We start from the raw sequence: 72,089 nt of genomic DNA, 5'->3' as shown, positions 1-72,089 counted from the left end.
GAAGCTATGATCATATGCTAGGCACGTGGGTGTCTTATGTTAAGGCGGACGCGCTCTATATGTTATGAAAAGGTTGGCGACCTAAGGCCATTATGGATAAGTTATGAAAACCTATCTGCTTCTCTTTCTCCTAAGTGTATGCGAGCCCTTGGAAAATATTTTTAAGGCACTTAAATGAATAAGATTATATTATTTCAGTAAACCTTAGTTTGGAAATAAATGATTATGTTCTCAAATGAATTTTCAAAGCATGATATTTCGATACATGGTTTTAAAATAAATAGTATGTGTATTGGTATAATAAATGTCCAAGTAATGAATTTATGATTTGGAAGAATTAAATTATTTATGTTATTAATTATAAGTTTATTTGATATTTCTTTTGCTATAAATGTAAATGTATGTTCTTTTGATGAAAATTTATATTTTAAGTGTGTTGCCAGTGCAACATTGGTAAGTTTGTCATTTATGAGCACCACTGAGTTTTATACTCAGCGCGTTGATTTTTATCACGCGCAGGTTGAAGTCCGTGGTTGCTACTTGAAGATCAGAAGAGTAGCTTCAGACCAGAAGCGACTATTTTAGTAGTGGTAGAATTAGTTTGATGTACTTAAGAATCATGGCATGTATAATTATTACATTTTCGGAGATTATGTTATTTGAATTATAACTTAAGCATGTAATGATAAATTAGTTTGGTGTATATATTTGGAGATAAGCATGAGATTTTATTTAATATTTGGATATAAAATATGTTTCAGATAGTTGGTATGATTAAGAACATAAAGACTTGATATATATATATATAATGAATGCATTTAATTGATGATCATTAAAATGCTATTGAGGGTTTCTATAGTTATGAAGGTATAGAAGTGTTGTTGTGTTGCTATGGTGATTACTGGAGTTTGCTGGGGGGGTTTAGAGTTTAAAATTGGGAGTGTTTTGTATTCACATGTTTGGCGAGCTCGGTTTTTAAAGGGAAACTCTTGCAGTTTTGCTGTAGGATTTTTCCTAAATTGTTTTCATAAGTTATATATATATATATTTCAAAAACAAATTGAAAAAAAATTACTCGCTAAACTTGTCAATACTTAATCACTTCTAATTCATAATCTGATTTTATGATTTATATGTTATGTTAGGACGGTGTTTTCGGCACCGAATGTGGCATCCGTCGTCGGGTCTCTTGGGGTTGGGCGGCGGGTGTTACAGACGCTCCTTAGTAGATTAACCATTTTTTTTAGCGACAAATCGCTTAAATCAAAGTTTAAGCAAAAGCCTTCAAATAATCACTTTTGGCAAATAAATTGCCTCAAATCAATCAATTTTGGCGACAATCGCCCAATCAACACCTTTTGGCAAACTAATTGCCTAAATCAACTCATTTTGGCTAAAAGCCTTCAAATAATCAAATTTTGGCGACAATCGCCTAAATCACATCAATTTTTGGCAACAATTGCCTAAATCAATCTTTTTTGGCTAAAAGCCTTAAATCAACATTTGTGGCAACAAATGCCTAAATCAAATCAATCAATTCTTTGGCAAAATGCCTAAACAAAATGCACAAAGCATACACACACTCATGCATAAAGCATACCCATTCAAAGCCCTTTTAAAAAGGCCTATCGAACTATGTTGACTTTGATCTTCCATTCAAACGGAAGTACGTAGGCACATTTGGGATTTAACCCCGAGCGGCAAGTCGAAATCACTTAAACATTCCATTACATCATTTACCTTGCAAAGCATTCATTCTTTGGTTAGTTCATCAACATGACATGGTCTCGGGATCCACCTCGGGTTCGAAGATTGTGCCTTAGACATTGGGATAATTAAACTAATAATTAGGTTAATTAAATTTGGAGTCACTTAGGGTTTTTTCCTAGTTTACCCTAAAATAATTAAACAAGGTGGCGACTCATACATTCACGTGCATTTGTGCCCTTAGTCATATGCATTTGTATTCCTATGATTCGGGGTAGGGGTTCACAATGTTTTAAATGAGGTGGAAGTTGTTTTAGTTCTTGCTTAGGAGGTTCACTTTCTTTCTCATTCATAATGCTTGATTCATTAATGTAATCTTTAATATGCAAAGTGTTTTCCACACATTCATCAACAACATCAATTCGAAAACAATCACCATAGCCCATAGGAAGTTTACAAGATTTAAGAACGTCAAAGACAATTTCTTCCTGTCCAACCCTTAGAGTTAACTTACCTTCATAGACATCAATTAATGCTCTTGCAGTTGCAAGAAAAGGCCTTCCAAGGATTAAAGATCCTTCCCTGTCTTCATCAATGTCAAGAATAACAAAATCAACAGGAAAGATGAATGTTCCTACCTTTACAAGCACGTCTTCTACAATCCCTCTAGGATATTTTATCGATCGATCCGCTAATTGTAAAGACATCCTTGTTGGTTTGAGCTCTCCCATGCCTAGCATCTTAAAAACTTCATAAGACATAAGATTAATGCTAGCACCTAAATCTGCCAAAGACTTTTCAAAATCAAGATTACCAATATTGCAAGGGATAGAAAAACTTTCTGGATCCTTTAACTTTGGAGGCAGTTTATTTTGAATAATTGCACTGCACTTCTCAGTTAACATTACCGTTCCTTGATCGTCGATTCTTCGTTTCTTGCTCAGGATTTCTTTTAAGAATTTTGCATAGCTAGGCATTTGAGCAAGAGCTTCAGCAAAAGGAATATTGATTTGAAGCTTTTTAAATTCGTCCAGAAACTTGAGGAAGCTCTTGTCGTCTTGTGCTTTCTTTAATCTTTGTGGAAAGGGAACAGGTGGAACATAGGGTTTTACCTTTTCTTGTTCTTCTAGGTCAATGATGGGACCTTTGGCTGCTCTTTTTCTTCCTTTTCTTTCCTTGGTGGTTCTTCTAATTGTTTGCCACTTCTCAAGGTGATAGCCTGCACTTGTTCTTTAGGATTCTTTTCAGTATTGCTAGGTAACGTACCTTGAGGTCAAGATGCCATCATGTTTGCAAATTGTCCTAGTTGAATCTCCAAATTTCTTATTGCAGCTTGCTGGATTTTATGGTTTTCTCTGGTTTCGTTCATGAAATCCATGTGTGATTTAGAAAGGGCAGTGAGGAGGTCATCATGAGATTTCTTTTCCTGAGGAAGAAAACCTGGTGGTGCGTTCAAGGCATTGTTAGGATTCCTATAGGACAAGTTAGGATGGTTCCTCAATCTATTATCATATGAGTTGGAGTAAGGGTAATTCTTCCTTCCTTGATTCATCACATAAGTTACTTGTTCCAAGGTTTGTGGATTCGAAGAGTCCATCATGCATTCTCCAATTCCATGTTGCCCATTGCACCTATCACAAACTTGCATAATAGAATTCACAGGGTTAATAGTTAACATGTCCAGTTTTCTTACCATGTTATCTACCTTGGCATTAAGTGCTCTGATGGCGTCTATTTCATAGACTCCTGCAGTTCTCTTTCTTTCAAAATTGTTTTGGTAATGGCAGTTCTCTTTCTTTCAATGTTGTTGCTGATGCATTATCAAGAAGATATACTCTAATTACTGCTCTTAGTTCTAAATTGCTTGGATTTGAGTATGTTAAAGAATTGTATGTGAATGATTCTGACTTTGGCAACATATATGTAGCATGTGAGCATGGAGCATTTGATAAGTTCTATAGACATGATGGGTATTTGTTTAAGAACAACAAACTTTGTGTGCCTAAATGTTCTATGCGTGAATTGCTTGTACTTGAATCTCATAGTGGGGGATTGATGGGACACTTTGGGGTACATAAGACTTATGATATGTTAAATGAACACTTTTATTGGCCTCACATGATTAAAGATGTAGAGAGGGTTTGTAACTCTTGTATTACTTGTAAACAGGCCAAATCTAAGTCTATGCCTCATGGATTATACATGCCTTTACCTGTTCCTAGTTCTCCTTGGATTAATACATCTATGGACTTTGTACTTGGATTACCTAGGACTAAACGTGGTAAAGATAGCATATTTGTTGTTGTTGATAGATTTAGCAAGATGGCTCATTTCATTCCTTGTCATAAAACTGATGATGCCAACAATATTGCTGAATTTTTCTTTAAAGAAGTGGTAAGATTGCATGGAGTACCAAGAACTATAGTTTCTGATAGGGATGCAAAGTTCCTTTCACACTTTTGGAGAGTTTTGTGGGGTAAGCTTGGAACTAAATTGCTTTATTCTATAACTTGTCATCCACAAACAGATGGACAAACTGAAATTGTAAATAGAACTTTAGGAACATTGCTTCGTGCCATTGTAGGTAAGAACTTGAAAGCTTGGGAAGATTGTTTGCCATTTATTGAGTTTGCATATAATCGTAGCATACATTCTACCTCAGGTTTTAGTCCATTTGAACTTTTTTATGGCTTTAATCCACTAACTGTATTAGATATTGTTCCTTTACCTTTGAATGAACTTTCTAATCTAGATGGTGAAAAAAAGGCAGAATTGGTGAAGTCTTTACATGAGAAGGCTAGAGCCAACATAGAAAAGAGGAACAAGCAATATGCTAATAAAGCCAACAAGGGCAGGAAGAAATTAGTGCTTAAGCCAGGTGATTGGGTTTGGGTACACTTTCGCAAGGAAAGATTTCCCAACCAAAGGAAGAGTAAGCTAGAAGCACGTGGAGATGGTCCATTCCAAGTCTTAGAGCGCATCAATGACAATGCCTACAAAATAGACTTGCCAGGTGAGTATGGTGTTTCTGCAACTTTCAATATTAGTGATTTGTCTCCCTTTGACATGGATTCAGATTTGAGGACAAATCTTTTTAAAGAAGGGGGGGATGATACGGATCCACTATCACCAACCACCTATGGAGCTCAAGGAAACAAGGACCACAACAATGGCAATCCATTAGCACTTCCTAGTGGACCAATTACAAGGAGCCGTGCAAAGAAGTATGGAGCAACCATGTCCTTATACATTCAAGGGCAAATCACACAAGAGCTCCATGACCTTACTTTTAACAAGTGCTATGAAGAACTCAAAGAAACACCTAAGTTTCTCACATTAATAGAAGCACATGTTGAGTTGGTAAGCACGCCCGTGCAAGGTGGCACGCCCCAGACCGTGCAAGCTACTGCCTCTCAAGGAACAACATATGAATTGGAGCACGTCCGTGCCAATTAGCACGCCCTAAACCGTGCACTTCTCTGCCTCTTGCGAGGGACACACATACATGCGCGCACGCCCGTGCCAATCAGCACGCCCCAGGCCGTGCACTTCTCTGCCTCTCGCGAGGAACACACATACATGCGCGCATGCCCGTGCCAATCAGCACGCCCCAGGCCGTGCACTTCCCTGCCTCTCAAATATTAGTTAGCTTATTTTGTGTTTTTGCAATGCTAATGGGTTAGGCCTCCAATATTTCGGCCACCCTTGAATAATTAGCCTTATTTTGATTAGATTTAGTCAATCTTTAGTGGATTTGGATTAGATCTCCAAATCCTTAAATTGTTTTGATTTTGTTAGTCAACTCCTTAGTTGGTTTAGATTTGCTAAATCCTACTCCTTAGCTAACTCTAAATCCTCTAAGGATCTGGACCTCTTAGATTAGTATAAATAGCTTGTTATTTTGTAATTATTCATCAATTATTCAATGAATTAAAAGACTATTTCTTCATGCTTTGGCGTGTTGGCTTTAGAGAGAGTGTGAGATTTCATTCTTCTAATTGCATCAAGAATCAAGGTAAACTTATCAATTCTTTGTGGCGTTTATCTTATTCTTTTACTCTATTATTGGTGTTCTTGCTTCTTTAAGCTTTGGGTGCCATAGAGGGGAATTTATTCTAGATCTTTGATCTCTTCCAAAACTTGTCATTGAGTTCATGAAATTTATTTTCATTGGGTTCCGCGTCAGTTTGGTATCAGAGCCAAAGATTAAGGTAAATTCTTATTTATCTTAGTTCTAGGGTTTGTGTTTATTTGTTTTCTTGTTCTTCTTGTTTTTGTGTTTGTTTTCTTCTTCATCTTGTTTCTTTTGTGTTTGTTTTCTTTTGTTTAGTTTCAATTCGTTTTTGCTTCAATTAAATTTAGTAATTTCATTCTTGTTTCAATTCTGGAAGTTTAGATCTTAGATCTTGTGACTAAAAAAAAAAGAGTATAGAAAAATTTCGTCCACCATTGAAATTTTCTTGTGTGGATCTTGATTTTTGTTCCTGAATCCAAGGGATTTGATCCTAATTCAAAGGGATTTTACCTTATTTTGTGGGATTTGACCATATTTTGTGGGATTATTCCTAATCCTTAGAAGATTTGACCTTAAATTGAGGGATTGTTCCTAATCCTAAGGGATTTGGCCATATTTTATGGGATTTAGTTTATCCACTATAATCTTGTAATAAAATCCAATCTTAACTACTTGTGGATAAGGTAACAAAAATTAGTTGACCATATCTTTTGAGATTGAGCAAAATCTACTACAATCCTTGTCAAATCTAAGAATCCTACTTAAATTGGGTTACATTAAAAGGGACACAAGGCAGCACGCCCGTGCTTCACCTCAAAGCACAACCGTGCACTTTTCTGACTTCCACTTGTTGGACTAGGACTTAAACGCACGCTCGTGCTCCATCTAGCATGCCCGTGCACGGTTCTGACCCTAATTAAAATATTGTTTTCTTTGATTGCTTGCTTTGTTTTGGGTAGAATTAATTACGTCCATATTTGGTTTGCTTTGTAGTAAGCCAAATTCATACATTATATCCTAATATTGTCTTTTAAATTCTAGTTTCTTGTTTTTGTATGAGCTTTCTATTGCTTCTATTACATTGTTAGGGTGTGTTTGCTTGTTTACTACACTCTAATTGATAATTACAGTGGTGCATTATTCATACTCTTGTGCTACTATCCATCACGTTTTGAGTCTTCTTTCTAGTATTTGTGCTTGCTTTTCATTGTTAAGTTTTATTCCTTGATTGTAAACGTGATCTTTGAATTGGTTGGTTGAACTAAGATTCTGAAGTTCAATTGGAAGAATTGCAAGGAGTGATTCAAGAGTGTAAACACGTGAGGGAGTGAAATTACCATTAACTCAAATCTTCTTATGTTTTCTTTTGAAAACTAACCATGAGTAAAGGCAAATCTAGTGATGGTAATGATGGAATTCCAATTAAAGATCCTCAATTAAAACTCTTCATGGAAGCAATTCAAGGACAGTTTAGAACCTTCAATAATCTTGTCCAAGACATGAGGGAGGAGTTGCAAGAGATAAAAGCTTCACAAAGCTCTAATACAACTAGAACTCGTCCACAAACCAGATTTCAAGACCATGATGTTGAAGAGAGTGAAGAGACCAATCCTAATAAACTTGATGGGGACTTGGGATCAATTAAAATGAGGATTCCAGAATTCAAAGGCAATAACAATGCTGAAGAATATCTTGAATGGGAGAGAAAAGTAGAACAAACTTTTGAATGCCATAACTATTCTCAAGAAAAGAAATCCCATCTTGCTGCTGTTGAATTCAAAGGTTATGCTATGTTTTGGTGGGAACAATTGCTATTGAAAAGAAGAAGGAAGGGATTACGACCCGTACCACCATGGGAGATCATGAAAGAGCTAATGCACCAAAAATTTGTCCCTACTCATTACTTTAGGGATTTACACAATAAATTAGCTAGAATGGTGCAAGGAGGAAGGAGTGTGGAAGAGTACTACAAGGAGATGGAGATTTGCATGGCAAGGGCCAAGATTGAAGAGGAGGAGCAAATCACCATGTCACGATTCCTTGGGGGTCTCAATAAAGACATTGCTGATGCTTTAGAGATGTATAGGTATGAAAGTTTGAGGAGATGGTAGATATGGCCATGAAACTTGAAAGACAGAAAAAGGGGAGATCCAACACCAATAAATATTCCAACAACACATGGGGATCTAAATGGCCTAAAGAAGGTGAGAAGAAAGAATTTAGAGGCTCAAGTTCTCAAAGGACAGATTCAACTTCAAAAGGTAAAGAAACTGTCCAAACTCCATTCAAAAGCAACAAAGGTACTTCTAACTCTATAACCCCTTCTAGAGAAATTAAATGCTTTAAATGTTTGGGGAAAAGGCATTATGCATCTCAATGTCCTAATAAAAGGGTTATGATTGTTAAAGATGATGGGAATGTTAGTTCTGAATCTGAATGTAGTGATTATGATGATATGCCTAAATTACTTGATGATAATGATGATGATGATTCAGAAAATTTGATACTTCCTGAACATGGAGAAGCCTTGGTTGCTAGACGTGCTTTGAACATGCATGTTAAAGAAGAAAGCCTTGAGCAACGTGAGAATATATTTCACACTAGATGTTTGATTAGTGGAAAAGTGTGTACTCTTATTATTGATGGGGGTAGTTGCACTAATGTTGCTAGTGTAAACATGGTAAACAAACTGAACTTGACTTGTCTCAAGCATCCTAAACCTTATAGGTTGCAATGGTTGAATGATTGTGGGGAAGTGAAAGTGCCTAAACAGGTACTTGTGCCATTTTCTATTGGATGGTATGAAGATGAAATTTTGTGTGATATAGTACCTATGCAAGCTGGACATCTATTGTTGGGAAGACCATGGCAATATGATAGAAGAGCACTTCATGATGGCTTCCACAATCGATATTCTTTGATTCATAAGGGGAAAAAGGTGGTTCTTGTACCATTATCACCTCAAGAAGTATATGAAGATCAAAGAAAGATAGTTGAGAGAGAAAGAGAGGTTTCGGCCTTGAGAAAACATGAGAGTGAGAATTTGAGGTTGAGAGAACAAAAGAGAGAAAAGAGTAAGAATGAGGGAAAAGAGGCCACAAAAATAACAAAACAAATTAATGGCCCAATTGTGAGAGAAAAAGAAAGAGAGGAGAAAAAGAAACAGACTTTTTATGCAAGAACTAGAGAGGTTAAGTGTGCCAATGCCTTGGAGAAGCCCATATTGCTTCTTAGGTACAAGGAAATTTTATTTGCTGAAACTAATGCTAACCTTGATAGTTTGCCTTCTATGTTTGTATCTATGTTGCAGGAATTTGATGATGTCTTTCCTAGTGAACTACCTAGTGGGTTACCACCTTTAAGAGGAATAGAACATCAAATTGACTTCATTCCTGGATCCACCATTCCAAATAGGCTTGCCTATAGAAGCAATCCAATGGAGACAAAGGAGTTGCAAAGGCAAGTTGATGAACTTATGGAGAAAGGTTTGGTGAGAGAAAGCATGAGCCCGTGTGCCGTTCCCGTGCTTCTAGTGCCTAAAAAGGATGGAACATGGCGCATGTGTGTTGATTGTAGAGCGGTCAACAAAATTACAGTAAAGTATAGACACCCTATCCCTAGACTTGATGATATGTTAGATGAATTGCATGGGGCAACTTACTTTACTAAAATTGATTTAATGAGTGGTTACCATCAAATTAGAATGCAACCAGGTGATGAATGGAAAACTGCTTTTAAAACTAAGTATGGTTTGTATGAGTGGTTAGTTATGCCTTTTGGACTATCTAATGCACCTAGCACATTTATGAGGCTTATGAACCATGTATTGCGTGCCTTCTTAGGAAAATTTGTGGTTGTATACTTTGATGATATACTTATCTATAGCAAGTCTCTTAATGATCATATTGAACATGTTAGGATAGTGTTACAAACTTTGAGGACAGAAAAGTTGTATGCTAAGCTTAACAAATGCACATTTTGTATAGATAGACTTGTATTTCTTGGTTTTATTGTGAGTGCCCAGGGTATTGAAGTAGATGAGGAGAAAGTGAAAGCTATCAAAGAGTGGCCAACTCCCAAATCAGTTTCTGAAGTTAGGAGTTTTCATGGGTTGGCAAGCTTCTATAGAAGATTTGTTAGAGATTTCTCTTCAATTGCAGCACCACTAACAGAAATTATCAAAAAGGAAGTTGGGTTCAAGTGGGAAGAAGAACAACAAAGGGCATTTGAAACACTAAAAGGGAAGTTAACTTCTGCACCTATACTTTCTTTGCCTAATTTTGAGAATACTTTTGAGATTGAGTGTGATGCTTCTGGAGTGGGAATTGGGGCTATCCTAATGCAAGAAAAGAAGCCCATTGCCTACTTTAGTGAGAAGTTGAATGGAGCACAACTCAACTATTCAACCTATGACAAAGAGCTTTATGCCTTGGTAAGAACTTTACATGTTTGGCAACACTACTTATTACCTAAAGAGTTTGTCATCCATACTGACCATGAGGCCCTAAAACACTTGAAGGGTCAAGGTAAGCTCAATAAAAGACATGGTAAGTGGGTTGAATTTATTGAACAATTTCCATATGTGATTAAATACAAGCATGGAAAAGACAATGTTGTTGCTGATGCATTATCAAGAAGATATACTCTAATTACTGCTCTTAGTTCTAAATTGCTTGGATTTGAGTATGTTAAAGAATTGTATGTGAATGATTCTGACTTTGGCAACATATATGTAGCATGTGAGCATGGAGCATTTGATAAGTTCTATAGACATGATGGGTATTTGTTTAAGAACAACAAACTTTGTGTGCCTAAATGTTCTATGCGTGAATTGCTTGTACTTGAATCTCATAGTGGGGGATTGATGGGACACTTTGGGGTACATAAGACTTATGATATGTTAAATGAACACTTTTATTGGCCTCACATGATTAAAGATGTAGAGAGGGTTTGTAACTCTTGTATTACTTGTAAACAGGCCAAATCTAAGTCTATGCCTCATGGATTATACATGCCTTTACCTGTTCCTAGTTCTCCTTGGATTAATACATCTATGGACTTTGTACTTGGATTACCTAGGACTAAACGTGGTAAAGATAGCATATTTGTTGTTGTTGATAGATTTAGCAAGATGGCTCATTTCATTCCTTGTCATAAAACTGATGATGCCAACAATATTGCTGAATTTTTCTTTAAAGAAGTGGTAAGATTGCATGGAGTACCAAGAACTATAGTTTCTGATAGGGATGCAAAGTTCCTTTCACACTTTTGGAGAGTTTTGTGGGGTAAGCTTGGAACTAAATTGCTTTATTCTATAACTTGTCATCCACAAACAGATGGACAAACTGAAGTTGTAAATAGAACTTTAGGAACATTGCTTCGTGCCATTGTAGGTAAGAACTTGAAAGCTTGGGAAGATTGTTTGCCATTTATTGAGTTTGCATATAATCGTAGCATACATTCTACCTCAGGTTTTAGTCCATTTGAACTTTTTTATGGCTTTAATCCACTAACTGTATTAGATATTGTTCCTTTACCTTTGAATGAACTTTCTAATCTAGATGGTGAAAAAAAGGCAGAATTGGTGAAGTCTTTACATGAGAAGGCTAGAGCCAACATAGAAAAGAGGAACAAGCAATATGCTAATAAAGCCAACAAGGGCAGGAAGAAATTAGTGCTTATGCCAGGTGATTGGGTTTGGGTACACTTTCGCAAGGAAAGATTTCCCAACCAAAGGAAGAGTAAGCTAGAAGCACGTGGAGATGGTCCATTCCAAGTCTTAGAGCGCATCAATGACAATGCCTACAAAATAGACTTGCCAGGTGAGTATGGTGTTTCTGCAACTTTCAATATTAGTGATTTGTCTCCCTTTGACATGGATTCAGATTTGAGGACAAATCTTTTTAAAGAAGGGGGGGATGATACGGATCCACTATCACCAACCACCTATGGAGCTCAAGGAAACAAGGACCACAACAATGGCAATCCATTAGCACTTCCTAGTGGACCAATTACAAGGAGCCGTGCAAAGAAGTATGGAGCAACCATGTCCTTATACATTCAAGGGCAAATCACACAAGAGCTCCATGACCTTACTTTTAACAAGTGCTATGAAGAACTCGAAGAAACACCTAAGTTTCTCACATTAATAGAAGCACATGTTGAGTTGGTAAGCACGCCCGTGCAAGGTGGCACGCCCCAGACCGTGCAAGCTACTGCCTCTCAAGGAACAACATATGAATTGGAGCACGTCCGTGCCAATTAGCACGCCCTAAACCGTGCACTTCTCTGCCTCTCGCGAGGGACACACATACATGTGCGCACGCCCGTGCCAATCAGCACGCCCCAGGCCGTGCACTTCTCTGCCTCTCGCGAGGAACACACATACATGCGCGCACGCCCGTGCCAATCAGCACGCCCCAGGCCGTGCACTTCCCTGCCTCTCAAATATTAGTTAGCTTATTTTGTGTTTTTGCAATGCTAATGGGTTGGGCCTCCAATATTTCGGCCACCCTTGAATAATTAGCCTTATTTTGATTAGATTTAGTCAATCTTTAGTGGATTTGGATTAGATCTCCAAATCCTTAAGTTGTTTTGATTTTGTTAGTCAACTCCTTAGTTGGTTTAGATTTGCTAAATCCTACTCCTTAGCTAACTCTAAATCCTCTAAGGATCTGGACCTCTTAGATTAGTATAAATAGCTTGTTATTTTATAATTATTCATCAATTATTCAATGAATTAAAAGACTATTTCTTCATGCTTTGGCGTGTTGGCTTTAGAGAGAGTGTGAGATTGCATTCTTCTAATTGCATCAAGAATCAAGGTAAACTTATCAATTCTTTGTGGCGTTTATCTTATTCTTTTACTCTATTATTGGTGTTCTTGCTTCTTTAAGCTTTGGGTGCCATAGAGGGGAATTTATTCTAGATCTTTGATCTCTTCCAAAACTTGTCATTGAGTTCATGAAATTTATTTTCATTGGGTTCTGCGTCACCAGGATCGTGCTTTATCCCTAAGAGTGAAAGGGAAAAGTCTTAATTTAATTGCATCTTCGGAAACACCATTCTGTTTGAAAGTATCACAAATTTCCAGGAAATTTGTGATATGGGCATTAGGATCTTCACTAGGCAAACCCCCATATTGGATCGAGGAGCATTTGGATAATTGCGGGTTTAATCTCAAAATTATTAGCTTCCACCCTAGGTCCTGTAATGCTCGAGGTTGTCCCATTCAGATTAGGTGTTGTGTAATCTCGCAAGGTACGGACCGGATGTTGAAGTGGAGGTCCGATTACGTTTTCGTTTAAGTTTTCGTTTTCGTTAGCCATATCTGCTTGTTGTTCGAGTTTTATTTTTCATGCTCTTCTTGCAGCGTTGTGCCTACGATAAGTTCTTTCAATTTCTGGATCAAAGATTAGAGGTTTAGTCCTTCTCGATCTTCTTTGCATAAAACACCTGAAATAATTCTTAAGAGAAAATTAAATAAAAATAAAAAGAATGTCTAAATTAACAATAGGGTAATTAGTATTGATATTGATAACGCCAATCCCCGGCAACGGCGCCAAAAACTTGACAGTGCTTTCGCAAGTGTACGAAATCGCAACAAGTAATAAAGTGTGAGAAAGTGTCGTATCCACAGGGATTGTGTATCAAGTACTAAAATTTTGTTAACCTACTATTATTTAAACGACAATAAGAGAGAATTGTGGTAAGGAAATTAATTTTGAAAATAAAAACAGAGAGAGATCAAGCAATAAAATTTAGGTGAAAAGAAATCAAGGATTTAAACTACTAGGGAATTTGATTTCACTTAATTCTATCCAATTTATCTAATTAGTTTGTTAATCAATTTTAATTGTTCAAGTAGGAGAAACAATCCTGAAATCACTAACAAGCTCTCCCGATGTATTGTTAGCTATTCTAATCTAGTTTAATTACCTATCTTCTAATAGTGTAATCAAACATAAATTAAATCATTGAGTTTTGTGATTGTTTTGTGAATTCATAACCTAAGGTCGTTAACTTATGAAAACCTCCCTTGAGTCAAACCATATAGCTTCCGCATCAAGTTATTATCCTCAAGTAATTTATTATCTTTTTCATATCAAAAACCCTTCTCCCGATAGTGATTAATGAAATAGTTCAATCCAGGGGAAAAATTCTGCCTGGAAGCTTTAAGCTCAATAATAAATTATAATAAGAACAATGAAAAACAAATCTAATATTATAAACTGGAATCGAATTAAGTTACATCAAATCCCTAGTATAAGAGTTTAGGTAGACATAGTAATTAAATAAAACTCAGTAATACTTGAATCAATCTTCATAATCAGTAATTAATAATGAAAAGAAAAACAAGATTAAGAGTTTAGAGATAAAAACTAGGTAACAGCTTATGTGGACGGCTTCCTTGAATCTTGACACAAATCTTGATACTTGAGACCCTTGAGAGAGAGAGAATTATGCAGGATACAACTTAAAAATGAGATGCCCAATAATGAAAAGCTCCCCTCTTTATATAGAGCTCCTGAAGCCAAATCTGACTCTGTTTAGGAAATAGAATCCTTATTAAGTACAAAATCTTCTATAGGAGATCACGACTGTTTAGACCTTGGATTTCTTCTTAGTTAGGACTTCTTTCTATTCCAAAATAGGTCTAGGTCTTGTTTAGTACTTTTAGGAAACTCTCCGATGCGGACCCATGTGAGAAAAGGATTGATTTGCGTTTTTAGTTCGCGCCAGTTCTGCCTTCGAAGCACGGGCGTGCTATGATGCACGGCTGGGGCGTGCTCAAGTCTGGAAGTTTGGCTGGTTGAGCATGGGGCGTGCTAGGCAAGCACACCCTGATGAATCTTTGTGGCACGGGCGTGCCATTTAGCACAGGCTGGGCATGCTTGTCTCTGTTCTTCCCAGCTAGATTTTGTCATTGGCGTGCTAGGCTGGCACGCCCTGAGTTTCTTCTGGGCACGGCCGTGCCTTCTAGCATGGCTCAGGGCGTGCCCACTCCTGACTCTCCCTTGATTTTCCTTAGTTTTTAGCATGGGTGTGCTTTTTAGCACGGGCTGGGTGTGTTGGAGGCTGAGTATTTTGCCTTGTAATACCTTTTTCTATGCCAAAACCCTACAAATTTCTCTTAGATCAAGCAAGTTATGATTCAAGGAAGCTTTAAACAAAATTATACTAAAATGAATTTTAAAACAAATCAAAGTGATAAAATTTACTAGAATTCTAATCAAAAACTATACTAAAAATACTATAAAACTAACACCTATAAGAAAGCCAGGACAGCGGGATCTCCCTTATTCTGGGAAGTGCATAGAAGCTGGGAAGAGATGAGGTAGAAGATAAAGGACCTCGCTGCCTGGTCCCTCTCCTCTCGGGTATAAGTAGGAGCCGCAGGTCTGACATTAGCAGGTAGCTCTCTCCAAGCTGCTAGTCTCGTGCGGATCCGCTCGGCCCAAAACTTGTAGACCACCTCATAGGAAACATACCCCTGTGCGGTGTACCTAGTGCGAGTGGTAACACCAAGTAAGGTACCGACAAGCTCAGCTCGCAATGCAGCTGTCTAGTACCGGGAATCGAGAGGGACAGCCTCGCCATCAAACCCGAGCCCAGTGATGGCAGTGAAGTCGGCTGGAGTCAGTGTCATCTCTCCAAAGCCGAAGATGAACGAATGTGTGCAATCGTTCTACCGCTCCATCAGCGCATAGCGCATGGCAGGTGGAAATCGGGGCTGCGTCCGGCGAAGACCAGTGGCATAATCGCCAAATCCAGCTACGACAACTCTAGACTGCATCGGGGGGTCCAATAAATCCCAAAAAGCTGAGGCGTCAGTGGAGGACCCGCCAGCACGGGCCTTGCCCAGATCGACCTGTGTAAGAAATCCATTCAGACAAAGAGTTAAGCTAACATTTGTTTATTTTTGTTTTCATTGCAGGAAAATTGAGCATTCGAGTTCCTGGCCAGGCACAGTCGCGTCACGCAACTGCAGCCGCATCGCGCAACTGCGGAGCTGCGCCACGCAGCTTGTCAAAGAGCTGCGTCTTCTGACTAACAGTTGCGTCACGGAACTGTTCTTCCAAAGAACAGCTGCGAGACGCATCTGTCGAAGGTAAGACAGGAAACCCTAACATTCAATCTACCAATTTCTGTGCTTTTCTATGCATTTACAGGGCCTAGATAAGTTGCAATCAGCATGGCATCACACTTTAAGACAGCAAATAAGGCATCAAGATGCGCAAAAGAGGCAAAATCAAAGTTCAGAGACAATAGGGTCACACAGCTTCGAACAGTTGCGTCACGCAATTGTTCACCCTAGAACAGCTATGTCACGCGATTGATCGCGAGAATAGTTGCATCACGCAACTGTTCACATAAGAACAGCTGCGTCACGCAACTCTCTCTTGCTTGACGCTACTGCCGATGCACAAACAATAATAAAAATCGCAAGAATTCATTCGCAACACATCCAAGGCAACACAGAAAGGGAGAAATCCAAACGTAAATTACTTACCTCAGATTGGAAAGCGCGCATCGCGTCGGTATCGTGTCGAATCGGGAAATCAGAGCCCAATAGCGGAAGAAGTTGAAGAGGTCGGGTCCCAGGGGTAAGGGCGTTGCGGCTGACCGGAACTCGATCGCCCTCGAAGACCGGGATGTCCGGGATCACCCCCAGAATATCCATCTCGGGTGTGTAAGCGGAAGCAGGGATCTCGGGAAGATGGGCCATATTAGCTAAGGTTCAGAGAGTTTTGGAAAGTTTGAAAGTGTAAAAGTGAAAAATGAAAAGTGAAAAGCTTATTTATAAAGGAAAAGGGGTTAATGGGCCCAAGCCCATCAACACCCATTTAGGCCTAAAATGGCTCATTCAAGCAATTTGGAGCCAGTGTGCGGCTCGTATACTTCAGCAATTCCATCTACTCGCCGCACAGGGGGCAAAATCATCAAATTGCCCAAATTAGCTCAAGTAAGTTTTCTTTCAAACACCGCATCAGGAAGGGTATACCTGAAAATCTAGGATTGGGGAAATTTTAACAAAATTTTTGCCTAAATTTTTGCTAAAATTTCAAACAAATTTTGGAATAAAAAATAATAAAAAATTTTCAAGGTTTGCTTAGAAGATAATATTTTTGGTCCCGAGTCGGAATTCCGGACTGGGGGCAAAAGTAAAATCTTTTTCCCTAATGCAAAATTTCGAATTTCACAATTCATGACTATTAATGCATAGGGGCATGTGATGCCCCAATATTTAACAAAGGCGAGATCTGTTTGTACACAGATATTGCTCTTTCTTCTTGAAACTTTTTCAGGTCAAACCCTCTAAAGTCGATTACACTGAGCTAAAGAGGTGAACAATAAAGCCGATTACACCGAGCTTTGGACACCATCAAACCCTGTAAAGCCGATTAAACTGAGCTGAAGAGGTGAACAACAAGCCGATTACACCGAGCTTTGGACACCATCAAACCCTCTAAAGCCGATTACACTGAGCTAAAGAGGTGAACAACAAAGTCGACTATACCAAGCTTTGGGACACCATCAAACTCTCTGAAGCCGATTACACTGAGCTGAGGAGGTGAACAATAAAGCCGACTACACCGAGCTTTGGACTCTTTTCAAACCCTTTGAAGCCGACTACACTGAGCTGAGGAGGTGAACAACAAAGCCGACTATACCGTGCTTTGGATCCTTTTCAAACCCTCCGAAGCCGACTACACTGAGCTGAGGAGGTGAACAACAAAGCCGACTATACCATGCTTTGGATCCTTTTCAAACCCTCCGAAGCCAATTACACTGAGCGGCGGAGGTGAACAACAAAGCCGACTACACCGAGCTTTGGACATCATCAAACCTTCTAAAGCCGATTACACTGAGCTTTGGACGTGACCACATTCAACCCAAGATTGAAGGCGCGTCAGTAGGCCACTTTAACATTAATTGCTTACACAATTAATGATAAAGTGGGGGGGGAGGCAAACTATTGATGCGTGTCTTTATGCCCTCACCTAACCCAATGAGGATATGAGGATGCGAAATGAAGGGTTATTGCTATCCAGAAGTCTTTTGATCCAAGGATTTAAATTAGACCAATTTAAATGTGTCTGGATTGCATAAGAGTTGCGTGACGCAGCTATCAGGTGCGTGGCGGCACTGTCGATTGCGTCACGCAACTCCAATCTAGATGACGTCACCGTGAATGCCGACATAACGATTTTTCATTCTGTTTGAGTACGTGGCAACGGTCTAGAAAGTGAGTTGCGTCACGCAGCTATCGGGTTCGTCACGCAGCCGTCAACTGCGTGACGCAACTATACCCTGTTGCCCTACTTCTATAAATACATCGTTTTATCTCTTATTCAGGATAGGTTGGTATAGCGTCAAAAACATACACTTGCGGCTAAGCTTTTCTCCAGAGACTCTTCTGAGTTCCCTTGAAGAAAAACAACCATTAGACATCAATTAGGTTAAAACAAAAATCATAAAAAGAAAAAAAAAAGTAAGAGATAAAAAGGTGAGCGTTTGAATCCTTGTGGACAAAGCTTCTGGAACAATTAACTGTCATTCTTTTAAGCGTTTAAGCTGTTTACAATCCTCAGCCTGAGGGTTAGGTATCTCTTTTAAACCTTTCTTTGTATTTTTATTTAGTATTGTTTATTTTGTTATTGTTTTAGTAGTTAATCTTAGTTAAACAGTATTCTGCTCACTCTTGGTTGTTTTTAGATTTTATTAAAGCATATTTAAATAAAAGAATGATGTAAATAAGTTGTTTGAAAAGTAAGCACGGACCAGAGCAGTTGCGTCACGCAGCCAGTAGCTCCGTAATGGACTTGGCAGTTGCATGACGGAGCTGTTTATGTCCAAAATATCGTTTCCTTACCTAGACTAGTTGCGTCACGCAACTATCAGATCTGTAACGGATCTAGAGGTTGCGTGACGGAACTGTTCATATTCACAGTTTCATTTTATTTTTAATATTCTATTTTAATTGTGAATCTAAAATATACGGTTGATGGATCTGGAGTTTTAAGAACAGTTAGTTCACGCGACTATTAGATCCGTCACGCAACTGTTCTTCCAAAGACAACTGCTTGACGCCACTGTTCTAGGGTTCCAGAAATAATTTTTGTCATTTTTAAAAAAAAAAATTTTTGTACAAAAAATAAAATTTAATTCTTCTAATAAATCCGAAGACAACCAATTGTGGGCAGATTGCAATTTAATTAATTTTAGGATATTAAAATGTAATTATGCATGATTCTGGGCTTTTGGTTTTCGGGCTAAGATTTTTAATAGGGTAGAATGTATTTTTAGGTTTGGTTTATGGCCCGCATTTAACCATAAGGCAAGAGCGGGTTTTTTGTTTATTTGTTTTAAATGCTTTTGCGTGAATGATTTAGATGATTATGGATGTGATGATTGAATTTGATTGAATTTGAATGGGACGATTAATCAATTTTCCACATAAGAACTCGGTTCGATTCATTCGGTTTGGGTTTAAGTAAATAAATACTTTGGCTTTTTAACTAAAATAAATTAGAAATAGTAGGTTAAAAGAGGCCGGTTTTTCCGGGCGTTGACTTCCAACGGGCCGGCGTACCCAATTCCCTTACCTAGAACCGCATTGGTGCGCCTGACCAGTTTTCTAAATAATTTGGCCTTAAATAGAGTTGGGTTTTAATGAAGTCATTTTTAAAATAAAATTGGAAATGGTCCCATTGCCGAAAAAATGGGTGGCGACTCAAAAATGTTTTATAAGACCGATTTATCGGCATCGTGTCCAAAAAAAGGTTTTTGTCACCACTATTCAAAATAAAGATCTTTTTTTTCACCAAAATCAAAAAGTTGAACATTTTTCGGGTCGCTCGGGGGCGAGATGAAAACAGTCCCCTCTGGAAAATCGGAGCTAATCTTGGTCCGAGCTTTCGGACATTGATTTCAGCACTTCGGATTTGAATTTCGGTCTGAAAACTATACCTTGCAGGTCATGGAAATGTCTAAAACATCTTGTGAAAATCTCATTTGATTTTGAGAATATTTTTTCAGAACCGATCTGATTCGGCTGATTTCCAGGTCCTTTCTGCAAAAGTTCATCGCCTAGGAGGATAAAACTTTATTTGGAAATTGCAATGGTCGCATTGTCTAAAATCGTGTGAGGTTCTAAGTTCAGATGAGTCCCGAAATTTTTAATCTTCCAAGTGAGGGCGAGGCATGTCCCCCCCATTTTCTATAAAAGGGGTGGTGGAGGAGCCTCAATTGCTCACACCACTCTCTTCTTATGTTTTTGCTTTCTTAAAGAGACTTGCTTTATAATGAAGCTTTGTGAGAATGGCTCGACAACCATGATGCATCCCCCTAACTACTTGCACCACTTAGGAGTTTATTCTGAGGGATCGAGCTACCCACATCTCCACTATCGGGCAAAGCATGATATTTTTCTGATTGGTCCTTTTAACTTTTAAATTCTCGCAATTTAGTCCCTGATGGCATGCTTGCTCGAACTTAATTCTGATTCGAACACTGATTGATGCATATGACCCATGGAAACACAGACCTTCAATTTCGATGCTTTAGGTTACCTGATTAGAATTTGCAATTAGGTTCTTAAACTTAGGAAAATTGCACTTTTGCCCCAAAACCTGTTCTGCTTAGATTTTAGGTCCGATTTTGACTCTGATTGAAGCCATAACCTCCTTAGACCCTGCAGGCAGTCTCAGTCAGAGTCTGATTATAATTTACCATTTTGGTCCCTATGTTTTGGAAAATTACCATTTTGGCCTTATGACATATTTTTCAGCTTTGATTGCAGCTATAACCTCCTTAAACCCTATTGGTAGTCCCGTAGGAATCTGATTATTCTATAGTCAATCTGATACCCTGTAGTTGGTCTTGAGAACCATGTTTTGAGTTGGAACACTTTGTAGTCAGTTTGAGAACCTTCTGTAATTATTCTGAAAATCCTATTTTGAGTCAGAATAATCCGTAGTTGGTCTGAAAACCTTCTGTAGTTGGTTTAAAAGTGTTATTTTGAGTCTGAGCACTTTGTGGTTGGTCTGGAACCTTCTGTAGTTGGTCTGAATATCCTATTTTGAGTCTGAACACTCTGTGGTTGGTCTGAAAACCTTCTGTAGTTGGTCTAAAAACCCTGTTTTGAGTCTGAACACTCTATGGTTGGTCTAAAAACCTTTGTTCCTGCATGAACTGTTAGTTTTGTTGCATATAATATTTTTGCACTAAAATGCCTATTAGTTTTTGAGCTTTGATATATACGTGAAAGATGATTTGAAAGTTCTGAAAAACTAATATTCTTGCATTTGTATAATGGTGCATATACCTGTCAGACACGTCCATCCTAGAGGGGCATTAAAGGATCTGGGTGTTGTTAGGAACATTTCTGAGAAACACCCAACAGTCAGGGATCGGATATCCCCTTTTGGGCTGCACCACTCGGCGATGCTGGAGACTGGCAGTGCATACCATGTCCTGTGGAGAGCTTTAGTGAAGCGCTGGTGGGAGACTGTTAATACCATCCACACACCTACTAGGGAGTGGACACTGGTGACAAGGATCTATTTTGGTTCTCGCCCGTTGGATGTAGATCCCTCTTTGGTTAGCCCTGACCATCTGACTGACCTAATCGGCTTTTCTCCAGCATGTAAGGGAAATGGCTCATATCGGTGCTTTGTGTTATATGAGCAGGTGACAGAGTTGAACAATGCCACAGAGGGCAAGGCCACCACTGACCAGCTTGCTCGTGCATTGGTTCTACTGATTCTAAGCTGCATGATTGCATATGACTGGGCGGATCATATGGATCTCGGCTTTATTCAGTCCTTGGTGGACTCAAATTTGATTAGAGAGTATGATTGGGCGAAGCTTATATGGCCACGATGTACTTGGACATGAGCTTTAGCCACAAGGATTGGACCAGCCCAGGCAGCATTACGACCATATGGGAGGTAAGTTATCTGATTTTTTCTATTAGGCTATTTTCTTTTCACATTTACCCTTTCTGACTTTCTATTTTACAGGCTTGGGCATATTTGTGCTTCGCTTTTACTGTGCTGACTCTAAATCGAGAGGCGGCATAGGAGATTCCTATGATGGGCTGGTTCAGGCCAAACCTCTCAAAGAAACTTAACCAGATGAACCATTAGAGCCTAAGAGAGAATCAATGATCTGAACATCACTGAGGTAAGTGTCTAACAAATCCTAAGCTTGCCATTCCTGTCATAAGTATTGAGCATTGCTTTCCTCATGCAGGTGAAGATGTGCATATTTCAGCACTTTCTAGAGACTCCTCTAGTGGGGAATCTGTTGCGAGCTTAGGAGATGTCATATTCCTAGCTTTTATTGAGGTGCAAGGTTATTGGGCGCTATTACCTTAGCGAGAGGGTTTATCATCAGCCGATGGGCACATTCAGGATTCCTGCTCATCCTTCGGTGGATATGCTCGATGGCATCGACATACTAGATCAGTTGGCCAATGCGCATGGGGAGCCTATTGAGCCCTTCATTAACCCAAGGGATACATATGGCGCTGATCTGCGCCCGGCTAATGTTTGTGCATTTATACTATAAGTATTAACGGGTCGTGCGAGTAGTATAAAAATATCGTATCCATAGGGATTGGAAGGATTGAGTACTAGAATCTTTTGAATAATTAATTATCAGGCAAAATCAATAAAGGGGTGGGTTATGCGTAAATTAGAAACATAAAATTAAAATAACAGGAATTTAAATAGCATAAATTAAATAATGGAAAATTAAAATAAAAATGCATAAAGTAAAGTGTGATAAAGTAAATTACAGGAAATTAAAGAGCAGTAAAATAAAAGAATAGAAATTAAAAGAAATTAAATAACATAAAATAAAAAGTTAGAGAAGTTAGAAGTTACTTTTTTTTTCTTTTTAATTTATAAATGAGAAAGCATTCTAGTGATGGATTGATCCATTACCATCCTAAAGTGGGCGGTGGCGAATTAAGCATAGGTGATATATTTTTTGAAGGGTGGAATATTCTAGTTAGTTATCTCCTCTTTTGAGGTAGGCAACTATAATAATAGTATGACGTCTTTCGCACGTTGCATACGTGATAAGCTTCCCCCTTTTAACACTGGTCTTATTTTATTTCTAGATATAAAACCAATGCTCAATTTATGTGGTTCTGGTGCTTGAACTTCATCTTTCGATTCTTCGATTGCCTACCTAATGTCAAGTAAATAAAGGGATCTGGCTTTATTTTACAAGCGTTTGTCTTGCATAAATTTAACCAGAAATCTATATCACATTATAAATGATTCAATTTTTAACAAAGCCGCCCAGCAGTCTAGAGGTAATAGATATTAATTCATCCCCAAAATGGCTAGATTTGATATGGATCAGCCATCACTCATCCATGGAGCTTAAGGAAGCAAGGAGCATAACATTGAAAATCCATTGGTACTTCCTAGTAGACCAATTATAAGGTCGTGCAAAACTAAATTTGCAGCATGTAGCATGCCTGTGCTGGAAAGCACGCCCTACCCGTGCTAGGGCCTGATTTTGGAATGAAAACAACACTAAACTTGCACTAAGTAGCACGCCCTGGCCATGCTAGGGTCTGACCTTGGCGCAATTAGTTAGTCCATTTGTGTTAGTTTTGAGTTGTAATGTTGTTAATGGGTTGGGCCACCAATAAATTCGGCCACCCTTTTATCTTGTCCTTAATTTGTTTGGTTTAGTTATTCTTATCCTTATTTGGTTTAGATTAGTTAATCTTTATCCTTAGTTTGTTTGGATTAGTTATTCTAAATCCTTTAGGAATCAGGGTTTTAGATTCAGTATAAACAGCATTGTTATATTGTTAAACAAAATCATTCAATGAATTAATAAAATCTTCAGATTTGTTCTTGCTTTTGGCATGTTCTTTGATTAGAGTGATTATGAGATTGCTTTCCTCTAATTGCATCAAGAATCAAGGTAAACTTATCAATTTACTTGTGGCATTTATCTTATTCTTCTTTACTCTATTATTGGTATTTTTGCTTCCTTAAGCTTTGGGTGCCATAAAAGGAGAGTTTAGTTTGATCTTTGAAGCTATTCCAATCTTGTCTTAGAGTTCTTGGAATTAATTTCTATAGGGTTCCGTGTCAGTTGGTATCAGAGCCAAAGATTAAGGTAAATTCTTATTTATCTTAGTTCTAGGGTTTTTGAGTTTTCTTGTTTCTTGACTTCTTGCGTTTGTCTTATTGTTTTGATTAGTTTTAATTCTGAATTTTGCATCATTGTGTTTTCTTGATTTGTTCTTGTAAATAAAAAAAAAAAAAAAGGAAAAAGAAATTCGACCATCATTGAAGTTGTCCTTGTGTTGTGTGGTTTTGATCCTAATCCATAAAGATTTTGACCTTATCTTCTAGAATTTAAACTTATCCACTTTGCTTCTTGTTAGAGCTTATCCTTATGTGGAATTTAAACTAATCCACTTTGCTTCTTGTTAGAGCTTATCCTTATCTAGATTGGGTTATACTTTATGGGATAAGGCAACATAATTAATTGTCCATATCTTTTGGAGATTAAACTTATCTACTTTAATCTTTTGCTAAAACCTAATCTTATCTAATTTGTGGGATAAGACAGCAGAATTATTTGTCCATATCTTTTGGAGCTTAAACTTATCCACTTAAATCCTTGTTAAAACTTAATCTTATCCAGATTGAATTATATTGTTTGGGATAAGGCATAATATTTTGACTTAATTTGGGATCTTATCTTGGGAAACACATGGTCCTAGTTTGGACAACGTAGTTATTCTTGCTATGACAGCTTATCTTACACTTATTTGCACCCATATTGCCCGGTTAAATCGGCCTCCTTGTTGTCTAATGATCCACAAGAAATTAATAATGCAATTAACTAAAAATGAGATGTAAAATGGTTTTAATGCAAATTTGGAAAACTATGTCAATCAAACATTTCAACGAAATATAAATCATGAAAGTAAACATTCAAAGAAAGGGGGGGGGGGGAAGGAGAAAAGATTTACAAACCATACCTATTTCTATTAAAGCATAAAAAGAATAAAACATCCATAAGATCAATCACAAACACAGAGTAACCCATTACTCTTAGAATCAAAAATCATACATTCACAATCAACAATCATTCATTCATACAATAAATGATCAAATGATGCATGTTCTAATTACAATGTTAATAAGTGAAAGATTAGTGCAATAATAAATATAAAATATTAAGTTAGAAGCATAAAATTAAAGGACAGAATAATAAAGTGCTTGAAAAATGAAAGACAACAATTAAAATGCAAGAATTTAAATGATTGAACAAGATTTAAGCTCATGACCTTGATGTTCATCATGAATGATGAATAAATACACCAATCATTGCTCTTAATCTTATTTATTATGGTTTATTTGATCCATTGTGGCCAAATACGCATCCCAGGCCACTTAAGGTTGGAACCGGGCCACCACAGGGAGAAGTGGCGTGCGTCACAAGGATATGGCGTGCGCCCCATGTAATAGTACAAGGCCCTTCCTAGATAAGGACAAGCAAGAACAGAGTCAAAACAAAGGTTCTAGGTTGATATGGCGCGAGCCACAAGCTTGTGGCGCATGCCACATGTAGTGGCTTGCGCCACTATCTAGGACTGTGCACCATAGAGGTGCAGAGACACTCTTGTGGTTTATCCTAGATCTCCCTCACAACCAGACTCTAAATAGGTGCTTAAAACACTGAAAAAGAAAGAAGAAAACAAAGAAATTGATTAGAAATTCTCAGATTATTACTTTTTGGTGATTTTCTTAGAATTTAGTGCAAAAGGTGGATGAAGAAACCCAAATGCTTAGTCCTTGATCCAGCAATCTGAGATTGAAGATTGAAGAATGTGTTTTTAGGATTCTTAACTAATCTTTGATGGTTTTTCTAATTGAAGAACAATGAATCTCAACTTTGAACAAAGGGAAACACAAGTTGCCTTTGATTTCAAGGTTGAGTTTCAAAACACAAGAGCTTCTCGAAAGGCATCAAAAATCCTCCCCTAAGGCACATCCCCCAATACCTATTTATAGGCAAGGGTGGGTGGCCCCATTCTAAAGGCTAATGTGGCAAAATGCCACTAACGAGCCCTGCAATAGGACCCGTAAAATGAGGTGGTGCATAGGAAAGTGCCCCGGGCAGGCCCGGCGTGCTTCTCGGGCCCGATTTTATCGCGAAACACCTGGTAACTGGGCGATCAAGAATCCCAATCCAAATTTATGTAAAAAACCATATATCATTACTGAACTTTTTAGGGAAAAAATTTGAGCATCTACAAATATTAAATTAAACAATCAGCAAAAAAAAGCCAAATAAAAGAAATGAGATTTAGAGAGAAATTAAGATAACTTTTATGTATTCTTATTGTTGTCATCAATATCAATATCAAATTAGATTTTTGCTATGATGCTATTTGTATTCTCCTGCAGAATGCGTCTTATAAAATATGTTATATATTATACCATATTTAATGTTATACATAATTTCTTATTTTATCAAATCAAAATTTTATATTCTCACCATTTTTAATATACCCTTATTCAATATAAAATATAATTTTAATATACTATATTTAATATATTATATAAAATCGAAGATATTAAAATATAAAATTATTTGTTATAGTATATATAAAAATTCAATGCGGTTCAAAATTATATGCAAGTATTACTAACATTATATCTCATCCTTTTTTTATATGAAGTTTAATAATTATTAAATGTACAATTATTATAATTTATAACGATTTTTTAGCTAATAAAATTTGGATTAAAGTAGGAAACTAATATAAAAAATAAAATTTGTTAAGGAGAAAATAATATAACCAATCAAAATTAAATTATCATTATGTTTTCAACCAATAAAATTAAAATCCTTAAAAATATTATACACTTACCATATTTAATATATTCTTTATATAACTTCTTATTTCTTATTTAGGATTGGATTAAACTTATCAAAATTAAACTACTTTTATTTTTCAATCGATAAAATTAAAGTTCTCAAATATCTTTGTCAATCTATAAACTTAGCAAAGACACTTTAGAAATCCAATGCTCCGCGATTTGTAACTATATATATATATATATATATATATATATATATATATATATATATATATATATATTATTTCTTAATTTCTAAATTTACTAAAATAACGAAGCTCTTTAAATTTGTGAAAATGGTTAGATTAATTTTTTAACAATGGTTTTCCATGGAAATTATTTTACAGGAAAATACATTATTTTTCAACGTTTGGCTTTATATAAAATATTTTTGGAAAATATTTTTCAACATTTGATATAACATTAAAAAAATTTAATTTTTCATCATATAATGCATTTACACCTATTATATTGTGGTAAAATTACAGTACGACCCCTATGGTTTGCGAAATACAATTAATCCATCCATAGTTTTTTAAAAATATAATAATTTATCCTTATGTTTTGCTTCTGTTACACTATTAGGTTCTTCTTTCCAATTTTTACATCATTTTCGTTAAGTCAACAAGAAAATACAAAGGTCAAATGAGAGATATTAAAACATTATACCAAAAAAATAATAGTTTAATCCCTATGGTTTGAATAACTAGTCCATCCTTATATTAAAAACAAAAGGGGTATCTTCTTTATTTCATAAGATACTTAACGAAAAAAATATAAAAATCGGATGAAAGGACCTTATAGTCTGACAGAAATAAACTACAATGACATTTTAGTCTATTTCCTAAAAGAAATGGACAAAGTAGTTGTATTTCGCAAATCACAAAAATTATATTGTAATTTTCCTTTATAATATTTATGTGAATTTAAATTAAAGATAATATTTTTATAATAATTTACATTTTCTATTTAAAATGTATACTTTTTATTATAAATACTATAATGACAATTAATTTAGTCCAGTAATGTGATTTAATTTTTTTAATTAAATTATCTAACAATACAGTGTATATCATATTAAAATAATTTAACAATATATAAGTACTATAATGATTTTAAAATATATTGTTAAAATATATATTTTAAATGGTATGAGCTTTAACATATTTAAAAATATGTTAAAGCTCATACCATTTAAAATATATATTGTTAAAATAATTTAATGATTATTTTAAAATAATCATGTCGCAAAAAGTATACTATAAAATATATTTTAAATGGTATGAACCTATCAATAAATTATTTTAAATATTTCTTCCACCAAAACGAGCCACTTGGTACATTTTTACACTTATAAAAAGATTGCAAGCTTACAATTGTACATCTTTAACAGATAAAGGGTTCCTTAATGGACCAAAAAGGCAAGTTTTAGATTATGAAATAAATTAGAAAAATATTTTCTCATGTAAACAAGTGTAAGTTATTTTCCTTAATTGATAAATTATTTTTTATTGACCAACAACTTATTTTTCTTGACTTATTTTCTTTTCATGTTCTAAATAATGAAAGATTATAAAAAATATTTTTCTGCAAATTATTTTATTTACAGAAACAAATTAACGTGTAAATTAAGACTTGTTTCAAGTTCAATATTTATTTTAAGTTAAATTTTGTGTATCCTAAATGTTTATAGTTTTAAGACTTTTCTTTGATTGTAAGATCCGCAGTATCCGTATAAATAAAATAAAATAAATAGAAATATTAAGTAGGGAGACAAAGGAAAAAAAGGAAAAAAAAAGAAACAGGAAATGGTGAAAAATAGGAGCGTCAAACCAACTTAGTTACATCAATACCTAATCAGTGAGCAAGTTAGCCCACCAACCACTAACACAATTCCCATCCACTTGTCCGGAGATACGTGTCTATATGTTTATATTAATTATATGTTAGAAGCATACACAAGAAACCGATTATTATATAGTAGACAATCCGAGTTTTTCAGCTCCAACATCCTCAGGTGATCCCGACCGTCAGCTCGCCATGATTAATTTGTAGACATGAAGCAAAAATAATATGATTTTAATTTTGTACCAAAAAATGATTTTAATTAGTCAAATATCCTTTAAAAATTAAAAAGAGACCATCTTCTTCTAATTTTTTTATCTTTTGATCTCGATACTAATTTAAGTAACTGAATATTTATCAACTAAATAAATTTTTGATTGAGAAAAATATAAATTTGAACCAATACCATCAAATTGAAAAGACAGCGATATTCTCACTCTAACATAAAATTTTTTATTATCTATTTTATTTAAATTAAAAAAAGATAATACATATATTCTCTAATGCCAAAGAAGTTGTTGAAGAAACCTTAGATATAAAATTAAAATATGCTTGTATTTGAATCTCAAATTTCCCAACCACCGCGCCGAAGGGACAGGCAATAGTATTAAGAAAGGCCATGATATCTCAACCTCCACTGGGGTTGGAATGACTTGGTTTTTACTTCACACATTGGAAACAATTTGTCACATACAAACTCCATTTCTGTAGGTACCTCCTCAGTTATTCATCATGGCTTCAACATTCATTTTGTGTTGGCTAACATTACAGGCGCTAGCAATAGCATTTTTTGCTTCTCCAGCATTTTGTACATCAAGACGAGCTTTAGATTATTATGCTAGTAATAAGGTGATAAAAAGTGGATTCCGAGTGATGTTGAAGCATGTGGATTCTGATAAAAACTTAACCAAATTCGAGCGAATCCAACACGGTATGAAGCGAGCCACTCAGAGATTAGAAAAGCTGAAAGCACAAGCTGCTAATTCGGAATCAGAAATCCAAGCTCCTGTCGTTCCAGGGAATGGTGAATTCGTAATGAGTTTAGCAATTGGAACACCACCTCAAAGCTACTCTGCAATAATGGATACTGGCAGTGATTTGATTTGGACACAGTGCAAGCCTTGCAGTCAGTGTTTTAATCAACCAAGCCCCATTTTCGATCCCAAAAAGTCTTCTTCTTTCTCAAAGTTATCATGTTCTACACAACTCTGTAAAGCGCTCCCTCAGTCCTCCTGCAATGATGGGTGTGAATATCTCTATACATATGGAGATTATTCCTCCACGCAAGGGATTCTCGCAACGGAAACCTTCACCTTCGGGGATAATAAGGTTTCTGCTCCAAATATTGGGTTCGGGTGTGGAGAAGACAACGAGGGAGATGGATTCACCCAAGCTTCAGGTCTAGTTGGCCTTGGCCGAGGGCCCCTGTCTTTAGTTTCCCAACTCAAAGAAGACCAATTCTCTTATTGCCTGACTTCCATTGATAGCTCGCAAAAGACTAGTACACTTTTGATAGGATCTCTAGCAAGCGTGAATCACACAAGCATCAAAACCACACCTTTAATCCAAAACCCTTTGCAGCCATCTTTTTATTATCTTTCTCTTCAAGGGATCTCGGTTGGTGGGTCTCGCTTGCCTATTAAGAAATCAACTTTTCAACTTCAAGATGATGGTAGTGGAGGGCTCATTATAGACTCAGGCACTACAATAACTTATCTAGAAGAAACCGCTTTTAATTTGGTGAAGAAAGAGTTTATTTCTCAGGTGGGTCTCTCAGTAGACAACTCAGGCACAACAGGCCTTGAACTCTGCTTTTCCTTACCGTCCGATTCAACTCAAGTAGAGGTTCCTACCTTGTTATTTCACTTCGATGAAGCTGACTTACAACTGCCTGCAGAGAATTATATGATTGCTGATTCAAGCTTTGGAGTTCTTTGTTTGGCTATGGGAAGTTCAAGCGGAATGTCTATTTTTGGAAATGTTCAGCAGCAGAATTTTTTGGTTGTGCATGATCTTGGAAAGCAAACTTTATCATTCCTTCCCACCAAATGCGATCAGTTGTGAAAGAACTGTACCATTTTTTTTTTACCATGTTCTTTCCTTTCCAAATAAAATCATTTTCTCCATCTCTTTGCATATATTATTTCCTTATTTGGAATTGGAATTCATATTGAGTAGCTAATTTTAACTCCAAGGTGGGCTTAATTGGCAAATTGTATTCTTTATGTTATAAAATAATAGGAAAAAGTAGGGAGACAAATAAATAGGAAAATATGAGTGTAATTTTTATTGATGAGAAGTCAGATATATATACACACACTAGTGGCCAGCTTGCTAAATGTAAATATTTTATTATTAAAAACAAATAGCGATAGAAAAATGATAACAAAAATTGATCACAATTTATCAGGTCGATAAGGGGTTGGCGAAGGAAAATATAATCGGTTACTATTTAACGATGGAAATATCAGTCGGTGAATTCGGTCACTTAATGATTTAGTAGGAAATTGAAAATCTATCACTAACATGTTTATCGTTATATCTGCCTCTAACAATATAATTTAAAAAAAGTATAAAGAATTTCCATTCAAAGCTTAATAAATTTAAACTTGTAAACCTTAACTTTAATTGTCACAAACCACAAGTTATTCTCTTTTTAAGTCATTCGATTAATTGGTAGAACGAAATTAAAGCCATAGAACGAAATCGTGCATATAACATGTTATAAAATAATAAAAAAAATATTGGGAGAGAAATAGAGATATAATTGTAACATTCTAAAATTTTGGATCTTAAAATGATATTATTATACCAAGTCATGAATGGTACTGCCCAATAGGAAAATTATATTTATTTGATTTGAGAGGGATATTAATCATAATTAATATTTATAGAGTTAATTACACTTTATATGATTAGTCTTGATTAATTAAATTTAAGATTTTAATTTCTCATGATTAATTATTGGGATATTGTACTAAATGTCAGTTTTTAAATTTTAATTTTAAAAAATATCAGTTTTACTTTGAGATTTAAATTTAATTTCTCATGATATAATTTTACTATTTTGCTTTTTATTGGTAGGCATTAGTTTATTACTATTTTTCCTTTTGTATTAATTTTCTATTTTTATCGTTTCCTTTTTTGAGTTTGTTAATATTTTTCCGCTGTCGTTTTTTTAGCCCTCATTATTTTTTTATCGTTCTTTCTCCTTTTGATATCGTTCTTCTCATTATTGGTATTGTTCCATGGTTTCATTTTTGATTCATAAGATATGTTGATTTCTGTTTTTGATTTGTTGTTTATTGTTGGAAATATTTCTATCAGTTTTTTACACAATCATATAATCCCAGAATTGATATATGTTTTTGTTGGATTGATACTAATACAGTTTTATATATCTATATCTATATATATATATATATATACTTGATTTAATCCGATGTGTTAATTGTTATACATATGTCTATTCTGTATTTAATTGATTTTACAATAGTTATTGATACAGTATATATATAAACCGTATTTAATTGGTTTGATCCAACTTGTTAATTGATGCATATATATCTATTCTGTATTTAATTGATTTTACAGTATATATATACACACACACATATCGTATATATCGGATTTATCATCGCTGTTGTCGTCGTCGCCGATTGTTAGTTGTCGTCACCCGTTGTCATCATCATGGTTGAATCACATAAGTTGTACAGTGATTTACCCTTATAGATTTCTTATTTAATTGTGTTTTCTTTTTTCAGCATTTTCTTTTTTAGTGTTTCCTTTTTTTACTATTTTCTTTTTTTGGTGTTTTCCGTTTCTCTTGCAAGGTCAGTTTTGGTATTATAGAAAATTTTTTTATCAAATTTGTTATTATCTTAATAAGTATTTGTCACCACCCGAAATCATGGGCCGGACCGGTACTAGGACTAAGCTTAAAGATTTGAGGCCTGTAGCAAGCGTAAACCACAAAGTACATACATGCCAAACGGATTTCTAAGAACAGCAAGCCCATATTATTTTATATATATCAAGTAATCACATATTCCTGGCCCGATCTTAAACATCTCAAGTACTATATAATTCGGGCCTATTTGTAATACACCACATTCATAATATGGGCTAGTGGTTAATACATGCACTTAGAAAAATGATTAACACATTCATAGGTTCATAAATTATTATACCTATTTTAATACATGACTGAGGTATATAAATCATACAATTGCAGAGTTCAATAATAACTAGAAGTAGTGAAGTTCTTATATATAACAATACATAAATTAATCAACTACATAAATTAGGAATTTCATTTTATAGCTCTACGGAGAAGGTTGCAGAGCTTTTGCCAACTCGACGGGAATCCTCCTTCCAGCAAAGTTAAATAAGAGAGGAGTGAGTTTTGCAACTCAGTGAATAACAATAAATAATGCATAGTACAGACATTCACATGGCATGCATCTTAAGATACTAAAATGAACACACAACTAGTCAGTCATATGGCACAAAATCAGCACCTAAAGTAATTTCACCTTCAAATAATCAAACAAGTGGAATTTGGACAGTGGCGTCACCGAAACCCTTGATGAGCCGTCATCCTACATGGCCCGCCCTCTCAAACCTACGCACTAGGGAGCCGATCCCCATACATGGCAGACCAGTCTAATCCTCACTTGACCAGCTCTTTGATTTTTTTTATACTCTCTTTTCTTTTCCATACCAACAGGAGGTCACACTGTAGTTTTCCATATCATATATTATCAAATGCACACAGGGGCACCGATCTCCCCATACATGGCCGATGGTATCGAAGACCGCTCTCACAAACGCGTGGTGACCAACTTCATCCCAGTTCTACACAAACAAGACACAACAATATCACAGCGCAAGTAATCAAACAATTATTCAATATAATGCATCAAGATAACAATTTACATGCAAACATAAAGATATGATATAAATATATAAATATAAGCATATAATAATAATAATATAATGATTATTAACTTAACATTTATATGCTTCATTATATGGTAGCTAATGTATGCATGCTTATAATGGTTTATGTAATATTTATTATTACTCATTGTGATAGGGAAAGAAGAAGCTCTAACTCGAATTTTGACTTAGAGGAGCAATAGTCAGGCCCGGACGATCTAAAGAATTTAAGAATACAAGGAAAGAATTGCATCAAATAAAGGACTCATTTAAATAAAGAATTAAGGAATTAATCTAATAAATTATCTATGTATCTAAATGCTATAATTAGACTAGATTCTGCTGAAATTTCAGCAGCATCTTCTTTAAAAATTAGACTATCAACCTGTTTAAATATATTTTGTTAAATATCCATTCAATCTGCACAATCCATCTGTCGGGCAATCAATCAAGTCAAATTTCTCTCCTCCTTTAACCTCAATATCAACATTCAATTGTCACAACCGTTTTACATAAATTTTGTTCTAAATAATACAACTCATCCCACATAGTAAAGTCAAGGAATTAGTTAGATTAATTGCTACTAGTTGAAGGAATACAAAGTTTCTACTTAATACCCAACATAAACACTGATTTGCACAATCCTAAATAAAGTTTCTTAATTATGGTCTCAATTGATAGATAGAATCAAGCTTTCTTTAACTTAAACCCATGTTAACTGCATTACAAGAATCTAGCTCTTCTCATCCAAAATTCATCAAAAGTTTTTCAATAAATTATGTAATAAATAAAATATAGCAAAATAGGGACCAAATATCAGTTACCTAGCTAAAAATTACATCAGAAGTTGATTATTTTCCAATTAAAATAACCGAAAACAGCTCAAACGCCCAAAGTTGATTCTGCTGGCGATAACTTGGCCGAAGCTAAGGAGAACGGTGGCTAATGGAATTACTGGAGATGTTGGAAATTGTAACCGGCAGGTCTTTGACAGGTTACGTTGGAAAAAGCAAAGAGGAAAGACGAGTCGACTATCCCAATCATGACAGATCGCAATCGCAGCACTTCATTTTGTTGCACCAACCGAAAACAGAAGAGAGAGAGAGAGAGCGAGAAAGGGAGAGATTGGAGCTTCGTCGCTGATCGTGGGTATTAGAGTCCCCGAAAAGTTGCAGAGGAGATGCAATTTCCCAATCGAACGAAGTCGAAGCTCTCCTGTGGCTACTGAATTCGCCAAAAACGAAAGGAGAAAGAGGAAGAGAGTCGGGAGCTTTGGTGAGGTGGCAATGTGGCAGGGAGGCAATGGCCGGTGAGGCGAAACCGACGCTGGCTTCAGGTGACCGGAAAACGAAAGAAAAAGAAAGGGGAGGGGCTGAGGTCGGCGCTAAAGGGGGAGAGGCTTCTAGATGATTTTGTTTAGGTTTTTGTGAATGATTTGGTTCGAATCGGGTTTGGTTTGGTCCAAATCATGATTTTATTTGATTTTAATTGATTTTTAATGGTTTAATTAACTCTTTAAGTTTGGTTTTAACAAATAAGGCATTTATTATTAGATTTTTTTTTAAATATTTCACAAGGCATACTTTATAAAATTTTAAATCTAATAATATCCTAAAATATGATTGGTTAAAATTAATATTTAGACTTTTAAATGAAAAACTTTTAAAAATGATTTTTCGGGTCGTTGTATTCTTTTCTAACATTTTGTTAAAATTGAAACCTTATATATGACTTTGTTAAATTGCCCCTTAATTATTTTATTGATAAATAAATCATAGGGGTATTTTTAGTAATTTCACATGTTTAGAAATTTAGTTTATTAAGATATGATTTATGCTCATATAGATGATTTATGATGTCATAAATTATTTTAATAAATTTAAATAGGTGTAGAGAATTAATTGTTGAATACATGTGTAAATATATAGATTTTATAGTGTATAGCCAATTTCTAGTCTTAAGATGAGAGGAACCTAAAATAATCTTAGCCTTCCATTTATAAGATATGAATTTTGCTCATATAGATGATTTATAATGTCATAAATTATTTTGATAAATTTAAATAGTTGTAGAGAATTATGTATATAATGACACATGTAAATATATAGATTTTATAGTATGTAGTTAGACTAAGTATGGCACCAATTTCTAGCCTTAAGATGAGAGGAACCTAAAATAATCCTAGGCCTCCATTTATAAGACTTTTGACCAAGTCAATATTGTCTCAACACAATGACAAATTACCACATTACCATTAATGAATCAATATGAGCTTTTAGATGACATTTTAAGATCTAATCTTTACCATTCATTTGGAGAAATGACCAAAGTGTCGAAAACCATCTAAAACCTAAAGAACCAAAAATGCTACGACCCATCTTCTTTTCCATCAAAATCCTACCCACCAAAACCAAGCTCTGTCCCTTTCTCCATTTTTTCTTCACAACACCATCAAAGACACCATTTTTGAACAAGTTCAAGCAAAAATATTAAAGTACCTAATCTAAGTAGATGAATCTTGCATCAAAATCCCTAATTTTCACCATTGGTAAGCTTTCTCTCATTAAAACCTATCTCTCTCATCTAAAATCTTAGCGATTTTTCAAATTAAGACTAGAAATAGGTTCTCATACATTTATTTATGTTATTCATGCATTTAGATTTCATAAGTCTATGCACTTATTTTAGATTTTTCCTTTCTTAGAAGGTTCTACATCTAAGAATAAGGGAAAGGAGGTGGTTGAGGCATAATGTTTTGAGGTTTGTATTTATAAAATCCATTCCGATATTTAGGTATTAATCTTGCTTGATTTGGCTTTTTGATGATATAAAATATGATTTTAATAATGAAAATTGATGCTTGATAAGTATATACCATGATTTGCACCTTAACATGATTTTATGAAATTTCCATGAATTTTTTGAAGCTATGTCCTAATAAGGGAGCTGCTATCTCCCTTTAATTTTGTGTGTATTTTAATTACTTGAAATCTTGAGTAATATGTTGAAATAATGTTGTATGTTCATTATGGAATAATTTGGTGAAGATTTTGATGTGCAATTTGTGCTAAACAAAGTCATGTGTGCCATTTAAATGTAAATTGAATTTTATTTTGATGATTTATGATTTGCTGATTGATATTGGTGATATTTATTTTGGTGTTTTATCAATTAAACATGTGATTTATGCTTTAATCATGCAAACTAAATCACCTATGGATCGGTTTGGATGTTTTTTAAATCATATGGATTATTTTGAGACATTTTCTAAGGATTTGGCAACATTTTTCTGAGCTTGGAAGAGTTAGGAACAAATTTGATGAACTATGGACTAATTAAGGATGACTAAGGACCTAATTAAGTAATTAATTATCACCTATATTGAGGCCATGTAATATTTGGGCAATATAAGTACTAATATCATAATTGGAACCTTAATTAAAGATTAAATGTAACACTCGCTGCCTAGTATTGGAGGATTAGGCGGAGGATGCTACATTGACCAGCCTAGCTCACAAATTAATCTTAAAAATTAATATATGAATTAAGAGTGATTATGTATTAACAAGTCTAATAAGTCCTTAAATTTTAACTTAGAAAATATTTTGGAAAATCCTATAGACAAACTGCAAGAATTTCCTGTAAAAACTGGACTTATCTAAAAACCTGTAAATAGAAAACACTTCTAATTCAAAGTCTCAATCATTTAACAAACTCCAATATAATCAAACTCAATCTCAATCTCAATCTCAATCTCAACTACAAAACGTGCATAATCCTTTATTCATCATTAAGATCATCATTCCCATAAATCACTCATAGTCATAGATATAATTCCATAATCATTCATGCATACATAACTTAAAATCCATTCCTACAACTTAATAATATATAAACCAGATACATGCTTTTAATATAAATTCTCATAAATAAGTCTCTAAAATATTTCAATAATCTTAACTTATACATGCCATAAATTTGAATAATTATAAGACATAATCTAAAGACTACCAAAAAGAGATCCTTACGCTCTAATGCTGATTTTGGTATACTAATAGAACCTTCGATCTACAACCTTCGTGTGATAATTGATGCGCTGAGTATAAAACTCAATGATGCTCATAAATCACATAAATTCCAAATATTGCGATGGCAACATACATTCAAATCAAGGTTTCATAATCAAGCTCATAATCATATAATCATTTGAATAGAAAACATGAATAAGCATTTATAGTATATGTGTTGGCATGATTTCAGCAACAAGCTTTAGGAAATTTTATTACGTTCAAATGGTGCAAGAATCATCTCGATTGGATGTTGTTTGGGCCTTAAACGGACCTCTAGAAGCCAAAAGCCTGAATAGGAACTAAAAGGGCAATGGTGTAAATCAACCCTACTAGTATCGACCATGCAGGTGGTGCTATCAGCCACCCCTGGGCAGTACCGGCCATGGCTACCAAGGGAGGTAGCACTAGTACCGAAGCTCAGGTGTCTGGTATCGACAAAGGCAGGCTGGTACCGGCCAGACACTCCTCAACCCTATAAATTCAGCCTCCTCCCCCCTATTTGGTACCTCTTGTTGCTTGATTGAATGTTTCTCAAGCATTAATAACTCTCTCTCCCCCTCAAATATGATTCTAAGGCCATAAATTTTGATTTTTACTCGTTTTCCTTAATTGATTAAAAAAGCTAACTTGGGTCTCAAACGTCGGTCCTTTCGACGTTCAATCACTTTGGACTTCCTTAGTTCAAAGTTATAATTATTATTAATTAAGGACTTAATCAAGCCCTCGTGCCCATCCTGAGCACTATTTTGGAGCAAGAATCGATCTCCTTGATCGAGAAGGCAAATCGTGGAACTCCGAAGCCGCACGCTCGCACAAATTGACCACCTGATCTTGACTTGACTTAGGGTATAATCACTAAACTTGAACTTCATCAATTAAAGCCCAGTCCGTCCACCACCTAATATTTTGTCAAGTAGCGCTCCAACACACATAAGTGCTAAACCGAGCCATAATCCAATAAAAAGGAATCGTAGGAGTTTCTACTACTTTCCATGACAAACCGACCAGTGAGCCCGTCTGGATCGACTCCGTCCTTTTGATCTTTCCTATGGCACTTGGAAGGGGGCTCACAGTTGGCGGCTATGCTGGGACTTTAACATTTTGTCAAAACTAAAAAATGTAATAAGAGGACTATAGAGTAGGCTTCGAATCTCCGGTTCGGGATTAAGCAAGTAATCACTTTTTGCATACATTCAGATGCATCATTTAGGATCCTTTCCCATTATTAGAAATTAAGCAAACTGTGTTACTATTACAACCTAAGGGCAATCTTCCTTAGAGTTGCCTTAGGTTGAGAAAGCTGCTCACTCAATCCTGCATACCTCTGATCCTTTCAGTAGGGTAAAGGGTTTGGCATACCAATCGTTCCATTTGATACAACATGGTCAAATGACGAAGTATATTGCAACTCTAGTGGATGGGACCCTTAAGCTAATCTTTTGTAACGACCTTAGACCGATCCCTAGGATTATATGCACTAAAAATCATGAAACCATTTTTGGCACAACATTCATACATTCAAGAATTACATGTCATGGACATAGAAATCCCCAAGCACTATACCCATGGTCAAGCCTAAACACCAATCCATGGTCGAACCCAAAACCAACCTAATGGCTAATCCCTAAACACCATTTAGTGGTAAAACCTAAACACCAAACCAACGGTCAAACCTAAACACCAACCAGTGGTCAAACCTAAACACAAATCCCTACTCAAGCCTTAAACTCAACCTAAGCACCTAAACTGGGGGCAATGGCCTTATCTAATCCTCAAGTACTGATCTAAACATTGCTTTCTAATTTTTCAAGCCTCAAACCCTAACCTAAGCTATTAAAAGGTCTTAAACCCGACCTAAGCACCTAAACTGGGGGCGAAAGCCTTGATCCAAGTCTCAGACACTAACCTAAGCCATCAAGAAGCCTTAAACCAAACCTAAGCACCCAAACTAGGGCAATATCCTAATCAAGGCCTCAAGTACTAATTTGAGCATTGCCTTCCAAATACCCAAAGTCTCAAAATTGACATGAGCTACCACAAAGCCTTAAACTAAACCTAAGCACCTAAATTGGGAGGCAAAGCCCCGATCCAATCCTTAAACACTGACCTGAACCATCAACAAGTGTAACACCCTGATTTCTAGAGTTATGAGTGACAGCTTGATAGATTCATAATTAGTACCAGATTGGAGTTTTGGAACTATTTTAAATCTTGAAGGGTGATTTTTTAGTTGATTGTGTTTTGATGTGTGAATCATGCATTGCATGTAGGGTTTCCATTAAGTGGATATTTGAATTGCAAAATTATGATTTCAATTGTTAATTTTAGATTGATTTGAATTATGTTTTGAAATTAGGGAAAAACTATTGGTTTTAATTGATTTTGACTGAAAGCTTTCAATTAAATGGTTTTAACCTATTTAAATTGATTTTAACTTATTTTAATTGTGACAAAGTAATTTTTTATAAAGCCCATTTACCATGGTGAGGACGTCGGATTTTTCCCAAAATATTGGAAAGAATCGTATCGAATGAGCTTGATTTATTCTATTTAATAAAACGACTTTCTTTTTAGTAAACCCGTTTAATCCTCGAAAAAGGTTCTCTTACTTTGGTAATAGTTTTATTTTGGAGTCGCCACCCTTATTAGGGAAAATTCTCAAATTAATCGATTCTTTGGAATCGAATAATCCGATTTTAAACAAGAGATAGAGTCCGGGAGTTAGGTATGAAATGGGAAGGTATTAAGCTAGCCTCCTATTTGTCCATTATTCTCAATAATTTAATAGTGCAATTAACTAAAAAATTGAGGTGTAAAACCTTTTATGCATTTTTAAAAAACATGTCAAACACACATTCAATCTCATCCACACAACATGAAATAAACCATCCAGAGAAGGGGAGGGAGGAGAAACAAATGACAAACCACCCTAGCTATTACAATCTACCCTCAAACCCTCCAAATTTCCAAATACCCAATCTATCTATTACAAACAAGCTTTAATAGGAATCCTTATGGACCCTTTACATTGAGCTTAACATAATGAATAAAACAATGATCCAAATATAAAGAATAACATACATTCATTCAATAATGACAAAATAATGAACGATAATGTTAGGATGTTCTAATACTAAAGTTAAAGGGGTTAGATTTACATAAACTAAACATCATTAAAGTAAAGTGCATAATAATTAAAGAACTGAAATTTAAAGTACTAGAATTGAAAGAACTGGAAAGTAAATGACAGAATAATAAATCGTTGTTATTTAATTTAGAATGAGATTTGAGTTCAAGAATTTTTTGTTCATCATGAATGATGAACAACTACAACCATCACTACTCATTTCCCTTCTTTATTTGCTCATCCAAATCAAAGTGAGTTTAGAATGCATTTTAAGCAAGAATGCATAAGGCATAACTCTCTTGAATCACGGAACCAATGCCTAGTTATTGATTTCATGTTGTTTGGCTTTCAAAATGAAGGTCCAGTGGCGCACGCCAAACATAGTGGCGCGCAATCTTACCCAGATCAGAATACCCACAAATGAGCATTCTAGAGCCTTCTGGGAAGAAGTGGCACAGGGCCCATGCTTGTGGCGTGCGCCACTACACTGTGGCTTGTGCCACTAACACCCAAAATGCCTCCTTTTGGTTGATAACTGGTTTTCCTCACAACCAGACTTAAGAGTGGTGATTTAACAGCAAAATAAAAAGAAAAAGAGGAAGAGAAAGGGTTTATACTCTCAGTTTACCTTGCTTTGAGGAAAAACTTGAGATTTGGATCTCAAATGGTAGAAACACCCAAGAACTTTGGTTCTTTGATCAATGGTCCGAGTTTGTTTGATTGATTTATGTTTTGGGAAAGATTGATTACCAAACCCACTAGAGTTTTGTGTATAGAAATGTTATCCCTTAATGCCAAATCAATAACACTTGCTAAGGATTTAGATTAAGGGGTTTTTGAGAATCAAAATCACGGGAGTTTGGCTAGGGAACCAAAAATTCCTCTTAACCCATTCCCCATACCTCTATTTACAGGCAAATGGGGGGAGGTGTTGCCCACTTTTAGGGCTTAGGTGGCAAGTGCCATTTGTGGGCCCCAAAAATGGGCCGAGTCTGGTTTGTACGAAATCAGCCTAGGTGGCATGCAAAATGAGGCACCGGGACACGTCACGAGTGTACCCGAGACACATTTTTCGGTCCTGTTTCAATTCGAACCTGAAAACGTGAAATTGGCCGGTTGGGTTGCATTTCTTAAACTCCGATCAGCGGTCTGAGAATCAAATTCATCGGATATCTCCAACTCACTTTATCACAAAAAAGGTTGTCATCACTGAGTCCTTTTGGGGCAAAAATTGAGCGTCTACACATGGGCCATAGGCCTACTTTGTAATTAACTAATATATATATATATATATAACAATGTCGTAGCCTCTCTTTCATATTGATTGCGCCTCCTCCTCTTTTTTCTTAAAGTGACCGAAACCTCTCTTCCAATTCTCTCTGTTGATTTTCTTTAATTCTAACAAAAGACTACAAAAAAAAAAAAAAAAAAAAAAAGAGTGAAATTATTGAGTGTGGTTTCTATTAAAGGAGATTTTAACAGTTGCATTCATGTTTACTGATCAGGTAGACTAAGAATCGTCATTAGTTGCATTATTTGATTGTGCTTTTTATTAATTGATTTAGAGAAGGGTGAACCTTCAAAGAGTGTGGAAGGCAAGAAAAAGGCTTAACTGGATGTAATTAAGCTTTGAATCGTGCAACCAAAGGTTAGTGCTTAACATATATGTGAATGTTTTATTTGGTTTTACACAATTTGCAAACAAGGGTTTATGTAATTGATTTGGGGGTTTTTAGTGAATTTGATTTTTTTAATTGAATTTCATGTTATGAATGAAATATGTAATGTTCCTTGAGTGTTCTACTCTTATTTAGCATGTTTGAAAGTGTTTTTAAAATGTTAATGTTTGATTCTTGAGAGGAAGAATTGATTTGGCATGTTTAAAGGCTTTAAGAGAGTGAAATCTAAGTAACTGGAAAACCCAGATTACACTGTCGTGTTGCTTAACATGCCCAAGCTGTGTAGTCTCCTAATTGGTGAGATGTGGCCTGCTGACATGGACATGTCAGAGTACACGGCCTGATTGTGGACTTCCCTGACTCTCACAATGCAACTATGTATTTTTGACCTACTAATGATGCATAAACACTCCAAAAGCATACCTAATGTATCTTTGATGTGGTTTTTTTTAGAATCTTCTCTAATTAAGACTAAAATCTCACATGAAAACCAAAAAGGAAATAAATAAGATATGAGTCTTGTTTAATTGATTTTAATTAGGAAGTATCACTTCATTTAACTTGATAATATGACCTAATGGTTAAACGTAAGTTTGGATGTGGCAATTGAGTAAACTAGGGTTTAGCATTGGATTATGAAATTAAATGTAAGTTTGGATTATGAAATTGGTTAGGGTTGATGAAATTGATTGTTTTAATGTTCTATTAAGGTCAAATGACATGCATTGCATGACTACATGATAGAACGAACTTAGCTAATCTACTTGATATGATAGGCCAAGCCGATGCTAAGATATCTATTTGATCTTTCACATGTTATGAGCTAAGGTATTATTTTATGATGCCTAATTAAATATACGCGTATTGAATGACAATATCATGTGTAAGGTTGTTAGTTGCACATCGATGAATGAAACTTTATGAAAGCATGAACTAGAATGAGCATGCATAGGATTTATGCAAGAATAAAGGTGTGAATAGTTTTGATCGGTGAAGTGAAACATTTATGAGTCAATACATGATTTTAAGTGATAAGAAATGCTACATTGTTTGACATATCACTATGCGTGTTGCCTAATTACACCTAATTAAGTCATTGGATGTATAATTAGTATATTTGGTGCTTGAATTAAGGAAATGGATGTATGATTGTATAATTAAATGATTAACTAAATGATTAGTAAGTTTAATTGGAAGAATGATATACGTGTATGTAAACTTTAATTGTGGGTCAAACAATTTATGTTGTTGTTCACCATAGTCCAATTAATGTTAATAGATACATTTATGATAATGTTTTTATTAATTAGCTTAATTGGAAATATGAAAGGTTTGATTTGTAGAGCTCTTATCAGACCTTGGCTTGTAACCCATTTCGTTATTGGTTTTGATTGAACCATAGACTGGTGAATAGGATTTCCTTTCCTTTTTCTTTTGCAGTTGCTTTATCCGATCTTCCTTCTTTGCTTGCTTCCACAGGCACTACAAAAAAAAAACAGTATTTTGCGACCGACCAATCGGTCGCAAAACGTAAGAAATCGGTCGCAACAATGCTTGTCGCAAAAAATTTTGCGACCGATTTTTTCATCGGTCGCAAATTGACGACCGATTAGTTGGTCGCAAAATTAAAAAAATCGGTTGCAAAATTTGGTCGTGTTTGCCATTGGAAACACTGTCGCAAATTGGTCGCAGAATAAGTCTGTCGCAATTATGAAATTCGGTCGCAAATAGTAAATTTAAAGTTTTTATTTTTAGTCGCAAATCGGTCGCAAAATTAAAAAAAAATAAAAAAAATAAAAATTATTATAAAACCATAATTTTAAATTGCACCTGTGAAAACTGGCATATATATATATATATATATCACAAACGCAACTCAAAAACAATATAAAAATGTAATTGTTATTGTACTGAACAAAATGTCAAAAAACAATTGGAAAACTAAAAAGGTCCAAAATCAAATCTACGAGGTTGCTCATCTGCACGATCCAATGTGGAATCGCCGGGAGGAGTACCTGCTGGATGTGCTGTAGTGCCGGGAGGGGTGACCAAGGTATCGTCTGCAGCATCGGGATCAGGAGACGGTAGTGGCTGCTGCTGAGACGTCGAAACATTTCGATCTGTAGTAGGCGCAGGATCAGAGGAAGAAGTACCAGCACCGGGCTGACCGAACAACCGCATGACATGCTCTCTAAGTTCTGCAACCTGTCTCTGCTGATCATCAACACGAGCCCATAATTCAGTAAACTCCTCGGCACTACGCTCGGGTTGTGGTCCTGAGCTGGCTGTAGAAGCGTGAGCTGTTGAGCCGCAGTAAAACTGTGATGCCTGAGACCCGATGCCGTATACCTTCCTCTTCTTCTCGCCCCCTACAGCCTCGAGATAAAGTGCTACCTCGTCAATTCTTGACTCAGCTTCAGATTCATCAGTCTGAAAAGAAACAAGACGCTCCCAAGCTGTAGTATAGTTCTCCTGAAAACAAAAAATTAATTTATCAATGCAATTGCAAGCTTGATTATATTGAACTTTATACATCTTCGCAACGAGTAGAGGGTAAATGTAAATATTATTCATTGTTACTTACATTGACGCTTACCGCACGTCTGTCGATAAACATATTAAGATCGTAGTCCTTCGTGTGAGTGTAAGTAAACACCTCAATCGGTGTTGGCTCAGGACCTAATTCTTTAGCCTGTAATTAATTTTTATGCATGATATATTAATATATATAGTGTCCTTTCATTAAACATCAGTTTCATATACTGTGACTAGTTGACTTACTAATAATCGAGCTGTCTCTATAGCAGATATTGATCCGCCTGTGTGTCGAGAAGGTCCTGCTCCATCACCACCAGTCTCATTGTGCCTGTTTTGTGCAAATATCTCCCGCTTTCTCTTGAATGCAGGATCCTCCCAAGCCTTTTGCCAGCTCTCCCATATCTCCTGAGACACGCACTGCTGCTTCTTACCACTTCTTCTCATCCTATAGGTGAAGTCAGCACATCGATCAGCGCATAACTTCTCCCAGGCCACTTTCAGCATAGCCATAATTGCCTCGTCCCATATGAAATGCTTCTGCAAAAAAATGAAAAATAGCGTTTCAATACTAAAGAGGTATCTTGATGAATTGTAAACATTGAATGATGATATAACTTAAACCAAAGCGTACCTGAAACTCCTCCCAATAAAAGTCTCTCGCCTCTTTTGGTACGGCATCCCATGTGTATCATTCTTTATGTAGTTGTAGCTTGATTATCCTCATAATTTGCCTCGATGCTCGAAAAGATGGATATATGCTGAGAAAAAAAAACACAAGTGAAATATAATTGGATGAAAGCATCACAATCTGAACAAAACATGCCTTTGGAAAAAGTGAATAAGTACTTACTGTCCCGCTACCAAACTGAGGCTGATACGTGGATCTGATGAAGCTGCAAAAAAAGTGACAAATGCTATAAATGCAGATAAATAATTAATATATAATTGAAATGACAGTAATGACATTGATGATTACCTTGCACAGTAGGTGATTGTGCAGCTGGTGGAGACTGTACTGGTCCAGAAATGGGCGTAGAAGAGGAAGGAGCAGAAGGAAGTGATGGCGGCAGTACTGGTCGCTGAGCAGAGGATGAAGCCCCAGACGTACCTGAAGAAGAAGGAGGGATAGACCCTCCTCATCCACGGGCACTGCGTCCTGGGCCACGACCTCCACGCGAACCACTGCCGGACGCGTCTGAATCAAATGCTCTGCCTCGAGCCATCTATACTGCAGATATCAGAACCTAGATAAAATGAATTTATACAATTATATGAATTGTAGAACATGTGGTAAATATGAGTAAAGAAAGTTAATAACATTGAAATTCTTTATTAATAATATTAATTAGATATATATTTATCAATTTGTAATAGTAAAACTGCTCTAAGTATTAAGTATCTTTAATATCATCTACTTCCTCCTCTTCTTCATCTTCTTCCTCTTCTTCATATTCATCTTCTGAGGTACCCATGATGATTTGATCTTCTTCCTCTTCATCATCCGATGCTCTTATTTCAACATAAGATCGGCTTTCATCATCCAATCTATCCGTTAAATCTTCAACAACTTGCATCGGTTGCGTATCAACCCTAACTTCTTGAAATGGCTCCGATACTGCGAGTGAAGCAGATTGTTTGGTGTCAAGTGCATGAACAACTAATCTAGCCTTGATTTTACACACTGCCATCCAATCGCAACGATCTCGTTTAAACGATGGATATGGGACATAGTACACCTGTGCAGCTTGCATTGCCAACACAAAAGGTTTATACTTTGTATATCTTCTTCTTTGATTAATATCTACCAGATTATACTTAGGATGAACCTTTGTGCCAACGTTTGGCGTAGGATCAAACCATTCACATTTGAATAAGATTGTGCACTTCATTGGTAGACCTTGATATTCTAACTCTAAAACCTCAACCAATTTCCCATAAAAATCGTTTGACACATCACTATAGTTTGATCCCTTTATGCAAACACCGTTGTTCATTGTCTTTCTACTTCTTCCATAACCCTCAGTGTGAAACTTGTAACCATTTACAAAGTAGCCAGAGTAGGCATTAGCAATCGGTAGAGGTCCCTTTGCTAGATCCATAATGAATCTATTACCAATATTGATTCCCGAGCTTCGAGCCTATGGGAAATAGTAATGACACGAGTGAATTTAATAAATGTACATTCCATGTTGTGCACATTGAAAGTAACCTACATAATATTTGAACTATTCTGCACATTCGAAGTCCAGTTTTGCATCAACTGTAGTATCAGTCAAATTAGGATTTTGAAGCCGCAAAAGATTGATATATTTCCTGTTTATGAACGAACCAAATTATCATAAGTATGATTTAACTACGCCCCACACCGGGTTTAGACAGTTTACAATATTTATACTTACTGTACAAATGGTGTAATCTCTTCACAATTCAGCAAAATATAGGTTTGAGCCGCTCGTATCTCTACATCAGTCAATTGTCTTTATTTTGATTTACCAATCGTACGCCCAGGATAGGTGAAAATTGTTAGATTTCCTTCAAACTCAGATTCTATTTGATCTCCTCCGTCATCGTTAAGTTGCACTCTTCGATGCTTGGTGAAAACATGTTGTTCAAAGTAGTGTGAACAGAAGGTGGAAGCTTCTTCCACCAAATATGCATTACAAATTGAACCCTCGACCTTTGCCTTATTGCGCACATTCTTTTTAATTTTCTGCAGGTGTCTGCCATTGTACAATGCCAATATGTAAGTATGAGTTCAAATAAATGATGTAATGATTAGAATGGGATGTTAGTGATTCACCTCTCAAATGGATACATCCATCGATATTATACAGATCCTGCTACACGACATTCATAGGGCAAGTGAACCGGCAGATGTTCCATAGAATCAAAGAAGCCGGGTGGAAAAATTCACTCCAATTTGCATATCACTACTGGGATTTCTCATGCTAATTGGTTCATATCATCGCATCGGATAATAGTCATCGTCAATTCCTTGAAAAAGAGACTCAATTCTGTCATTGCTTCCCAAATTTTTCCTGGTAATAATTCTCGGAATGCCACAAGGATTAATCTTTGCATGAAAACATGACAGTCATGGCTTGTCATGACAAACAATCTGTACTTCCTCATGTCCACACATCTACCCATATTTGAACAGTATCCATAAGGAAACCTTAATGATCGTACCCATTCGTACAATAATTGCCTTTGGGGTTTATCTAAACAATAACATGCCTTTGGAAACTTCCCAGTAAGTACAGATTGCTCGAGTTCTAGTTGACGATAAATTTCCTTCATGTCTGCTCTCGCTTTTGCATTATCCTTGGTTTTCCCTTTAATGTTCATGACAGTGTTGAACAGATTTTCAAACACATTTTTTTTCTATGTGCATCACATCAAAGTTATGACGGATAAGAAGTGAACTCCAGTATGGCAAATCCCAGAAGACGCTTCACTTTTTCCACCCGCTATTCCTGCCAATTCTTGCATTTGCCTCATCTGCACCTAACTCTGTAACTTTCATAAGCCCCAGATCTTCAATTTCTTGTAATATTTCAGGTCCAGACTTCACAGGTGGAGGGGGTTCAACAATAGTCGTGTTCTTTTTAAAGCATTGTCGATTTCTCCTCCAAGGGTGAGATTTCGGTAAGAATTTGTGATGACAATCAAACCAACATTGTTTACCTCCATTTTTTAGTGTAAATGCATTAGTGTTTTCCATGCAATGAGGACAAGCCAATTTGCCTGCCGTACTCCACCCATATAACATTCCAAATGCTGGAAAATCACAAATGGTCCAAAGCAAAATAGCTCGCATTATGAAATTTTGATTGGTCAAAATATCGAATGTTTCAACCCCATATTCCCATAAATAATTAAGTTCAGCAATCAAAGGCTACAGAAACACATCAATTTTGTGTTTCGGATTAGTAAGACCAGGAACAATAACACACAAAAACATATATTCATCTTTCATACACATTGACGATGGTAGATTATATGGTGTGACAATGACAGGCCATAATGAATATTGTTGTCCTGATTGGCCAAACGGCTGAAACCCATCAGTACAAAGCCCCAATCTCAAGTTTCTCATATCAGCAGCAAACACAGGATGAATGTTATCAACATGTTTCCATGCTTCAGAGTCTGACGGATGAGTCATTATACCATCCTCATATTCATGCAAAGCATGCCATGTCATGTGTTCAGCTGTCGCCTTAGATGCATATAACCTTTGAAGGAGAGGAATAAGAGGGAGATAATACATCTTCTTGAAAGCCTTCTCTCTTTGTACTCTACTAGTCCCCTGACCCCACTGTTGATATCTTGGAAGATTACAAAACTTGTAGTCTCTGAATTCCGAGTCAACGCCCCAGTATATCATACAATTATTACGACAACAATCAATCTTTTCAACGGGTAATCCCAATCCCCAAACTAATTTTTTTGTCTGATAAAAAATATCAACCTTTGAATGGCCTTTAGACAACATTTCCTTTGCTAACTGAACAAAATCATCATAACACCTTTCTGAAAAATAGTGCTCCGCTTTCATGTTTAGTAATCGTGCCACAACAGATAGAACTGAATGATTCTTGTATCCAGGCCACAGTTCACTGTTAGCTGCACTTAGCATGTCAAACAATTGTTGTGCTACTACGTTTGGTGATTCCTCCATATTATCCCAATGACATTCTACTCTACTCGCATCGATTACTATATCATTGCATTGATTATCATATCAAAATTGATAAGGCTAACCTTCTAAACTTACCGGAATATAGTGGTCTAACCCATTGGAAACTCGAGGTTCACCATGATGTATCCATTCGTAATAATTTTCCACGAACCCATTTTTGCATAAATGAAGTTTGACTGTATCGATGTCTAAGAAGGCTCTATTTCGACACTTCTTGTGATTACATGGACACCTCAACTTATTACCATTCATACAACTGGGATTACCAACTGCAAACTGTATAAACGCCTCCAATCCTTGCAAGAACTCTTGTCTTAATATCCCATTGACTTCGAACCTCCAGTACATCCAATCTCGATTAGTTTGAACTTTTTTTACCTAATTAACACTGTGTTTATAAAGGGTAAATTATATGTAATTGCATTAGTCTAAACCATTCTTAAAACATGCCACAATGTAATGTTCAATTTACACTTCTAACTTACTTAGGTTATTTTTATAATAAGGGTAACTATATATAAATGTAAACTCACTAAGTTCATTTATTCAATACAAAGGTTATATATATATATATAAACCTACTATAATAAAGGTAAGTGCACTATTCCACATATTGAATTTTTTGGAAAAAAATCCGGCAGCATTTCGGCACAATACAATCAAATCTCAAATACAAAGACACTTCAATAAACACTTCTATGTCTTACCAACATTCTCCAAAGGCAAAATGGCCACTACTAGGCCTCCAATCCAAGCGCATCATTCATTAAAAAAAAAAAAAACATATTTAAGAATAATAACGACAATAATATAAAAAAAATACATATTTTTACTAGTTTTTTGTTTGCTTAATATTTAAGAATAATAACAAAATGGACTAGTTTTTTTTTTTTTTAATATGTGTTATACATATTTGTACTCGTTATTCTACTCGTAATGTTTTTTTTAATTTTTTACTTATGACATACTTAAAATGTAATGATATTTTAAATTGACAAAATAATTTAAATTAGGTTTAAAATTAATGATTTAAACTAAATAAATTAACTATCATTACTCTTTTAATTTTTTTATAATTAACTATTAAAAATTAACTATCATTTTTAATACTTAACACTATTAAAAAACTAACTAATTTGTTTTGCACTTAACATGACATGAAACTTGCTTCCTAATTATTAAATTTTTTTCAAATATCCCCTCCATTCCTCATAATCAAAAAAAAAAAAAAAAAAAAAAACACTAACATAGAATGTTAGTACAAAATATATTCCAACGTCCTTTAAGCATCTATACATGATACGTCAAAAGAAAAATGTACTATTGGGTTTTTTGCTTTTTTCCCCTTCTGATAGATATCTGTAACTGTGTTTTCAAACAATGTTCTATTTCACTCTAGCCCATTTATGAAGCACATCACTTTTTCATTTTCTTTTTTATTTGTACCTAAAAATGGTAAAGCACTAAGCACATCTAACATTCTCACACCTACTCTTTACAATCACAGCCATTTGGAATTTATTTTTTTAATTCCCTTGTGGGCTTTTATTATCACTTTAATTTATGAATTTAATACAATTCTTAATCTTGATAAATGGTCAATCTTATAAGGCACTTGGGTATTAAATAATTTAAATTTATAATCTTCACTTATAATTTACTTAATGCATTAAAATAACTTCTTTTTAAATACAAATTTAAAAAAGTTATATACAATTTCTCAAATAAATAAGAGTGTATTAAAATTTTCATTTAAATTATTAATTATAAACAAGTGTTGCTCAAAAAATCACATTAATTACTGCACAAAAGAAATGAAATATAAGAATAGACTGAGTCGAGGTTAGTAAAACTAACTAATTTAGTTTGGTTTAAACTGAATTAACCGAATGCTTGCATCTTTGCATAAAATTTGTGAAATATTTTCTAATTATTCGCATGTTAACTTATTAAAATTGATATAGAAATAAACTTTACAACTGTAAACTTATTTTATTTATTAGTCACGTGCATACTTAATCAAAAACATATTTAATTTATTTTATTATTTTTCAATTCATTAGAAAAGAAAAGGGTAAACTAGAATCAATGCATATGTACTAAATATAGTAACAATAATGATATTAATAATAATAATAATAATAATAATAATAATAATAATAATAATAATAATAATAATAATAATAATAATAATAATAATAACAGTAACAATTTTAATAACAATAATAATAATAATAATAATAATAATAATAATAATAATAATAATAATAATAATAATAACAGTAACAATAACAATAATAATAATAATAATAATAATAATAATAATAATAAAATATAGAATGCACCTAATTTCAAATAACCCTATCAAATATACCAAAATCGCAAACGCAAAAAAATAAAAATAAAAATTCGAAAAAAAATAAATCGCAAAACTTACCTCAACTAATGTCCAAATACCGCGAACGGCGTTGAGGAGTGGCCGGACCTGCAATGGAGCGGAGGTGGCAGCGTAAGGAGGGGCTGGAGCGGCGCTGCGAACGGAGGAGAGGAGAGGAGAAGGAGAAGAAAGAAGAAAAAAGAAGAAGGAGGGCGTCTGGCGTTTAAAGCCCTGCGGCCGCAAATTTCATTAAAATCAGTCGCAATTTTTAACTCTGCGACGTCGTTTTACTTCGCAATAAAATTGCGACCGATTTGCGACCATATTCTTCGATCGCAAATAATCGATCGCAAATCAGTCGCAAATAGGTTGCAGATTTTATTCCTCATTTTGAAGCACGCAATTTTGCGATGGAAAAAAGCGTACTCGTAGATCGGTCGCAAATCCATCGTATATCGGTCGCAAACTGAAATACAAACTTGCGGAAATTTTTAGCGCTATAATTTGCGACTGTTTGTAAATAGGTAGCAAATCAGTCGCAAAATTGTGACCGATTTCTGTTGGTCGTAATTTGCTTATTTTTTTGTAGTGCGGGCCTTCTCTTCTACCTTCACCACTCTTGACTGTATTACTTCTCATGACTTTGGGCTTTCTTACCTAAGCAATGAATGTAAAGTAAGGAGTTTGGTCTGACTAATTGGACATAAATAAATAATTGAAGGATCATTATGCTTAAATGATGTTTAAATTGAATAATGGTAAGCCTAATGCTTGATTGGAATTGACATAGCTTAATTACACATATAGGCTTAACCTATACATAAGTCAAAAAGGCACTTAGGTCATTTAAGTTGATAATAATACATGTAACACCTAGTTATAAAGTTTAATTAACTACATATGTGATTGATCAAGTGTTAAAAGTCTATTAGGGTTTTGGATTTGGAATTGATAAACTTATCAAATTGTATCAATCGAATGTCTAAATGTAAAATTGAGTATGCTATAATGCTAGTACTTGATTTGTTTGAGAATTGGATGTTTCTAGCCTACTTATCTAGAATTCGCTGAATCAGCTTAAGTTGCTTAAATGTGGAAGTTGATTTGATGCTTAATCATACTTGTTAGTCAATGGTTGGGAGTGATTAAGTTGTTTGATATAATGCTTTTTATGAGAATAGTTCTCCGTACCTTATGTGTTAAAGAGTTGAACCATGACTAATATAGAGCCGAAATGAGGCAAGTATGGGAATTGATTATGTACTTGTTCCTTATATGATTGAATAATGATAAATAAATAATTTCTTGATACTATGAATATGAAATGCTAATATGGTGAATATGCTATGAGTATTGAGACACATGGGGACCAATGAGTTCCTTTGTGTATAATTAGGTTGAAGACACAATCAGGTACGTCTAAGAATACCTATAATGGTATATTTTGAACCTGTGAGATCATATATGTAATTGAATTGTGATATGAGTATAACATATAACTAAGCATCTAGGCCCTTATTACGTACTTGGTTGAATAGTTGTATGAATGTGGATATGTTGATATTGATATACTAAGCATGCTACTGATTACTGGATTTGAGCTATGATCATATGTTGGACACAGAGTGTTCCACTCAGGATGCAGACGCGCTCCACCGTTTTATAGGCTTTTGCCACCGTTCTGTAGGCTTTTGCCTAATCTGTTCTGTTGTCTGATTCTGAATTCTGATACCTATTCTACTTCTGTTTCTTTTGAGTTACTAATAAAGCCCATAAATAAAAGAATTAAAGTAATGTAATTGGTGTTATACAATTATAGTGTATGTTATGAATATATTTTGTAAAAACTATATGTGTTTTGATGACATTCTGATACTGCAATGAGACTGTTAATATCATGATATGATAAATATTATGGATTCATTCTGATATAGAATATGTCTTCAATTCATTCTACTATGGAATCTGTTCTGTATTTATGTTGTTATGGTATTTGCACTGATAACTTACTAAGGTGGTATGTTTAAGAAAATATGATCTTTGACTACCTGAATTGTCAGTATTCTATTATATTTAGGATTGATATGAACTTAATGAAATATGATTTTCTCATGATTTTATGATAGTAAATATGTTGAGTAAGGAACTTAGATAATATGAACTATAATGATATCTATTGTTATGATACTTATTGGATATGTCTGTTACATAGATTGAGACTTGTGAATCTATGATTATGATAATGGTGTGCCCTGAACCTTAAATAATCTGGTTGGATAAGAATTTAATAGAACCATATATGATTTGTATTTGTGATTATATCTATATGTTACGTGCCACTAAGTTTTATAATCAGCGCGAAGATTTTTATTTTGCATAGGTTTGAAGACCTGAAGTTGTTGATTGATTCCAAGTTCTAGTATCAGAGGAGGATGATCTTCAGTTCCATAGACTTAAGGGTGAGTCTATCTCGATCATGACATGTAATAGTCTTTCTGAATTATTGAGAGAGTTTTAGATTTTACTTTTAAGATATGTAAATGGCTAGTTCAAAATTTTTTTTTGATTTTGGCTTAAATGTCTTAATAAGTTTCATTATTTGGTGTTTTGGTAAATTGTTTGAGGTTTCATTGAGAAACTTAAACTATGAACGCATCTTGATTTTCTTTTAATATTAATGGATATAAGACTTCACATAGAGGTGATGTTATTTTGTGTATATAATGTTCTAGAATATGATTATGTTTCAACAGTTTTGATAAACCTATTATTCGGGGAAAACTTTTACAGTTTTGTTGTAGATTTTTCCTAATTTGTTTTATAAGTTTGTTAATGGGTCTTCCACTTTTTAAATGACTTTTAAACCAAACAGTTTCATAGTTATGACTAAATAACTGGGCAGATTATAATATAGTAAGTATGGTTGTGTCTCTGGCACAATAATGTGGCATCTCCTACCTGGTCCCACGGGAGTGAGAAGGAAGTGTTACAAAAAGCCTTAAATCTGACCTAAGCACCCAAACTGGGGGCAATGCCCCGATCAAGGCCTCAAGTAGTGATCTAATCATGGCCTTCCAAATACCCAAAGTCTCAAAACTGAACTGAGCTACTAAAGAGCCTTAAACCGGAGCTAAGCACCCCAAAATACCTTTATAGCCTCAAACATCGACTTGAGCTACCAAAAAGCCTTAAACCCGACCTAAGTACCAAAACTAGCGACAATCCCGACCTACACCTCTATCACCAATCTGGGCATTGCCATCACCAAAATACCCAACTAAGCATCTTTGAATCCCAAAAGCCCTAAATCTGACCTAAGCACCCTCAAAAACTTTAAACTGGACCTAAGCACTTTGAGAACTCAAACTGGGGCCAATGCCCTAATCCAAAAGCCTCAAACCTGACCCAAGCACACCTGTAATGAGCACCACCAAATTCCTAAAACCTCAAATCTGACTTGAGTACACCCAGATCCTCAAATTTGAACTAGACAAAACTAAATCACCAAAAGCCTTAAACCAGACTTAAACACCTCAAATTTCCAAAATTCCATAAACACCAACCTAAACATCATTGTATGCTTTGAAACTGACCTAAGCAAGCACAGACCCCTTTTTTGTTTGCTTCCTTCAGAGAATAGGCATGGCTACTAGTCCTACAATAGGGTTGAGACAAATGGTCATTGACATGTTCTGAGAATAAAAGACCCATTTCCGGAAGATACTCTCTGAACAGTAAGATTGTTGGCGCGTGTCTTTATGCCCCCGCTGATCCGATGAGGATACGAGGATACAGAATGAAAAGTTAATGCTATCTAGAAGTCTTTTAATCCAAGGATTTAAATTAAACCGATTTTAAGTTTCTGGTTGCATCAGAGTTGCGTCACGCAGCTAGAAGGTGCGTGACGGCACTGTCAGTTGCGTCATGCAGCTTGGATTTTTATGACGTCACCAAAAATGACGACATAACGATTTTTTATTCTGTCTGAGCGACATGCGACACGTGGCTATGGTCCAGAAAAGAAGCTGTGTCACGCGACCATCAGATCCGTCACGTAGCTATAAGCTGCGTGACGCAGCTATCCTCTGCTGCCCACTTCTATAAATTCATCTTTTTCTCTCAATTGAAGGGGTTGGTTTTTAGGGTGTTTGAAAAACACACTTTTGGCTACATTTTTCTCCAGAGACCCTTTTGAGTTCATTTGAAGAAAAATTGCCATTAGATATTAATCTAGATAAAAACAAAATCATAAAAAAGAAAAATCAAGAGAGAAAAAAATATAAGTATTTGAATCCTTGGTGACAAAGCTTCTGGGAGGTCTTAACCATCATCTGTTAAGGCATTTAAGCCTTTTACAATCCTCAATCTGAGGATTAGGTAACTCCTTTAACTTTTCTTTGTATTTTTATTTATTTTTGTGGTTTTAGTAGTTTAAACTTCTTTAGACTGTATTCTGTTTATCTTTGGACATTTGAGGTTGTCTTAAAACATATTTGGATAAAAAATGATCTAAACGAACCATTTAAAAAAATAAGCTTGGATCAGAGTAGTTGCGTCACGTAACCAGTGGATCCGTAACGGATCTGGAAGATGCGTGACGGAACTGTTCATATACAAAAATTTTATTTGTGTACCCAGTAAACAGTTGCGTCACGCAACTATCGGATCCGTAACGGATCTGGAAGATGCATGATGGAACTGTTCATATTCAAAATTTCATTTCTATACCCAGTGTTCTATTTTCCAGACTGTGGATCTAAAATAAGTTTCTAATGGATCTGGAGTTCCAGGGATAGTTCCGTCACGGAACTACTAGATCCGTCACGGAACTACTAGATCCGTCACGGATCTAGAAGATCTGTGACGCAACTGTTCTAAGATTCCAGAAATAATTTTTATTTCCTTTAAAAAATAATAAATTTTGCACAAATTAAAGTTTAATTTCTCTAATAAATCCGAAGGTGTCCAATTATGAATAGATTGCAATTTAATTAAGTTTAGAGTACTAAAATAAAATTTTGCATATATGAATTTTTCAATTTTAGGTTTAATGAAAAATGAAATTAAATTTATGGATTTATTAGCAATTTGCATGTTTAGGATTAAATTAAAAAAATAAAATATGATTTAGGTGCTAAATAATGATTATGCATGATTTTTGGTTTTTGGTTTTTGGGTTTAATTTTGAATCGGGTAGAATGTAGTTTAGGTTCGGTTTGTTGCCCGCCTTGAACCATAAGGCAAGAGCGAGCCTTTTATTTATTTAATTTAATTGCTTTGAATGATTATAAATGTGGTAATTGGACTTGATTGGGACGATTAAATAATTTTCCATATAAGAACTCGGTCCGATTCATTTGGGTTGGGTTTAATTAAATAAATAATTTAGCTTTTCTAACTAAAATAAATTACAGATCGTAGGTTAAAAGAGGCCGGTTTTTCCCGGCGTCGGCTTCCAACAGGCCGGCGTACCCAATTTCCTTACCCAGAATCGCATTGGTGCGCCTGACTAGTCTTTTAATAATTTGGCCTTAAATAAAATTGGGTTTAAAATGGAGTCACTATTTTATAAAATAAAATTGAAAATGGACCCATTGCCGAAATAATGGGTGGCGACTCAAAAATTATTTATAAGATCGATTTATCGGCATCGTATCCAATAAAAACGTTTTATCACCACTTTTCATAATAAAATTACTTTCAACAATAAAATGAATTAAAAAGGGATGTTTTCCAGTCCACCGGGGGGGGGGGGGGGCGAGGTAAGGAAAACAAATTGGCGACTTCACTGGGGACTACACCTGCTAATCCTCGGTTATTTTTAATTAGTCGGATGTAATTAGGAATTAACTCTAAAAACCTATATTTCCTAAAATTGGAAATAAAATTGGTTAGAAAGCCGTAGGAAAATTCTTTAATCGTCCTTGTTTGTTTATTTGCTTTCCTTTATTTTTCTAAGTTCTTGCATCCATACTGCATTACTTTCTTCTCACCACTTTCTACCTGAAATTATCCCTCGGTATTATTGTTAACTTTGGAGGTGGATCCAGCCTAAACCTTGCGTTTTAGGCACATCCACCTGAAAATTAGCAATTTTACCAACCGTAAGCCTAGTACCTTAAAAGGTGTGTCAAAAGGAGTAGGCCCACATGAAAGCCCGAATCCTGTTTGCGGAACCTAGACCTTGTAAGCCTAATGGACCAAAGCCCATGCATGTAGTTGAAAAGCCCTAGTTACTTCCCCATAAGGAAAACCTGAATCTATTTGCTATTGTTTTGTCACATTCATTCAGAGAGTTTTGTTCACGCGTGCCTTTAGGCCCCCACCTGATCCGATGAGGAAACGAGGATGCAAAATGAAAGGTTAATGCTATCTAGAAGTCTTTTAATCCAAGGATTTAAATTAAATTGATTTTGAGTGTCTGGTTGTGTCAGAGCTGCGTTACGCAGCTATTAGGTGCGTGACGGCACCGTCAGCTGCGTCACGCAACTCTGATTTGTATGCCACACGTGGCTGTGGTCTAGAAAGACAGCTGCGTCACGCAGCTATCGGGTCTGTCACGCAGCCGAGAGTTGCGTGACGCAGCTATGCTCTGTTGCCCTACTTCTATAAATTCATCTTGTTCTCAGTGGCGAAAAAAAAAAGAAAAAAAGGTTTTTAGGGCGTCTAAAAAACACACTTTCGGCTAGGTTTTTCTCTAGAGACTCCTTTGAGTTCCTTTGAAGAAAAACAACCATTAGACATTAATTAGGGTGAAAACAAAAATCAAAAAAAAAAAAAAAAGAGAAAATCAAGAGAAAAAAAGTGAGCATTTAAATCCTTGTTGACAAAGCTTCTGGATTACTTTAACCATCGTTCGTTAAGGCATTTAAGCCATTTACAATCCTCAATCTGAGGATTAGGTAATTCCTTTACACTTTTTGATACTTTTATTCATTGATTATTTATTTTATTATTGTTTTAGTAGTTTAATCTTAGTTAAACTGCGTTCTGTTCGTTTTTGGTCATTCGAGGTTGTCTTAAAATATATTTAAATAAAAAACGCTCTAAACAAATAATTTAGAACAGGGCTCGGACTAGAGCAGCTGTGTCACGCAGCCAGTAGATCCGTAACGGATCTGGCAGATGCGTGATGGAGCTGTTCATGTCCAAAATGTTGTTTCTTTACCCAGAACAGTTGCGTCACGCAACTACCGGATCCGTAACGGATCTGGCAGATGCGTGACGAAACTGTTCATGTCCAAAAATGTTGTTTTGCATGCCCAGTGATCTGTTTTCCGAATTATGAACAGTTGCGTCACGCAGCTATCGGATCCGTCATGCAACTGTCCTTCCAAAGAACAGCTGCGTGACGCGACTATTCTAGGGTTCCAGAAACAATTTTTGTCCTTTCAAAAAAATAATAAATTTTGTACAAAATAAAGTTTAATTTTTCCAATAAATCCGAAAATGACCAATTATGAACAGATTGCAATTTAATTAAGTTTAGAATATTAAAATGTAATTATGCATGATTTTGGGTTTTTGGTTTTTGGGTTTAAATTTTGAATCGGGTAGAATGTATTTTTAGGTTCGGTTTGTAGCCCGCCTTGAAACATAAGGCAAGAGCGGGTCTTTTATTTATTTGATTTAATTACTTTGGTTTGGATGATTTGGATGATTATGGATGCGATGATTGAATTTGATTGGGACGATTAATTAATTTTCCATATAAGAACTCGGTCCGATTCATTTGGGTTGGGTTCAAATAAATAAATAATTTGGCTTTTCTAATTAAAACAAATTAGAAATCGTAGGTTAAAAGAGGCTGATTTTTCGGGGCGTAGGCTTCCAACGGGCCAGCGTACCTAATTCCCTTACTCAGAATCGCAATGATGCGCCTGACCGAAGAACAGTGGGTCAAGAAAAGATATGAAGATCTGGCATTTTTAGATGGTAGAAGATTGAATGCCAGATTCCAGGATCAGATGAGAAAGAGAAGGATTGCTCGTTTCTATAATAAGCGGGTACATCCAAGGGCTTTGAAAAATGGAGATTTAGTGTTGGTCAGACTGTTAGACCACGAGTCCCAGAGTCATCCTGGAGGGAAATTCAGACCCAACTGGCATGGACCATTAAGAATCCAAAAGCTATTGGCCAAGGGTGCCGCTGAATTGGTCACTATGGAAGGGAAGCCTTTTAATCGGATCGTTAATCAAGACTAGATGAAAAGGTTCTACGTCTGAGATGATGATTTCGATAATTACCAAAAAAAAAAAAGGGGGAGGCTAGGTTGAAAACCCGAAAGGGCGACCTAGGTAAGAAATGAACTCGTTAGGTTGAAAACCCGTAAAGGGCGGCCTAGGCAAAAGTTAGAGTTTAAAAAAAATAAATAAAAATAAAAAAAGAGAAAAAGAAAAAAAAGAAGAGAAAATTTTTGAGATTAACGCATGGTGCTTAGTTTAAATGCGAAATCTATGCCATGCATTTGTGACATACTTGCGACTGGTTGCTCAATGCCATCAACCTGACTAGAAGGAGAATAGGCGAATGAGTAGTTAGAATGAAAGACTATTGTATTAAAGTAGTTTCTCTTTACTTCTATATGATGTTGAAAGAAGTAAGATCAATAAAGAGCTTGATTCTCAGATTTTTCTTCCCTTTTGTTTCTGGGGTATGATTGTTGATTACAAGACCTTCCTCTCTGCTTAGTTGGTTAGCATTTGCTCATTAGTTTTGAAGATGTTTTGGCTATTAATCCTGCCTGAGTGTTGGATTCTTTTAGACGGCGATCAGGAGGTCAAATGCTATTTTCTCAGTGGTTTCCTTGGAAGGATCGATAAAGAAAAACCATGGATAAAATCCCTAGCACTTAAATAGGTTAATGCACACATGAGGGAGTTGCATATTTTATCTCTTTCTGAATGTTGCAGGTGATATGGTCACCACATCTTTTTCAAAAATGTAAGTGTCTGTCCTCGGTTAAATAGCCCACTTTATTGTGCTTTCATTTTTTAATCCAAGGGCAGGAGGCCCAGGTGCTAATCCAGCAAATAATTTTGAAAGAAAAGATTTATTGTTATCTTTTGGTGTCTTTAAGTGTAGCAAACAAGAATCAATAAGAAGAGGGAACTGTTGCAGTTATTCATTGAAAGGAAAAAGAAAAAAAAAAAAAGGAGGATACAATGATTGGGAGTTCATAGCCCTCCGAAATACAGGAAATTGAAAAGCAACTGCAGCGGCCTGACGAGCCTGATGTCTCTGTAGCCTGCCAATCTCTAACTCCTATGAAATAACAAGGGGAGAAGGGCACCTGCAAGTGAAGAAAGGCACTCATGAAGAATCCTCCAGGATTCAGCTATAGCTGTGGCGGAGCCTGCCTGAGATCAGAAGGAATAGCAAGGGTCGGCCCAAGCCCATCAAGAACCCATCAAAGCCCAAGTCAGCTTATTTAGGCAATTTGGAGTCTGTGCGCGACTCGTATACTTCAATAATTCCATCTACTCGCCACACAAGGGGCAAAATCATCAAAATCATCAAATACCCTCAGGTAAGTTTTTCTTTCAACACCGCATCAGGAAAAGTATACCTAAAAATTTGGGGACTAGAAAAATTTAGCAAAATTTTTGCTAAAATTTCAAAATTTTTCTGCAATGGTTAAGATAATGAAAATTTTCAAGGTTTGCTTAAAAGATAATATTTTTTGTCTTGGAATGGAATTCCAGACTGGGGGCAAAAATAAAATCTTTTGCCCTGATTAAAAAATTTCAAATTTCGAAGTTTATGGTTATTAATGCATGGGGGCATGTGATGCTCCAACATTTAATAAAGGCAAGATCTGTTTGTACATAGAAATTGCTCTTTTCTCTTGAAAATATTTTCAGGTCAACCGGTGATGATTTCTCAAAGCCGTTTAATCCCACCAAGCAGTGATGGTGTATCACGAAGCTGTTTGAATCATTTTCTTGATTAGTGATGGTGCATTGCGAAGCTGATCAAGACAATCTCCATACCAAACCCTCTATAGCCGATTAAATTGAGCTGAGGAGGTGAACAACAAAGCCGATTAAATTGAGCTTTGCTGTTTAGATCTTTTCTCGATTCGTGATGATGCATTACGAAGCGGATCGAGTCAATCCTTTTCCTGATTAATGATGGTGGATTACGAAGTTGATCAGGGCAATCAAAACAAAATCCTTCGAGCCAATTAGACCGAGCTTCGGAGGTGACTTCAAAGCCAATCAGACCGAGCTTTGAAGATGATCACAGATTCGACTGGAGCCAACAAAGCCGATTAGACTAAGCTTTGTTCGTGACCAGATGATCAAGATGATCTCAACAGAACCTTGGACGTGACCAGATGACCGCTGATGCTCAAAACGCTGATGTAGTCCGACTGAAGCCTTCAAGGTGCACAACAAAATCCTTCGAGCCAATTAGACCGAGCTTTGGAGGTGACTTCAAAGCCAATCAGACTGAGCTTTGAAGATGATTACAGATCCGACTAGAGCCAACAAAGCCAATTAGACTGAGCTTTGTTCGTGACCAGATGATCAAGATGATCTCAAAAGAACCTTGGACGTGACTAGATGACCGCTGATGCTCAGAACGCTGATGTAGTCCGACTGGAGCCTTCAAGGTGACACAACAAAATCCTTCGAGCCAATTAGACCGAGCTTCGGAGGTGACTTCAAAGCCAATCAGACCGAGCTTTGAAGATGATCACAAATCTGACTGGAGCCAACAAAGCCGATTAGACTAAGCTTTGTTCGTGACCAGATGATCAAGATGATCTCAAAAGAACCTCGGACGTGACCAGATGACCGCTGATGCTCAGAATGCTGATGTAGTCCGACTGGAGCCTTCAAGGCGACATAACAAAATCCTTCGAGCCAATCAAATCGAGCTTCGGAGGTGACTTCAAAGCTAATCAGACTGAGCTTTGGAGATGATGAAGATCTTCATTCAACCCAAGATTGAAGGCGCATCAGTAGACCACTTTAACATTAATTGTTTATACAACCAATGATAAAGTGGGGGGGCAAATTGTTGACGCGTGCCTTTAGGCCCCCACCTGATCCGATGAGGAAACGAGGATGCAAAATGAAAGGTTAATGCTATTTGTCATTTTTTTATCCAAGGATTTAAATTAAATTGATTTTGAGTGTCTGGTTGCGTCAGAGCTGCGTCACGCAGCTATCAGGTGCGTGATGGCACCGTCAGCTACGTCACGCAGCTCCGATTTGTATGCCACACGTGGCTGTAGTCTAGAAAGACAGCTGCGTCACGCAGCTATCGGGTCCGTCACGCAGCCGAGAGTTGCGTGACGCAGCTATGCTCTGTTGCCCTACTTCTATAAATTCATCTTGTTCTCAATGGCGAAAAAAAAAGAAAAAAAGAAAAAAAGGTTTTTAGGGCGTCTAAAAAACACACTTTTGGCTAGGTTTTTCTCCAGAGACTCCTTTGAGTTCCTTTGAAGAAAAACAGCCATTAGACATCAAATAGGGTGAAAACAAAAATCAAAAAAAAAAAAAAAAAAAAAAGAGAAAATCAAGAGAGAAAAAAAGTGAGCATTTAAATCCTTGTTGACGAAGCTTCTGGATCGCTTTAACCATCGTTCATTAAGGCATTTAAGCCGTTTACAATCCTCAGTCTGAGGATTAGGTAATTCCTTTACACTTTTTGATACTTTTATTCATTGATCATTTATTTTATTATTTTTTTAGTAGTTTAATCTTAGTTAAACTGCGTTCTGTTCGTTTTTGGTCATTCGAGGTTGTCTTAAAATATATTTAAATAAAAAACGCTCTAAACAAATAATTTAGAACAGGGCTCGGACTAGAGCAGCTACGTCACACAGCCAGTAGATCCGTAACGGATCTAGTAGATGCGTGACTGTTTTCGCCCCAAATTGAGATCCCCAAAAACCCCCGAAAGGGACCTCGGAAAACTTCTTTTTTTAAGTTATTTGAATTGGTGATTTTTATTGAAAAAGTGATGATAAAACCTTTCGGGGATGCGATGCCGATAAATCGGTCTTATAAATCATTTTGAGTCGCCACCCATTATTTCGGCAATGGGACCGTTTCCAATTTTATTTTATCAAAAATGACTCCATTTAAACCCAATTTTATTTAAGGCCAATTATTTGAAAAACTGGTCACGCGCACCGTGTGCGGTTCTAGGTAAGGAAATTGGGTACGTCGGCCCGTTGGAAGCCGACGCCCGGAAAAACCGGCCTCTTTTTACCTACAATTTCTAATTTATTTTTATTTTAGAAAAGCCAATTTATTTAATTAAACCCAACCTGAATAAATCGAACCGAGTTCCTATGTGGAAAATTAATTAATCGTCCCCAAATAGATTCATTCATTGCATTCATAACCATTCATAATCACATCCATCATCCACCCATAGCAAAAATAGTTAAAAGACCCGCTCTTGCCTTATGGTTAAAGGCGGGCCACAAACCGGGTTTAAAATACAACTTAAACAATATAAATAATAAATCCTAAAATCTCAAAATCATAGTAAATTAACTTTTTTGATTTGATTAGAACACAATCTGCCCATTATTGGTCATTTCTTGAATTAAAAATAAACATTTATTTAATGACATGAAATTAAAATAAAATAAAATAATATTCTGGAACCCTAGAACAGTTGCGTCACACAGCTGTTCTATGAAGAACAGTTGCGTGACGGAACTCCTAGTTGCGTGATGCATCTGTTCGTGACCTTATCAAAATTTACAGATTCATTGATTATTTATTTAAAATATAACATTAAATAAAAACATAAAAACAAAATAAAAAGTTATGCCCACGAATAGTTCCGTCACTCAGGTGGTCCAGGCAAAGTCAGCTCCTTTTGGACATGAACAGTTGCGTCACGCAGGTAGTAGCTGCGTGACGCAGCTGCTCTGGTTCGTAACTACCTTTCAAACTACTCTTTTTACGTGTTCTTTTTATTAATAGATGTTTAATATAACTCAGAAACACTCAATAACAGGCAGAATGTTACTTAATCAAAACCAAACTAATCAAATGCTAATAAAACAAGATATTTCACAAATAAACAACTAAAAATGAAGAGGAAGGTTTAGATGGTTACCTAACCCTCAGATTCGAGGATTGCATGCAGTTTAGATGATTCAAGAATAGAACTTCACGATTCCAGAAGTGTTTAGTATCAAGTTTTAACAATAAAAACTTTCTTTTCTTTCCTTTTCTCTCTTTTCTCTTTTTTATGACTTTTTTTTGTTGTGTGTTTTTAATTTATTATCTCTAATAGCTTGATCTTCCTCAAGGTAACTCACTGGTGTTCTTGGGGAAAACCCTAGCCGCATTACGCTCTTAAGATTTCTCTAAGTCCAAAATGCAAAAGTCTAGAGAAAAAGTCCCGTTTAAAACACAAAAGTTGTATTTATATGGGTAGGGCAACAGAACAGAGCTGCGTCACGCAACTAACAGCTGCGTGATGGACCCGCGAGCTGCGTGACGCAGCTTACTTTTCGTACAGTTGCCGCGTATCCATACAAACAGTGCAGACCGTTACACGGGCCTGTCCAAATGATGTCATCCTGGTCAGAGTTGCGTGACGCAACTATGAGTGCTGTCACGCAACTTATAGCTGCGTGACGCAACCCTAACGCAGGTCAGACTCCTTAAACCGGTTTAAATCAATTTTTGGTTAAAAACGCTTCTGGTTGACCCTGATTCCCTATTCTGCATCCTTATATCCTCATCGGGTTAGGCGGGGGCATAAAAACACGCGTCAACAGTTTGCCCCCCCACTTTATCATTAATTGTATAAACGATTAATGTTAAAGTGGTCCATTGATGCACCTTCAGTCTAGCAATCATCCTCGAAGCTCGGTTTGATCGGCTCGAAAGATGTTGGGTTGATTTGATCATCTAGCCACCTCCTCAGCTCGGTTTGATCGGCTTTTGTCCGCTCCAGTCGGATCAGTAATGACTTCCAAAATTTGATTTGATGAAGATACCATTCGAGGCTCGGTTTGATCGGCTCGAAAGGTTTTGGGTTAACTTGATCATCTGGCCACCTTCTCAGCTCGGTTTGATCGGCTTTTGTCGGCTCCAGTCGGATCAGCAAAGACATCCAAAATTTGGTTTGATGAAGATATGAAGACACCTCTGAAGCTCGGTTTGATCGGCTCGTAAGATGTTGGGGGCCCTGGTCAACTTCGCAATACACCATCATTGACCGGGGAAGAAATTGTTCTGATCAGCTTCGCAATACACCATCACCAATCAGTAAGAGAGTTGACTCGATCAGCTTCGCAATACACCATCACTAATCGAGAAAAATGATCAGAACAACTTCGCAATACACCATCACTGCTTAGTAGGACCTATCGGCTTCGAAAAACCATCATCGGTTGGCTTGAAAAATTATTCACAAGAAAAAGAGCAATATCTGTGTACAAACAGACCTTGCCTTTCGTTAGACAAATGTTGGGACATCACTTGCCCCTATGCATTAATATAAATTCAAAGATTTGCATCAGGGCAAAAGATTATACTTTATAATCTTTTGCCCCCAGTCCGGAATTTCGACCTAGGACAAAAAATATTAACTTTTTAGGCATACTTTTCAATATTTATTGTCAAAATTTGGTTTAATAATTTTGCAAAAATTTAGCAAAAATTTAGGCATGAAAAATTTTGAGTCTGAATTTTCAGGTATACCCTTCCTGATGCAGTGTTTGAAAGAAAATTTACCTGAGGATAATCTGGGCAATTTGATGCTCCTGCCCCCTGTATGATGAGTAGACAAAATTGCTGAAGTGTACGAGCCGCATACCGCCGTCAACTTGCTTAAGCGGGCCAAAATGGGCTTTAGATGGGCCATACGGGCCTTTTGGGCTTGAGAAAGGTTGATGGGCCCATACCTCTTTTGGGCTTAGAAAGATGGGCTTGGGCCCATCGCTTACTTATAAGTAAGTTTCTTCTTAACCAATTCATTTTCACTTCTCACAAACCCTAAGCTATCTGCAAATTCTCTGAACTTTCAACCAACCAAAATGTCTCAACTTCCTGAAATCCCTGCTTCCGCCTATACTCCAGAGATGGAAACCTTGGGGGCGATCCCGGATATTCCGACCTTCGATGGCGAGCCGGTGTCGGTCAGCCGGAATCCGCTGTGATACGGATCCACTACCACCAACCACCTATGGAACTCAAGGGAACAAGGACCACAACAATGGCAATCCATTAGCACTTCCTAGTGGACCAATTACAAGGAGCCGTGCAAAGAAGTATGGAGCAACCATGTCCTTACACATTCAAGAACAAGTTACACAAGAGCTCCATGACCTTGCTTTCAACAAGTGCTGTGAAGAACTTGAAGGAACACCTAAGTTTCTCACATTAATAGAAGCACATGTTGAGTGGGAACATGAATTGGTTAGCACGCCCGTGCTAGATGGCACACCCCAGGCCGTGCCCTCGTCTGACTTGCTGAGGAAAACAACTACCTTGAAGCACCCCCGTGCCAAATAGCACACCCAGGCCGGGCTTCCCTCTGCCTCTCATGAGGGAACTCCTACATTGAAGCACCCCAGTGCCAAATAGCACACCCAGGCCGTGCTTCCCTCTGCCTCTCATTAAGTTAGTTAGCTTATTTTGAGTTTTTGCTTTGTTAATGGGTTGGGCCTCCAATATTTCGGCCACCCTTGAATAATTAGCCTTATTTTGATTAGATTTAGTCAATCTTTAGTGGATTTGGATTAGATCTCCAAATCCTTAAGTTGTTATGATTTTGTTAGTCAACTCCTTAGTTGGTTTAGATTTGCTAATCCTACTCCTTAGCTAACTCTAAATCCTCTAAGGATCTGGACCTCTTAGATTAGTATAAATAGCTTGTTATTTTGTAATTATAGAACAATTATTCAATCAATTAATACAAAGAGGGATTTTCTTCTTCCATGCCTTTGGCGTGTTCATGTTTTTAGAGAGAGTGTGAGATTGCATTCTTCTAATTGCATCAAGAATCAAGGTAAACTTATCAATTCTTTGTGGCGTTTATCTTATTCTTTTACTTTATTATTGGTGTTCTTGCTTTTTTAAGCTTTGGGTGCCATAGAGGGGAGTTTATTCTAGATCTTTGATCTCTTCCAAAACTTGTCATAGAGTTCATGGAATTTATTTCCATAGGGTTCCGCGTCAGTTTGGTATCAGAGCCAAAGATTAAGGTAAATTCTTATTTATCTTAGCTCTAGGGTTTGTGTTTATCTGTTTTCTTATTTATCTTGTTCTTGTGTTTGTTTTCTTGTTCATCTTGTTTCTTTGTGTTTGTTTTCTTGTTTGATTAGTTCAATTCGTTTCGTTTCAATTAAATTTCATAAATTTCGTTCTTGTTCAAGTCTGGAAGTTTAGATCTTAGATCTTGTTGACTAAAAAAAAAAAAAAAAAAAGAGTATAGAAAAATTTTCGTCCACCATTGAAATTTGCTTGTGTGGATCTTGATTTTGTTCCTGAATCCAAGGGATTTGATCCTAATTCAAAGGGATTTTACCTTATTTTGTGGGATTTTGCCATATTTTGTGGGATTATTCCTAATCCTTAGAAGATTTGACCATATTTTGTGGGATTGTTCCTAATCCTAAGGGATTTGACCATATTTTGTGGGATTTAGTTTATCCACTATAATCTTGTGATAAAAATCCAATCTTAACTACTTGTGGACAAGATAACAAAAATTAGTTGACCATATCCTTTGAGATTGAGCAAAATCTACTACAATCCTTGTCAAATCTAAGAATCCTACTTAAATTGGGTTGCATTAAAAGGGACACAAGGCAGCACGCTCGTGCTACACCTCAAGCATACCCGTGCATGTTTCTAACTTCCACTTGTTGGACTAGGCCTATTTACGCACGCCCGTGCTCTATCTAGCACGCCCGTGCTCGATTCTGTCCATTGTTTTCTTTTGTTTTTTCTTTGATTGCTTGCTTTGTTTTGGGTAGAATTAATTAGGTCCATATTTGGTTTGCTTTGTAGTAAACTAAATTCATACATTATATCCTAATATTGTCATTTAAATTCTAGTTTTTATGTTTTTGTGTGAGCTTTCTATTGCTTCTATTACATTGTTAGGGTGTGTTTGCTTGTTTACTACACTCTAATTGATCATTAAAGTAGTGCATTGTTTATGTTCTTGTGCTACTGTCCATATCGTTTTGAGTCTTCTTTCTAGAATTTGTGCTTGCTTTTCATTGTTAAGTTTTATTCCTTGATTCTAAACGTGCTTTTGAGTTGATTAGTTGAACTAAGATTCTGAAGTTCAATTGGAAGAATTGCAAGGAGTGATTAAAGAGTGTAAACACGTGAGGGAGTGATTTACCAAATTCTTTTGTGTTTTCCTCTTTGAATACTAACCATGAGTTCAGGCAAATCTGGAGATGAAAGTCCAATTCATGATCCTCAAATGAAAGTATTCATGGAAGCAATTCAAGGTCAGTTTAGAACCTTTAACAATCTTTTCCAGGACATGAGGGAAGAATTGCAAGAGATAAGAGCTTCACAAAACTCTAACATAACAAGAGCTCGTCCTCAAGCTAGATTTCAACCCCATGATGATGAAGATACTGAAGGTACTAATTTTAACAAACTTGATGGAGACTTGGGATCAATTAAGATGAGGATTCCAGAATTCAAAGGCAACAACAATGCTGAAGAATTCCTTGAATGGGAGAGAAAGGTAGAACAAATCTTTGAATGCCATAACTATTCTCAATAAAAGAAATCCCATCTTGCTGCTGTTGAATTCAAAGGTTATACCATGTTTTGGTGGGAACAATTGCTATTAAAAAGAAGAAGAAAGGGATTGCGACCTGTACCACCATGGGAGATCATGAAAGAGCTAATGCACCAAAAGTTTGTCCCTACTCACTACTTTAGGGATTTACACAATAAATTAGCAAGGATGGTGCAAGGAGGAAGGAGTGTGGAAGAATACTACAAGGAAATGGAGATTTGCATGGCTAGAGCCAAGATTGAGGAAGAAGAGCAAATCACCATGTCACGATTCCTTGGGGGTCTCAAGAAAGACATTGCTGATGCTTTAGAGATGTATAGGTATGAAAGCTTAGAGGAGATGGTAGATATGGCCATGAAACTTGAAAGACAGAAAAAGGGGAGTGATATGGATCCATTGGTGCCTCCTAATGGATTCTAGTGGACTTTGCTTGGATGTGGTCTTATCCCTTATTGCTTGTTTTGGTCTAATTAATATGTAAGGGATATGGGCCCATAGTGTTTATTTAAGTTGTTTTGGGTTGATTTTATGATGCATGCAATCTGCCCAATATTAAGTTGTCTATTTTGGGCTAGAAATGATTCTATTTTGTGTGTACTAGTTAGGCCCATGTGTTTTGGCCTTAGGGCAGCCTAGTTAGATGCTCTTCTTTAGGGTTATGTTTGTTTGGGGCTTATATATAGCCTCCTTAAGATGTAAAACAAAATTTTTTAGCCAACCATTGAATTGAAATAAAAAAAAAACAAAACGTTTTCTTCTTGTTCTTTCAAGAATAGATTGTGTTCTTCATAGAACCAAAATATCCTTAGTAGTTAAGCTTGTGAGTTCTACAAGATTAATTGCACCAAGAATTTCAGAATTGTTTTCAAGAGTACTTGAAGGTAAGTTTCTGATTCTTGTTCTAAATTAACAAGTACTCTTGCAAATCAACAAGGAAGATCTAGCGGAAAGCATGCAATCACGGAAGTACCTGACAATCCCTATAACCCCCAAGTACTCTTGAAGAGAGAAAGCAAGGAATTTAGAACAAGAATCAGAAACTTACCTTCAAGTACTCTTGAAAACAACTCTGAAATTCTTGGTGCAATTAATCTTGTAGAACTCACAAGCTTAATTACTAAGGATATTTTGGTTCTATGAAGAACACAATCTATTCTTGAAAGAACAAGAAGAAAACGTTTTGTTTTTTTTTTATTTCAATTCAATGGTTGGCTAAAAAATTTTGTTTTACATCTTAAGGAGGCTATATATAAGCCCCAAACAAACATAACCCTAAAGAAGAGCATCTAACTAGGCTGCCCTAAGGCCAAAACACATGGGCCTAACTAGTACACACAAAATAGAATCATTTCTAGCCCAAAATAGACAACTTAATATTGGGCAGATTGCATGCATCATAAAATCAACCCAAAACAACTTAAATAAACACTATGGGCCCATATCCCTTACATATTAATTAGACCAAAACAAGCAATAAGGGATAAGACCACATCCAAGCAAAGTCCACTAGAATCCATTAGGAGGCACCAATGGATCCATATCAGGGAGATTCACCAATAAGTATTCCAACAACACATGGGGATCTAAATGGCCTAAAGAAGGTGAGAAGAAAGAATTTAGAGGCTCAAGTTCTCAAAGGACAGATTCAACTTCAAAGGGTAAAGAAACAGTCCAAACTCCATTTAAAAGCAACAAAGGTACTTCTAATTCTACAACCCCTTCTAGAGAAATTAAATGCTTTAAATGTTTGGGGAAAGGGTATTATGCATCTCAATGTCCTAATAAAAGGGTTATGATTGTTAAAGATGATGGGAATGTTAGTTCTGAATCTGAATGTAGTGATTATGATGATATGCCTAAATTACTTGATGATAATGATGATGATGATTCAGAAAATTTGATACTTCCTGAACATGGAGAAGCTTTGGTTGCTAGGCGTGCTTTGAACATGCATGTTAAAGAAGAAAGCATTGAGCAACGTGAGAATATATTTCACACTAGATGTTTGATTAGTGGGAAAGTGTGTACTCTTATTATTGATGGGGGTAGTTGCACTAATGTTGCTAGTGTAAACATGGTAAACAAACTGAACTTGACTTGTCTCAAGCATCCTAAACCTTATAGGTTGCAATGGTTGAATGATTGTGGGGAAGTGAAAGTGACTAAACAGGTACTTGTGCCATTTTCTATTGGATGGTATGAAGATGAAATTTTGTGTGATATAGTACCTATGCAAGCTGGACATCTATTATTAGGAAGACCATGGCAATATGATAGAAGAGCACTTCATGATGGATTCCACAATCGATATTCTTTGATTCATAAGGGGAAAAAGGTGGTTCTTGTACCTTTATCACCTCAAGAGGTCTATGAAGACCAAAGAAAGATAGTTGAGAGAGAGAGAGAG

General features: G+C 35.9%; 1 protein-coding gene and 1 long non-coding RNA gene across 2 annotated transcripts; both read left to right on the top strand.

Moving 5' to 3' along the window:
• The first annotated feature begins 29,108 nt into the window (after positions 1–29,108).
• Positions 29,109–30,611, top strand: LOC105637149 (Eukaryotic aspartyl protease family protein). The gene has a single exon (XM_012220561.4). It carries the CDS (start codon positions 29,218–29,220, stop codon positions 30,547–30,549), a length of 1,332 nt encoding a protein of 443 aa, XP_012075951.1. The 5' UTR covers positions 29,109–29,217; the 3' UTR covers positions 30,550–30,611.
• Positions 30,612–35,751: 5,140 nt separating this feature from the next.
• Positions 35,752–54,569, top strand: LOC119370222 (uncharacterized). The gene is made up of 4 exons (XR_016320216.1): positions 35,752–35,974; positions 36,131–36,186; positions 42,189–42,271; positions 54,303–54,569. It is a non-coding gene; the product is annotated as an uncharacterized LOC119370222 (long non-coding RNA).
• The last annotated feature ends 17,520 nt before the right edge of the window (positions 54,570–72,089 follow it).

This window comes from Jatropha curcas, chromosome 3, assembly GCF_041381405.1.
Source record: "Jatropha curcas cultivar XTBG-Jc1 chromosome 3, XTBG_Jcur_1.0, whole genome shotgun sequence".
Classification (NCBI taxonomy): Eukaryota; Viridiplantae; Streptophyta; class Magnoliopsida; order Malpighiales; family Euphorbiaceae; genus Jatropha; species Jatropha curcas.
Note: the sequence above shows the minus strand (reverse complement) of the source record. Positions and strands in the feature narration are given on the sequence as shown.

What these genes read in the sequence shown, in the direction of transcription:
- LOC105637149 (XM_012220561.4), top strand. Translation starts at nt 29,218, where the DNA reads ATGGCTTCAACATTCATTTTGTGTTGGCTAACATTACAGGCGCTAGCA.